The 69,989-nt window shown below is 45.8% G+C and overlaps 2 protein-coding genes and 2 pseudogenes across 6 annotated transcripts; 2 read left to right on the top strand and 2 right to left on the bottom strand.

Moving 5' to 3' along the window:
• The first annotated feature begins 11,321 nt into the window (after positions 1-11,321).
• Positions 11,322-29,093, top strand: LOC122544324 (histidine N-acetyltransferase-like). 4 transcript variants are annotated; one of them, XM_043683497.2, is made up of 5 exons: positions 17,028-17,085; positions 19,014-19,155; positions 20,412-20,622; positions 23,295-23,519; positions 28,224-29,093. In XM_043683497.2, exons 3-5 carry the CDS (start codon positions 20,446-20,448, stop codon positions 28,776-28,778), a joined length of 957 nt encoding a protein of 318 aa, XP_043539432.2. In that variant the 5' UTR covers positions 17,028-17,085; positions 19,014-19,155; positions 20,412-20,445; the 3' UTR covers positions 28,779-29,093. The 4 variants fall into 4 exon arrangements, with proteins under 4 accessions (XP_087839078.1, XP_043539430.2, XP_043539431.2 ...); XM_043683495.2 differs by lacking the exons at positions 17,028-17,085; positions 19,014-19,155 and adding an exon at positions 11,505-11,675; XM_043683496.2 differs by lacking the exon at positions 19,014-19,155 and having other exon boundaries at positions 16,994-17,085.
• A 7,048-nt stretch (positions 29,094-36,141) lies between these two features.
• Positions 36,142-45,668, bottom strand: LOC122544323 (histidine N-acetyltransferase-like). Its single transcript, XM_087982843.1, has 3 exons — positions 45,513-45,668; positions 38,221-38,523; positions 36,142-37,168 (listed from the first exon to the last, which is right to left on the bottom strand). Exons 1-3 carry the CDS (start codon positions 45,666-45,668, stop codon positions 36,614-36,616), a joined length of 1,014 nt encoding a protein of 337 aa, XP_087838969.1. The 3' UTR covers positions 36,142-36,613.
• A 2,573-nt stretch (positions 45,669-48,241) lies between these two features.
• Positions 48,242-50,629, top strand: LOC148136876 (histidine N-acetyltransferase-like; annotated as a pseudogene).
• Positions 50,630-58,360: 7,731 nt separating this feature from the next.
• LOC148136875 (histidine N-acetyltransferase-like) lies at positions 58,361-67,672 on the bottom strand (annotated as a pseudogene). The gene is made up of 2 exons (XR_015754358.1): positions 67,539-67,672; positions 58,361-60,632 (listed from the first exon to the last, which is right to left on the bottom strand). The product of XR_015754358.1 is annotated as a histidine N-acetyltransferase-like (transcript).
• Between the last annotated feature and the right edge of the window lie 2,317 nt (positions 67,673-69,989).

The raw sequence follows: 69,989 nt of genomic DNA, 5'->3' as shown, positions 1-69,989 counted from the left end.
TAGAGTAATACAGCACAGAAATAGATCCTTAAGATCTACTCGACCATGCCAACCAAAATCCCAAACTGAACTAGTCCCATTTGCCTGTGTTTGGCCTATATCCCTCTAAACCTCTACTAGTCATGTACCTTCCAAATGTCATAAGTGTAATAAAGTCATAGAGTCATGCAGCACAGAAACAGATATTTTGGTCCGACTTGTCCATGCCGATGAAGTTTCCCAAACTAAACTAGTCTCATTTGCTGCCTTTGGCTCATATCCCTCTAAATCTTTCCTATTAATGTACTTGACAAATGTGTTTTAAAGTTTGTAACTGTGCCAACATCTAGCATTTCCTCTGGAAGTTCCTTTCACATACAGTATATATTACTCTCTGTGTGAAAGAGTTGTCCTTCAGCTCCATTTTAAATCTTTCTCCTCTCACCTTAACATTATGCCCTTAACATTAAGAGCTTTGCTATTCACCGTATCTATGCCCCCCATGATTTACTTCTATAAGTAAACTTATAAACTTCTATAAGTCCACCCCTCAACCTCCTATGGTCCAGGAAAAATAAAAGTCCCAGCCTATCTTGCCTCTCCTTATAACTCAAACCCTCCAGTCCTAGTAACATCATTGCAAATCTTTTCTTCCCCCTTTCCAGTTCAATAGTATCCTTTCTATAGTAGGGTGACCAGAACTGTGGTCCAGTATTCAGTGGCCTCATCAATGTTCTGTGAAGCCACAACATGACGTCCCAACTCATATACTCAGTGTTCTGTTCAATGAAGACAGACATGCAAAATGCCTTCTTCACCACCCTATCTAACTGTGACACCACTTTAAATGAACTATGTGCCTGAACTCCTAAGTCTCTCTGTTAAGCAACCTTCCCCAGGGCTCTCCCATTAACTGAGCAAGTCCTGCCCTTGTTTGTCTTTCCAAAATACAACACCTTGCATTTATCTAAATTAAATTCAATCTGTCACTCCTCAGCCCATTGGTCCAGCTGATCATGATTGCATTGCACACTTAGATAACCTTTTTTTTTGGATGAGGTCTATCATGATATTAAAGAGCATTTTCAACATTGTTGAAAATATAGACATGTTGCCAAACTTTCTTGTTGAGCCTTCATCAGGACAAACCCAATGATGCCAAATTTCCAACAGCCAAATTATGAAAGCATATAGCTCCACATTGCCTTCACCATAGCAACAATGTGGCCAATCAGAGTCAACTTGCCAACCAATCAGCTCCCTTATGTGGTATAAATTGGAACCGTCTAGAATTTGACATTCGTGCATTTGTCCTGATGATAGTTCCAGATGGCAAGATGTCTTCTCTTTTCAGTGAGGTCCTCAAGTTCAAAATTACCTTCTACTGTATTGTGTTGATTAAGCGCCACCTACATGTAAAAAATATGCTTACAACAAGCATAAATGCTGCATTTCTGTAGCAGCTTTCATATTTTCAGGTCAACCGAATGCACACTGAAATGAATGGGCGTAGGGTTTAGGAGTAGGCCACTCAGCCCCTCAAGCCTGCCCCACCATTCAATAAGATCTCATTGCCTCATATTCCCATCTACCCCAATAACCTTTCACCCACATGAAGCGACATCACTGTTGTCATATATATGCAGCTGCCATTTTGTGTACAGCAAGATCGCACAATTCGCAATGAGGTCATGATAAGATGACCTGCTTTGTGTCTCATTGATGGCATCAGTGAATTTCAAGAAGCACAGAATTGTCAAAGGCCTTGCATATTCCAATATACAAGTGGATTTAAGCTTTGCATGTCTGCATTGAGTGTCTTTATTCCAATTTTTAACATCAATCTAGTTCTAGAATCTCTGCAGTGTGGAAGCAGGCCATTTGGCCCATCGAGTCCACACCAATCCACTTGAGTCTGCACTGGGCCCACTCAAGTCCACGATGGACCCACTCAAGTCCACGATGGGCCTACTCCAGTCTGTATTGGACTGTTTCGAGTCCGTGTTGGGACGACTCAAGTATTTGCTAGGCCCACTCCAGTCTGCTTTGGACCCAGTCCAGTGTATTGGGTCCACTCCAGTCCATGTTGGGCCCACTCCAGTCTGTATTGGGCACACTCCAGTCTATATTGGCCCCACTCCAGTCTGTGCTAGGCCCACCCCAGTCTGTATTGGGCCCATTCACGGCTGTGCTGGGCCCACTCCAGTCTGTATCAGGTCCACTCCAGTCTATGCTGGGCCCACTCCAGTCTATACTAGGCCTATTCCAGTCTGTGCCCGACCCACTTGGGCCCATTCCAGTCCATGTTGGGCCAACTCAAATCCATGTTGGGCCCACTCAGGTCTGTGCTGGGCCCACTCCAGTCCATGTTGGGCACACTCTGTATTGGGCTCATTCGCGTCCGTGCTGGGCCCACTCCAGTCTCTATTGGGCCCACTCCAATCAGTGCTGGGCCTACTCCAGTCTGTTTTGGGCACACTCCAGTCTGTCAGGACGCCCTCCAGTCTGTTTCGGTTCCACTCGAGTCTGTACTGGGCCCTCTCCGGTCTGTGCTGGGCCCACACCAGTCTATAATAGGCCCACTCCAGTCTGAATTGCGCCCACGCATGACCCACTTCAGTCTGTGCTGGGCCCACTCGAGTCTACGCTGGGCCCACTCCAGTCTATGCTGGGCCCACTCGAGTCTGCGGTGGGCCCACTCAAGTCCACGATGGACCCACTCAAGTCCACGATGGGCCTACTCCAGTCTGTATTGGACTGTTTTGAGTCCGTGTTGGGACGACTCAAGTATTTGCTAGGCCCACTCCAGTCTGCTTTGGACCCAGTCCAGTGTACTGGGTCCACTCCAGTCCATGTTGGGCCCACTCCAGTCTGTATTGGGCCACTCCAGTCTATATTGGCCTACTCCAGTCTGTGCTAGGCCCACCCCAGTCTGTATTGGGCCCATTCACGGCTGTGCTGGGCCCACTCCAGTCTGTATAGGTCCACTTGAGTCTATGCTGGGCCCACTCCAGTCTATACTAGGCCTATTCCAGTCTGTGCCCGACCCACTTGAGTCCGTTTTGGGCCCATTCCAGTCCATGTTGGGCCAACTCAAATCCATGTTGGGCCCACTCAGGTCTGTGCTGGGCCCACTCCAGTCCATGTTGGGCACACTCTGTATTGGGCCCATTCGCGTCCGTGCTGGGCCCACTCCAGTCTCTATTGAGCACACTCCAATCAGTGCTGGGCCCACTCCAGTCTGTATTGGGCCCACTCCAGTCTGTCTGGGCGCACTCCAGTCTGTGCTGGGCCCTCTCCAGTCTGTATTGGGTCCACTCAGGTCTGTGCTGGGCCCTCTCTGGTCTATATTGGGTCCACTCCAGTCTGTGCTGGGCCCTCTCTGGTCTGTGCTGGGCCCACTCCAGTCTGTGCTGGGCCCACTCCAGTCTGTTTCGGTTCCACTCAAGTCTGTGCTGGGCCCTCTCCAGTCTGTATTTTGTCCACTCCAGTCTGTGCTGGGCCCTCTCCAGTCTTTGCTGGGCCCACTCCAGTCTATACTAGGCCCACTCCAGTCTGTATTGTGCCCACGCCAGACCCACTTGAGTCCATGTTGGGTCCATTCCAGTCCGTGCTGGGCCAACTTGAATCCATGTTGGGCACACTCTGTATTGGGCCCATTTGCGTCCGTGCCGGGCCCACTCCAGTCTCTACTGGGCCCACTCCAATCAGTGCTGGGCCCACTCCAATCAGTTGCTGGAAAAGCGCAGCAGGTCAGACAGCATCAAAGGAGTGGGAGAATCAAAAAAACGTTTTGGGCATAAGCCCTTCTTCAGGAATGAGGAGGGTGTGCCAATTCGGCTAAGATAAAAGGTAGGAAGGAGGGACTTGGGGGAGGGACGTTGGGAATACGATAGGTGGAAGGAAGTTAAGGTGAGGTTGATAGGCTGGAGAGGGGGTGGGAGCGGAGAGGTCGGAAAGAAGATTGCAGGGTCAAGAAGGCGGTGATGAGTCTGAGGGTTGGGACTGAAAAAAGGTGGGGGGAGTGCAAATGAGGAAGCTGGAGAAATCTGCATTCATCCCCTCTGGTTGGAGAGTTCCTAGGTGGAAGATGAGGAGCTCTTCCTCCAGGCGTCATGTTGCCATGGTCTGGCGATGGAGGAGGGTGAGGACCTGCATGTCCTAGGTGGAGTGGGAGGGGGAGTTAAAGTGTTCAGCCATGGGGCGGTTGGGTTGGTTGGTGCGGGTGTCCCAGAGGTGTTCTCTGAAACGTTCTGCAAGTAGGCGGCCTGTTTCCCCAATGTATAGGAGGCCACATCGGGTGCAGCGGATGCAGTAAATGATGTGTGTGGAGGTGCAGATGAATTTCTGACGGATATGGAAGGATCCCTTGGGGCCTTAGAGGGAAGTGAGGGGGAAGGTGTCGCAAGTTTTGCATTTCTTGCGGCTGCAGGGGAAGGTGCCGGGAGTGGAGGTTGGGTTGGTGGTTAGTGTGGATCTAACGAGGGAGTCGTGGAGGGAGTGGTCTTTCCGGAATGCTGATACGGGTGGGGAGGGAAAAAATCCCTGGTGGTGGGGTCTGTTTGGAGGTGGCGGAAATGACGAAGGATGATACGATGTATCTGGAGGTTGGTGGGATGGTAGGTGAGGACCTGTCCTGGTGGCGGTTGGAGGGGCGGGGTTCAAGGGCGGAGGAGCGGGAAGTGGAGGAGATGCGGTGGAGAGCATCGTCAACCACGTCTGAGGGGAAATTGCGGTCTTTGAAGAAGGAGGCCATCTGGGTTGTACGGTTTTGGAACTGGTCCTCTTGGGAGCAGATGGGGCGGAGGCGAAGGAATTGGGAATATGGGATGGCGTTTTTACAGGAGGCAGGGTGGGAGGAGGTGTAGTCTAGGTAGCTGTGGGAGTCGGTCGGTTTATAGTAAACATCCGTGTTGAGTCGGTCGTCTGAGGTAGAAATTGAGAGGTCTAGGAAGGGGAGGGAGGAGTCTGAGACGGTCCAGGTAAATTTGAGGTCAGGGTGGAAGGTGTTAGTAAAGTGGATGAACTGTTCAACCTCCTCGTGGGAGCACGAGGTAGCGCCGATACAGTCATCGCTGTAGCGGAGGTAAAGGTGGGGGGTGGTGCCAGTGTAGCTGCGGAAGATGGACTGTTCCACATATCCGACGAAGAGGCAGGCATAGCTGGGGCCCATGCGGGTGCCCATGGCTACTCCTTTGGTTTGGAGGAAGTGGGAGGATTGGAAAGAGAAGTTGTTCAGAGTGAGGATCAGTTCAGTCAGTCGAAGGAGGGTGTCAGTGGAAGGGTACTGGTTGGTTTGGCGGGAAAGGAAGAAGCGGAGGGCTTTGAGGCCTTCGTGATGAGGGATGGAGGTGTATAGGGACTGGATGTCCATGGTGAAGATAAGGCTTTGGGGACCGGAGAAGCGAAAATCATGGAGGAGGTGGAGGGCATGGGTGGTGTCCCGAACGTAGGTGGGGAGTTCTTGGACTAAGGGGGACAGTACCATGTCAAGGTATGCAGAGATGAGTTTGGTGGGGCAGGAGCAGGCTGAGACAATGGGTCGGCCGGGAGAGTCAGGTTTGTGGATTTTGGGCAGGATGCTGCCTGACCTGCTGCGCTTTGCCAGCAACACATTTTTAAGCTCTGATCTCCAGCATCTGCAGTCCTCACTTTTTCCACTCCAATCAGTGCTGGGCCCACTCCAATCAGTGCTGGGCCCACTTCAGTCTGTATTGGGCCCACTCCAATCAGTGCTGGGCCCACTCCAGTTTGTATTGGGCCCACTCTGGTTTTTGCCGGGCCCACTCCAGTCTGTGTCGGGCCCACTCCAGTCCGTATTGGGCTCACTCCAGTATGTGCTTGGCCCACTCGAGTCCATGCTGCGGTCACTCAAGTCCATGTTGGGCCTACTCAAGTCCATGTTGGGCCCAATCTGGTCTATATTGGGCCATTTTGAGTCCATGTTGGGATGACTCAAGTCTGTGCGGGGCCCACTCCAGTCTGTTTTGGGCCCACTCCAGTCTTTTTTTTAATAGATATTTTTATTAGAAATTTAACATTTTTACAAGTTTACAAAAATAAACAAAACTCTCAGATATAAACATTGATATACAATTAGCTCAAATATTTAATAGCCAAAATTTGACAAAAAAAAACAAAACAACAAAAAAAAACCGAAAAGAAAAAAAAACAAACAAACAAAACTCAACTATCTACTAATCTAACCTACAACTAACCAGGGTGTATATTTAAGTCTCTTACATGCTCGGGATGTGTTAGCATCAGATATAATAAAACCCGTATTCGTGCGGGATTCCTCCCCCGAGGGGCTGCGGACCAGCCAGGTTTGTAATCTCAATTAAATAAAAGCCCTTGTTAGGATAGCCGAAATATCTGTATTTATGTAATTCAAAAAGGGCTGCCATATTTTATAAAATAATTCGGTCTTTCGGTGCACCATATTTGTAAGGAAGTCAAGGGGAATACATTCCATAATTAGTCTGTGCCAATTTGAAAGTCCAGGGGGGCCCTCCGCCGCCCAGTTCACCAAAATATTTTTCCTTGCACAGAAAGAAAGAATAGAAAATAGTCTCTTCCCGTACGTGTCCAGGGAGGGAAAGTTCGAAAAGCCCAAGAGGAGAGATACAGGGTCCACTTTTATTTCCGTTCCTAAAATTTCTGTCAGGGTACTTGCTACTTTAGTCCAATATCTACGGATCTTATGACAGGTCCATAAGCAATGTACAAGAGTGCCCACCTCTATTTTGCATTTAGGACACATTGGAGATGCTCCTGCCTTAAATTTTGCCAATCGAACCAGTGCTATATGGGCCCTATGAAGTATCTTCAGCTGGATAGCCTGGGTTCTGTTACAAATAGTAATTCTTCTAGCATTTTCCCGGATATCATTCCACGTTTCTGTGGAGATTTCTAGTCCCAGATCCTGATCCCATGTTTTAAGCAGATTATCCATATCTCCCGATACTTCATCATGTAGTAAATGATAAATATTACTGACGGAAGATACCCCCACTGGTCGTAGGACACTACATTCTCTATCGGATTTATAAAGACTATCTAATAACGTAGTCTTCTTCTGTATATAATCTCGAATTTGGAAGTATCGAAAGAGGTCTCCATTGGGTAATCCGAATTTCTGACGCAGCTGTTCGGAAGACATCAGGACCCCATCTTTAAATAAATCCCCAAGACATGAGATACCCCTGGATCTCCAGAGTTTAAAAGTGGCATCTGTTAACCCCGGTTGGAATCCCCATGCTCCCACTATCGGTGCATAGGGGGATGTTTTATGTGAATTACCCTCATTTTGCCGCATTATATTCCAAGCCTTGATTGTATTTAGTATTATAGGGTTTTTACAGTGATCTGTAATGATTTTCCTCTTGTCTGAGAATAAAAGGTTAATAAGTGGGTATTTTACTTGAGAAGCCTCGATGTCCAACCAGATTGATTGTGGATCAGACAAGACCCAATCAGCTATGTAACTTAATAGGGAACTTAACTGATATTTCCTAAAGTCTGGGAAGTCCAATCCACCCCTTGCCTGTGGAAGCTGTAGCTTCTTCAGCTTAATGAGGGGCCGCCTATGATTCCAGATAAAGGAACTCAGCCAGCCATATAATTTACATAAAGCCGTCCTCGGCAGCATCACCGGAAGCATTCTCATAGGATATAGGAGACGGGGCAGGATATTCATTTTGATTAATGCTATTCTACCCAACCAGGAAATTGGTAGGTCTCCCCATCGCTGGAGGTCCTGCCTTATCCTTTCCAATAAATACACAAAATTAGCCTTATACAACTGACCAAATACTGGAGTAATAAAAATGCCTAAATATAAGAAACCCTCCAGGGACCAGCGAAAGGGAAAAAGGGAACCGTCCGCTAAGCGGGGTATCACAGCAAGGCCACCCATTGGCATAGCCTCCGATTTTGAAAAATTAATTTTATAGCCTGAGAATGCACTAAATGTATTAATAACTTGGATTAAGCGAGGTATGGACATCAAAGGGTTACTGAGGAATAGAAGAACATCATCTGCATAAAGGGTAATTTTATGTTTACCTGTACCAATCCTTGGGGCCACTATATTAGGATCAGCTCGTACTGCTTCTGCTAGTGGTTCAATTATTAGCGTGAATAACAATGGCGAGAGGGGACATCCCTGACGGCAGCCCCTACCCACACTGAAGCTATCCGAGCCTAATCCATTGGTAACCACAACTGCTTTGGGATCACTATACAATGTTGAGACCCATTTGGTAAACACCTGTCCAACGCCAAACCTCTCCAATGTGTAAAACAAATATGACCATTCGACCCTATCAAATGCCTTTTCCGCGTCTAATGAAACCACTACTCCTGGTATCTTTCTCTGATGACAAGCTTGAATCATATTCAGAGCCCTTCTAACATTATTGGATGATCTACGGCCCTTAATAAACCCCGTCTGATCCTCCTTTATAATATGTGGCAGTATCCTTTCTAGTCTCAGTGCTAACGTTTTAGAGAGGATTTTAAAATCTACATTTAGTAAAGATATTGGTCTGTATGATGTACAATCTTCTGGGTCCTTTCCTTTTTTAAGGATAAGAGAGATATTTGCCTCTTTCAGCGAAGGCGGGAGACAGCCCTGACTATATGCATAGTTATACATGTCCATAAGTGGACCAGCCAGTATTTCTGTAAATTCTTTATAGAATTCAGCTTGAAAAGCCATCTGGGCCCGGCGCCTTACCATTTTGAAGGTGCCTAATTGCATCAACTATTTCTTGGGGTGTAAGAGGAGCATTTAGGACCGATACTTGTTCCGGAGTTAGGTCTGGAAAAGTCAAATTTTTAAAAAATGACTGCATCCTCTTCGTCCTATCTTCACAATCCTGTGATTCATATAACTCAGAATAGAATTCTCTAAAGGTCGCATTAATCTTTTTATGATCATGAGTCAAAATACCCGTACTTTCCTTGATAGACATAATAGTCTGAGGGGCCTTTTTGTTCTTTGCAAGAAATGCTAAGTATCTACCCGGTTTGTCGCCATATTCATATAACCTTTGCTTTGCAAATAATATTTCCCTCTTAGCCGTTTGAGTAAGTGTAGTGTTTAGAGCTGTCCTAAGAGCTGTAATCCTTTGCAATTTAATAATAGAAGGTCTATCAGTGTATGCTGTTTCAGCCGCTTTTAAGCGGGCTTCAAGCAGACGCTGTTGTTCTCCCTTTAATTTCTTCTGGGTCGCTGAGTAAGAGATGATCAAGCCTCGCGTGTAAGCTTTGATGGTCTCCCACATCATTGACGGGTTGCTAGCTGTACCTGAATTAATTTCTAAAAAAGTTTTAAATTCTTGAGAGAAGTACTTTACAAATTTACTATCTTTCATTAGGAAGGGGTCCATACGCCAATGCCGAGGGGATGTCCCACTGTTCCTCACCTTAGTTTCCATATATACAGCAGTGTGGTCAGAAATTGCTATATTACCTATTTTACAGGATGATATGGAATTTTAAAAAATCGAGGGGGCAAAAAACATATCAATTCTGGTATGACATTTATGTGGATTAGAGTAGAAAGAAAAATCTCTACCCTGTGGATGAAGACATCTCCATACATCTACTAATCCTAATTCTTTGTTCAGATCCATCAATTGTCTAGATCTGGGAGATACTCCTGCAGTACTCTTGGGAATCCTGTCTATTTCCAGATCCATAATACAATTAAAGTCTCCCCCTATAATTATATGACGGGCATCAAAAGCCATCAATTTTGAAAAGGCTTCCGTTATAAATTTAAAGGGGTGTGCCGGGGGGGCAGTACAAATTTAAAATCCCATATTCCTCTCCATTTATGAGGGCTTTAATCAAGATATATCGTCCAGATTCGTCTTTTATCTGCTTTAGGATTTTGAAAGGGAAATTCTTCCGAACAAGAATAACAACTCCCCTGCTTTTTGAGCTAAAAGAAGAAAAAAAGGCCTGATCAAATCCGCCCTGTCGTAATTTCAAGTGTTCTTTATCTGACAGGTGTGTCTCCTGTAGGAGAGCTATATTAACTCTTTCCTTCTTAAGATTTGATAATATTTTCTTCCTTTTGAGTGGCGAATTACTCCCCTTGACATTCCAGGTGCACCACTTAACCGACTGATCAACCATAATCCTCTGGGCCAATCCGAGACCCCTCGGGAGGGGAACCCTATCCAGAACATCCCGAGCGTGGAACATGTAAAATTTACAAAAATAAAGCCTCTTTAATACACCCACAACAATACAGTAAAAAACTATTTCTAAATAAAAAAAATATAAAACGTATCTAAGTGGAGACTTTCCCCCTTGTTCCCAGGGGGCGTCACTTCCTCTCCAAAAGTCCCTCATATCCTCTCCCAACCAATGCCCCACCCTTGACCCAGGCACTCCTCAATAAAATGAGGAGAATTCAAATATAATACAAAGCTAGAGTTAACAGTGAGCACCCCACCCCCACCCATACCAACACCTGGGTATATTTGGTAATGTTAATCCCCTATATAAACATATAACTATAAAATTACCACTTCAACAAATAATAATTAAATATGATAATACAAAATAACGAAGGGAAAACAACCCCGCTCCTAAAGACAGAGGTAAAATTGAATAACGTAACCACCTCCCCCCACCAACATTAACCAAATCCCCCAGCTTATATATACATATATACACATACATACACATATACATATATATATATATATATATATATATACGTACACACACATACACACACATATACATACATCCCTTATATATACATAAAATAATAACAGAAAACAACTCCGGGGGGGGGAGAAAATCAAATCCCTCTCCCCACCCCCCCATGATAATATTAAGCAGTAAGGTAAGAGAAAGAAAAAAAAAGGAACCAAAGCGGGGGGGAAGTGCAGACCAACATCCATTATGTCCTACAGTTTATCTAAGAGAGTCCAAGAATTCCTTAGCCTTTTCTGGTGATCCAAAGTTATATACGGATCCTTCATGGTTAAAGCATAACATCGCTGGGTAGCGTAAGGAGTACTGAACATTTAAGTCCCTTAAACGCTTCTTCACCTCGTCGAATGCCTTCCTCTTTCGAACCAGAGCCGGGGAAAAGTCCTGAAATAGCATGATCTTTGATCCTTTGTAGATCATAGCTTGGGGGTCTTTTCCGAGATTTCTAGAGGCTTCTAGGAGTATCTGCCTCTCCCTGTAGCTCTGCAGCCGGAACAGGACCGGGCGTGGGCGCTGGTTCGAGCCGGGCCCGCGTATTACGACCCGGTAGGCCCATTCCACCCTTACCTGGCCTGATCCAGCTTGCAGATTTAAAAGTTGTGGCAGCCACTGCTCCAGGAATGCTGTAAGCTGGCCTTCCTCTTCCCGTTCGGGAAGGCCCAGCAAACGAATATTTTTTCGGCGACCTCGATTATCGAGGTCGTCAATATGATTTTCCAAGGTTCGGACTCGCTGCTCGAGAGTCCGGACCTGATCCACGGCCGATTGAGCGGTTGTCTCGGAGGTCACGGCCTTTGGCTCCGCCCCTCCGACTCGGCGTTGAATTTCTTCAATCTCACGGTCATGCTTCTGCAGCGCATCCGAGAGCGACTCCCAATGATTTCTGGATTCGACAATAAAAGCATCGATCTTCGAGTCAAGCTTGGAAAGCATTTCTGCAAGACTTGCTACTGTTGGTAAGTCCCCCGGGGCGGCTGTGGACGCCTCTGCTGCACCTGGAGAGGGTGGGGGTGGGGTTCCTGCTTGCTGAGATCTGCGGGCTCCCTTCCCTTTAGTCATTTTAACTTAGGATTAAATTGTTTAAATGTAATATTACACAACTAATTAAATTACAAAACTATTATAAATGATTTGGTGAGCTTGGTAGGGGGTAGGTGACGCACTGTGCCCAAATCTTGGGAGGGGCACTATAGACTCAGTCTTACTGGGTCGCCGCCATCTTGGATCCCCCCCTACTCCAGTCTTATTAGGACCATTCAAGTCCATGTTGGACCCGCTCGAGTCCGCACTAGGCCCACTCCAGTCTGTGCTGGGCCCACTCGAATCCGTGCTGGGCCCACTCCAGTCTGTGCTGGGCCTACTCCAGTCTGTATTGGACTGTTTCGAGTCCGTGTTGGGATGACTCAAGTATTTGCTCAGCCCACTCCAGTCTGCTTTGGGCCCAGTCCAGTCTGTATTAGGCCCACTCCAGTCTGTATTAGGCCCGTTCGAGTCTGTATTAGGCCCACTCCAGTCTGTATTGGGCCCACTAGAGTCTGTACTGGGCCCACTCCAGTCTGTATTGGGTCCACTCACGACTGTGCTGGGCCCACTCCAGTCTGTATTGGACCCACTCCTGTCTGTATTGGGTCCACTCACGACTGTGCTGGGCCCACTCCAGTCTGTATTGGGCCCACTCCAGTCTCTATTGGGCCTACTCCAGTCTCTATTGGGCACACTCCAGTCTGTATTGGGCCCACTCCAGTCTGTATTGGGCCTACTCCAGTCTGTACTGGGCCCACTCCAGTCTATGCTGGGCCCACTCCAGTCTGAATTGGGCCTACTCCAGTCTGTGCTGGGCCCATTCCAGTCTGTATTGGGCCTACTCCAGTCTGTACTGGGCCCACTCCAGTCTGTGCTGGGCCCACTCCAGTCTGAATTGGGCCTACTCCAGTCTGTGCTGGGCCCATTCCAGTCTGTATTGGGCCCACTCCTGTCTGTATTGGCCCACTCCAGTCTGTGCTGGGCCCACTCCAGTCTGTGCTGAGCCCACTCCAATCTGTGCTGGGCTCACTCCAGTCTGTATTGGGCCTACTCCAGTCTGTATTGGCTCCACTCCAGTCTGTGCTGGGCCCACTCCAGTCTGTGTTGGGCCCACTCCAGTCTGTGCTGGGCCCTATCGAGTCTGCGTTGGGCCCACTGCAGACCGCTTTGGGCCCACTCACGACTGTTCTGGGCCCACTCCAGTCTGTGCTGGGTGCACTTGAGTCTGTATTGGGCCCACTCCAGTTTGTATTTGGTCCACTCCGGTCTGTGCTGGGCCCACTCCAGTCTGTGTTGGGCCCACTCCAGTCTGTGCTGGGCCCACTGCAGGGTGTTCTGGGACCACCTGAGTGTGTGCTGGGCCCACTCGAGTCCGTGTTCGGCCCACTCCATTCTGTACTGGGCCCATTCGAGTCTGCGTTGGACACACTCGATTCCATGCTGGGCCCACTCCAGTCCATATTGGGCCAACTCCAGTCCGTGCTGGGCCCACTCACTGCCACCAATGTCGACCAAGCTCAGGACAACTAAATAAAAAGAAAAGAAAAGCAGACAAGGTCGAACTCAGGAGCACTACATCGACATCATCTTGATGATCTCAAAGCTCTTTGTCCCATCTAGCTGGGACAGTTGACATATCTCCTTCAGACTCACCATCCTCTGGGTTTCCCTGACTCTCACTCCTTAATATTGATTGTCCCCTCATTCCCTTCTCCAACCCGCTTCTTAAAACCTACTTATCCCAGATCCTATTAATCGACTTTGATCGTAGGATTTTACAGTACAGAAGGAGGCCATCCGACAGTGTGTTTGATATACTTACAGTCATAGTCGTAGAGTTGTACAGGATGAAAACAGACCTATTGGTTCAACCAGTCCATGCCGAACATAATCCCAAACTAAATTAGTCCCACCGGCCTACTCCTGACGCACATCCCTCCAAATCTTTCCTTTCATGTACCCTTGCCTAAGTTCTGCAGAGTGTTGCCAGGGGTACAGGTGTATAGTTCCTTGAAGGTGGAGTTGCGGTAAACAGGATAGTGAAGAAGCCGTTTGGTACGCTTGCCTCTATTGGTCAGTACATTGAGTATCGGAGTTGGGAGGTCATTTTGTGGTTGCACAGGACATCGGTTAGGCCACTTTTGGAATACTGCATTCAATTCTGGTCTCCCTGCCATTAAAAAGATGTTGTGAAACTTGGGAGGGTGCAGAAAAGACTCACATGGATGTTACCAGGGTTGGAGGGCTTGAGCTATAGGGAGAGGCAGAACAGGCTGGGACTGTTTTCCCTGGAGCATTGGATATTGAGGGGTGACCTCATAGAACTTTATAAAATCATGGGAGACTTGATAGGGTGAATAGTCAAGGCCTTTTCCCCAGGGTAGGGGAATTCAGAACCAGAGGGCGTAGGTTTAGGGTGAGATGGGAAAGGTTTGAAAGGAACCCAAGGGGCAACATTTTCGTGCAGAGAGTGGTGTGCGTATGGAATGAGGAAGTGGTGGAGGCTGGTACAATTGCAACACATAAAAAGCACCTGAATGGGTGCATGAATATGGAGGGTTTAGAGGAATATGGGCCAAACGCTGGCAAGTGGACTGGATTAATTTAGGATATCTGGTTGGCATGACAAGTATGGACCGAAGGGTCTACTTTGATGCTGAATGATTCTGTGACCCATCGTCTCTGTCATGCTCCTGAAAGAGCTATCCAGCTGGTCCCACTCTCTAGCCCTACCTCCGTTGCACTCTAACTCCATCTAACTTTCAAATATATCTCCAATTCTCTTTTGAAACCTCCAATTGAATTTACCTCCACCACTCTCTCTGAGGCAGCGCATTCCAAATCCTAACAACTCTCTGAGTAAAGAGGTTTCCCCTCATCTCATTTCATACTCTCTTGCTGACAGTTGAAATTATGACCCCTAGTTACTGACATACTAGTTAGTGGAAACAGGATATCCTTCTTGACTCTGTCAAAATTGTTCATAATTTTGAACACTTCAATGAGGTCACCTCTTAATCTTCTCTGCTCCAGAGCAATTCAGCCCAATCTCTATAATCTTTCCTTTCTAACTCAAATCCCTCATTTTTTGAAGCTCAGGTTGATAATATGCCTAGGTAACATCATTAATGAAGCGCTTCACTGGAGACTCTCACTAATTATGTTACCTAGTCATGGTGACGAAACATCTGAAAACAATTCTTCCAGCTCAGCGAGCTAAGTTACATATTTATCAAATCCCTCATTCCCAGTATCATCTTAATACACATCCTTTGCACTCTCTTCGTGACTTTAATAAGGTGCCCAGAATTGAACACAGTCCACCAATGAAGAGGTGGAGCATCACTTCCCATGTTTTTATACTTTTAATCTCTCCTCACGCAGCCCGGGATTGAATTTTGCCACTCAATGCGGGCTAGGAGCATCTTGGGACATATTCCGAGGTGAAAGGCAGCTACATCAATGTAGATTATTGTTGCTGAGTCGTGGGAGGGGAGCCAGAGACATTTATTTTGGCTGCTCCAGCAGGTGGTAGCACTTCACAACATCTGGAGATTCAATCCTTTGTTCCTGGGGGCATATCACCACCTGGTGGCCATGACATGTATGGCAGGCTTTCTGTTCAATAAAAACATACATGGCCTAACAAGTCCCTCATATTGTGAGGAAGTCTTGCAGCTCGGAAACGGGACGATGACCAGATATCCTAAACCGAGCTAGTCGGAACCCATGCACCTCCGGACCCATGGTTCCAGCTTGGAGGCGGATGTCATGGGCGTCCTGGTACGGTGACCCCGTCCAATGTCAAGCATTGTAGGGCCCTGGGTAGTGTTGCAGAACCAACAGACCTAAGGTTCAGGTACTCAGGTCTTTAAAGCTTACGTCTCATGTAGACAGGGTGGTTAAGAAAGTATTTAGCACGCTTGCCTTCATTGCTCAGACCTTTGAGTATAGACGCTGGGGCGTCATGTTGAGGTTGTACAGGAATTTGGTGACGCCTTTTCTGGAGTACTGTGTCCAGTTCTGGCCGCCCTGTTATAAGAAGTATATTATTAAGGTGGAGAGAGTTCAGAAGAAAAATACCAGGATGTTGCCGGGTATGGAAGGTTTGAGATATAACAATAGACTGGATAGACTTTTTTTCACTGGAGCGTAGGGGTTGAGAGGAGACCTTATTGAGTTTTATACAATCCTGAGAGGCATAGATAAGGTGAATGGCAGGTGAATTTTCCCTAGAGTGGGCGAGTTCAAAGCAAGGGGGCATATTTTTAAGGTGAAAGAAAAAAGATTTAATAAGGACCTGAGGGGCAATGTTTTCAGACAAAGGGTGGTCTGTGTGTGGAGTGAATTTCCAGAGGAGTGTGTGGATGTGGGTATAGCTACAATATTTTAAAAAAATTTGAAAAGTACATGAATAGGAAAGTTAAAAATCACACAACACCAGGTTATAGTCCAACAGGTTTAGCTGGAAGCACACTAGCTATTTTTTTAACACTGTACACCCCAGTCCAACACCGGTATCTCCAAATCATGAAGAGGAAAGGTTTGGAGGGATATGGGCCAGGAGCAGGTAGGTGGGTCTAGTTTAGTTTGGGATTATGGACTGGTTGGATGAACAGTCTGTTTCTGTGCTGTAATGACTCTTGGACTGGATAGGTATCAAGGGAAATGTACCAAAGGCAGAAAAATGGGACTAGATTAATTGTAAAAACTGGGCAACATGGACAAGTTCGGACGAAGGGTCTGTTTCCATGCTGTAAATCTCTATGACTCTAAGCAAAAGAGACTGTTTCAGGGAGTGAAGTCAATACAATGAAGTAATTCACTGGTGAACATGGTCATTGCTGCAGGAGGGGAAGAGAGGGGAAGACAGCAGCCTATCTGTGCACAATGAGATCCTATAACCGTGAGATAGAAATTAAACACCTCAAGGTGCAGTTGTTGTTTTGGGCACGGTGGGGGTGGGCAATGGAGAGGAGGGGGGGAGTATTTACCTCAGGACACCAGGAGGCACTCCCCCCATCCCGAACAGGACACCATTTCAAGGCTTCAAGCAGGAATTGTGGGAGTAAGGAGGGGGAAGGGAAATCACACTGAGGGTAGGGTTGTGGGGAGGTTGCAAGGTGAAGGTGAGAAAGGGGAGGTAATTTAATTAGTTTATCTTCTCACATCCCTCCTGCCAAGAGTCTAGAGTGACAATTACAGCATATCTGCCAATGCACTTTAGAACGTGGAATGGGGTCATGGGTGGACGGGAAGCACGTTAAAAGATTAGACAGAACAGGGGAGCTTTCAAAAAGCAAGCCTCTCTCAAGCTCCGGCACTGCACATTTTCATCCACAGGTAAATTTAGCGCTGGGGCCTTTACTCAAAATTTCTTTCCAGTGTTGTTAAACTCGTTACTGTGGAAGATTAAAGGGGGGAGGGGCAGTCGAAGGAAGCAGCCTTCAGGACAGATAGAGAGAGAAAGAGAGGGAGGGGCGGAGAGAGATAGAGCGAGAGATAAAGAGACAGACAGACAGAAGGAAAGAGAGGCAAAGAGAGAGGGAGAAAGAGAGACAGGGGTCAAAGACAGGGAGAGGGCAAGGTGGGTAGAGAGAAAGAGAAAGACAGGAGAAGGAGAGAGACAGAGAGAGGGGGAGAAAGAAATGGGGGGAGAGAGAGAGGGAGACAGAGAAATAGAAAAAGACAGAGAGAGAGAGAAGGGGGTAGACAGGGAGAGGGGTTGAGATAGAAGCAGAAAGAGAGAGAGAGAAAGATAGGGGAGAAAGAGAAAGGTAGAGAAAAACAGGGAGTGAGACAGAGGGAAAGGTGGGATGACAGGATGAGAGAAGAAGAGAGAGGGACAGGGAGAGAGAGAGAGGGACGGGGGACAGAGTGAGAGAGAGACAGAGTAAGAGGGAGAGAAAGAGAGGGAGAGTTAGCGGGACAGTGTGAGAGAGAATCACAGGGGACAGAGAAAGGGACAGAGTGAGAGACAGGGTGATAGGGAGAGAGAGGGCGACTGGGTGAAAGAAGGAGAGAAAGGGAGGGAGAGAGAGAGGGGGAGGGAGAAAGAGAGACAGAAAAGAGACAGAGAGAGAGAGAGGGGCAGAGGAAGAGGGAGACAGACAGAGATGGAGACAAAGGGACAGAGAGAGACAGAGGGAGAGAGAGAGAGTGGTGGAGAGAGAGAGAGACAGACAGACAGACAGACAGGCAGATAGATAGAGAGAGACAGACAGACAGTAAAAGAGCAACGGACAGAGAGAGACAGAGAGAGAGAGGGAGATAGAGAGAGAGAGATGGAGACAGAGGCACAGAGAGAGATAGAGGGAGACAGAGGGGTAGGTGGAGACAGGAAGACAGAGAGAAAGAAGGAGAGAGACACACAGATGGAAAGAAAACAACGGACAGAGACAGACAGAAAGAGAGGAAAGACAAAGAGACAGCCAGAGAGAAAGGCAAAAAGAGAGAAAGGGAGTGTGAGACAGAGAGAGAGAGAGAGAAAGAAAGGGAAAAAGAGAGATAGAGGAAGAGAGAGTTAGAGGGTGGGGGGGAAGAGAGAGTAACAGGGAGGGAGAGTATGTGACAGCAATAGCGACAGAGGGAGAGAGATAGAGAGAAAGTGGGGAGGGAGTGAGAGCAAGAGACAGAGGTATAGAGAGAGGAAGAGAAGACGAGGGAGAATGAGCGACAGAATGAAAGAACAAGAGATGGAGAGAGGGACAGACGGAGAGATGGAGAAAGAGAGAGAGAAAAACAGAGGAGAGGTGGGGACAGGGTGAGAGAAGCGGAGAGAGAGGGGGGTTCAGGATGGAAAAAGGAGGGAGAGGCAGAGAGACAGAGGGAGAGAGGCGGGGGGAAAGGGAGGTTCACGGTGGAAGAGGGAGAGAAAGTAGGAGAGAGAGACAGAGAGAGAGAGAGACGGGTGGAGGAAGAGAGAGACAGAGGGAGAGGGGGGAGGGCGAGAGAGAAACAGAAGGAGAGAGGTCGGAAGAGGCGTAGTGTTGTGGTGAAAGCAGTACAGTGCGGTTTGGGTGGGTGTGGGAGGAAGAGGGGTCAGTGTTGGGTAGATGAGTCAGTGAACAAATGCCCAATATCTTACAGATTGCTGGAAAAATACATCATTCACAGCCAATTGGGGGGAGGTGAAACCTCCTTCTGAATTTCCTGTACTTGCCATTGCCAAGTGATTCTCCTTCGAAAACCCTCCTTTTCTATTGTGAAAGTCCTTTTTCAACTTTCGCCCTTTAAAGTTTACTCTGCCTCCCACACCTGTTATTTTAAAGGCATCAGTTCCTGGATCCAAGACTCTTGGAGAGGCTATTGCTAAGTGATAAATTATATCAGGAGGCCAGATGCCTATTTTCTGCCAAGATTTTGCGGCCTGAGGCCTACTTCATTTAGGAGCCTTTCAGCTGCCAGTGACAAGTAAGTCTTCACTTTGAAGGGTGTAACCACCATGAAAACCATTCAAGTGTGGGCTCGGGTTAAGGGGCAACCTTCCTCTCTAGGCAGTGTCTCAATGCTTTGACTGCCCTAGTTGGTGGAGCTGCCTGAGGGCTAGGGAGCATGCATGACAGGCCTCAGGTCTCGAGGCCTGAGGAAGCCACGGGTGTGAGAAGAATCTTGGGAAGACTAGGAGCCGAGGGCACAGCCTCCGAGTGAAGGGATAAACTGAGATGGGAATGAATTTCTTCAGCCAGAGGGTGGTGAATCTGTGGAACTCATTGCCGCAGAGGGCTGTGGAGGACACATCAATGAGTGCCTTTAAGACAGAGATAGATAGGTTCATGATTGTTACGGGGAGGGTCCAGGGTCATGGGTAGACAGCAAGAGAATGAATGTTGAGAAATATACCGGCCACGATCTAATGGCCTAATTCTGCTCCTAAATTTGCGTTGGGGGGAGGAAGCAATGATGGTGTGGTGGTAATGTCATTGTTCCAATTCCTAATGCTCAGGAGGGGAACACTGTTTGAACACCTACCACAGCAGAATTTGACCTTGATTAATAAGATCAAAAGCTAGTGTCAATGACCTTGACACAACTGCCATTGATTGGCACAAAGAGCCAGTTGGTTCCTCTTCGGGAAGGAAAATCGGCCAATCTGGGCCTACACGTGACTCCAGACCCACAGCCAAAGTAGTTAATCCCCAAAAGGTTCAGTTCGAGGAGCAATTAGGGATGAGCAATAAGTGCTGGCTCTCTGTTGCCACCCCTTGTCCCAAGACGGAGTTAACGAATGTTAGCATCCTGACCTTGATGCTGGGTCTCAAAATGGCTGCTTGTAGGCCGGGATAGCTCTAAGAGGATTGTCCCTTCTCTCTGAGGCTGTGCCCTTGGGTTCTGGTATTCCCAGATTCCTCCCACACTCCAGGCTCTCTCAGGCCTCAAAATGGCTGCTCGTAGACCTGGACAGGTACCTACACCTCAAATTCCACATCATCCTCCAAATGCAGGAAGATTCCTCATGAAGTGACACCCGCCAACCAGCTCCCACTCCAGGCTGTTTGGGTTTGAGCCTCTTACCGTGCAGTAGAGCGAGAGGGCCCCCTGGGGTTTGTAGGTTGAACTCAACCTTGATGCTGGGTTGGCATCAGCTCGAGGTTCATGAGTAAAAAACATTATCTGATCACCCCACCCTCCCCAAACTTGATCGACATGACAGTCTGTCGCTTCCACAGGTTACGCCAAGCACAGTCTTACGAAGTGTCCAAGATGGCGGTTGAGGGCCACGCGCTGGAGTTCTGCCTCGCCAAGGAGGCCGATTTTGAGGAAGTGATGTCCATCTCGGGAGACATCTACGGGGGCCTTGATTACCTGCCTGTCCGTTACCATGCCTGGATCCGGGATCCGGCTCGAAGGGTGATCCTGGCGAAAAAGAAAGGGCAAATAGTGAGTGTGACCTCTTGCTCCCTGTCAATGTAATTGGCCAGGCTCCCATCCGCGCCCATCACCAGCTCTTTCTGAACTCAGTCCAGCCTTGGGGCCTACTAGCTAATTTCTCAGGCACTATCTGGCCAATTAAGTCCCCAGCCAACAGTGGTCACTCACTTTTGAAAGACCTCTAACTTTTCACCCTCACCCCTCTTCCCCCGTTGCTTTCCAGCTGCCTCCAACATGGTCTGCTTACCCCCTCCCTACACTCCATTGCCCCTCCCCTAAGTTCCAAACCCCTCCCAAACTCCAAACCCCTCCTTCACCCTCCATTGCCCCTCCCCTAACCTCCAAATCCCTCCAGCACCCTTCATTAGCCTCTCCCCCAACCTAAATTTCCTCCTCCCTCAAACTCCATTTCACTCAACCACGACATCACCATCACCCCCCCAACCCCCTCCCCGCCCCAGTCTCCATCCCCATCTCCCATGTGTCCTACTTTGGGTCAAACATGACGTTAAGCTGGCTTGGGTTGGCATACATGATTTTAAGGCTCATACTTTCAAATAAGTTGTCTCACTCCCTCAACAGTCCCCAGCCCTACACTGCTTTCCATGGCCCCACCATTGGCGTCATGGTGAGGGAGCAAGATCTGGAATTTCCACCCTTATCCTCAGTGACTGGTGTGGTCGCTGGGCTGGTGCCCAAGGGCACTGGTTCCCAATTGACATTAATTCAATCCAGTTAACGATGCTCATGGAGAGGGTGTAAATGTGGCAGTGGCTCTAGAAGGAGACCATTCTGTCCAGTTTGATGATAGCCTGCATCTTCTGGATGGCAAGACAGTCTCCTAATTAATTTCCTCTCACAAACTCTCTCTGCCATTTCTTCATGAGAGTTGATGTAACCTATTTTTAAAAATTTTTCACAGGATGTAGATGGCTCCAACTAGGCCCAGCATTTATTGTCCATCTCTAATTGCCCAGAGGGCAGTTAGGAATCAATCTCATTTTAGGGGTGGCATGGTAGCTCAGCGCCAGGGACCCTGGTTCGATTCCAGACTCGGGTGACTGTCTGTCTGGAGTTTGCACATTCTCCCCCGTGTCTGTGTAGGTTTCCTCTGGATGCTCCGGTTTCCTCCAACAGTCCAAAGATGTGCAGGTTAGGTGGATTAGCCATGAAAAATGCAGGGTTAGGGTAGGTGGGGGGTTGGGTGGGATGGTCTTCGGAGGGCTTGGTGTGCAATCAATTGGCCAAGTGGCCTGCTTCCACACTTTAGGGTATATATGTTTTTTAAATTCAATCACGGAATGAGGGCAACACTGATTGCACATCCCAGAGAGTTGTTAAAAGTTAACCACATTGCTGTCGGTCTGGACTCACACGTACACCAGACCAGGTAAAGACAGAAAGGCATCAGTGAACCAATTGGGTTTTTCCAACAATCCATAATGGATTCACAATCATCATTAGAGTCTTAATTCCAGATTTTCATAAACTCATATTCCAGCATCTTGAATTCGAACCCAGGTCCCTGGTACACCAAGTCTCTGGATTGATAATACCAGGAGAAAGTGAGGACTGCAGGTACTGGAGATCAGAGTCGAGAGTGTGGTGCAGGAAAAGCGCAGCTGATCAGGTAGCATCCGAGGAGCAGAAGAATCGACATTTCCTGATGAAGAGCTTATGCTCGAAACGTTGATTCTCCTGCTCCTCGGATGCTGCCCAACCGTCTGTTCTTTTCCAGCACCACACTCGACTTGCAATAATACCACTAGGCCATCACCTCCTACCTTGTATATTGTTCGTAAGGCACGTTAAATTGTACCCAGCTATGAAAGAAGAGCTACTCAGCTCCTGAGACTTAATTGTGGTCTATTGTCTACCAGCAACTACTGAACAGCTCATTAGATGGACATAGGAAAAAGGATTGATGGCCAATCAATCCATCCATCATACCTTAGCAGTGATTACCAACATCGCTTGTTACCCTGTTCACTAATAACCCTCCTTGCCTGGAATCCACGTGACTCCAGACCCTGTGGTTTTACTCCTATCTGCCCTCCGAAAATCCTGCGTGACATTTCAAGGAGATGGGCGACAAGTGCTGGGTCTAGTCTGACAGTACCCATGCCTCTCCAAAGAAGGATCCTCTCCGCCTCTCACCCTCTTCTTTTCAGCCGTTCTGTGAAATCTTTACATAAGTCTCATTCTGAATGTCTCCTTTAGTGGCCCGGGGTCAAACCTTGGGCTGGTTTTGCCTCATTCACGGGATGAGGGCATCCCAGGCTCGGCCCAGCATTTATTGCCCATCCCTAATTGCCCAGAGGGAAGTCAAGAGTCCAATCACACTGGTGTGGGTCTGGTGTTATGTGTAGGCCAGACCAGGTAAGGACGGCAGATTTCCTTCCCTAAAGGGCATTAGTGAACTAGATGGGTTTTTCCAACAATCAAATCACGTCCATCATTAGAATCTTAATTTCAGATTTTTATCAGTTTCAAACTCTACTGTCTACTGTGATGGGATTTGGACCTGGGTTTCCAAGAACATTACCTGGAGGTCTCTGGATTAGCAGACCAGCCAATAATACACCTGGCCATCGCTTCCACCTTGCCTGAGCAACTTCGGACAGGAGGGGTGGCTTCCGCTTTACTGGTGCCATATAAATGCACACCATTGTTGTTGGCAGGTAGCCCTCGTTTCTGCGAACGTTGTGGATGACGGACACACAGCGGTGATGGAAGGGTTGAGGGTGGCGCCGCGAGAGAGAGGCAAAGGAATTGCTGGGTTCATCCAGAGCTACTGCCTTGATCTGGCCATGGCCCAGTTCCCAGATGTCAAAGTGCGGCGCTACACCAGAGCCGGCCAATTGGCACCTGAGACTCTCGCCAAGTTCCGACTGATATGTAAACAGGTAACATCGCACGTGTGGCTGTGAATAAGCGGCACATGGGTTCTGTCCAGACCATTCCACGTTGCTATAGCAACCAGTCTTGTTCTTTGAGGGCAGTGGCAGGGGGACAGTTGGAATCATGTCAAGTGGGCTGAGAGGTCCTGCCAACAATTGTCCTGCAGGATTAATAACATGAGTAGGCCATTCAGCCCTTCATGGGATAGGAATATAGAGCAGGGGTGGGCCATTCAGCCCCTCGAGCCTGCACTCGCCATTCAATGAGACAACGCTCTATGAAAGAATGAAAAGAAATCTCCTTAGAGAGGAGAAAATTGAGAGGAGATTTGATAGAAGGGTGAAAACTCCTAAGTTGGGGGCGGGGGGGGGGGGGGGGGGGGAGTGTTCCAGGTGGTGCTGATATGTATAAACCTCTCCCATCGGCAAAGGATGTAGAACCAGATGGCACTGAACTATAGTGATTGATGAAAGAAGCGATGGTTACATGAAGATATACACGGCGTACAATTAAGGTTTGGAATGCACTGCCTGAGACTATGGCAGAGGTATAGAAACATCAGAATTAGGAGCCTGAATACGCAATTCAGCCCTTTGAATGCGCTCTGCGATTTAACATGATCATGGCTGATTTTATCCTGGTCTCAACTGCACTTTCCTGCCTGCTCCCCATAGCCCTTTATCCCACTTTTCATCAGAAACATATTTATTTATTACTTGAATTTGTTGATTGATTTTGCCTTCACTGTACTCTGGGCCTGAGAACTCCATAGATTTCTAACCTTCTGAGAGAAATAGAGTCTCTTCATCTCAGTTTTGAACTTACCTCCTCGTACTCTATATTTATGACCTCTTGTTCAAGACAGTCCCATAACGGGGAGCATCCAGTTCACTATCCACCTTATCAATCCCTTTTAGTATTATACCTCCGTCACATTCCTCCCTCAATCTTCTGAACTCCAGCAAGTACAAGCCCAAGCTATTTCACCGCTCCTCGTCCGACAGCCCTTTCATCCCTGGAATCAATCTGGTGAATGCCCTCTCAACTGCCTCCAGTGCCATCACATCTTTCCTCAAGAAAGGACACCAGGAGAATTAGGCTGGGAATGAAAAATGTTGCAGGGTAATGGAGAAAAGACTTTGAGTGATGGGTTCATGGAGCATGGAAACAGACCCTTCAGTCCAACCAATCATAATTCCAAACTAGTCCCACCTGCCTGCGCTTGGCTGGTATCCCTCCAAGCATTTCCTATTTATATAATTATCCCAATGGCTTGTAAACGATGTGCCTGCATCCACCACTTTCTCTGGAAGTTCATTCCACACATGAACCATTCTCTGTCTAAAAACGTTTTCCCTCATGTCTTTTCTAAATCTTTCTCCTCCACCTTAAAATATGTCCTCCACCCTGGGGAGAAGACACTTGTCTTGAACCTTATCTATGCCCCTCATGATTTTATAAACCTCTATGTCACCCCTCAACCTTCTGTGCTCCAGGGAACAAGTCCCAGGCTATGGAGCCTCTCCTTATAAATCAAACCCTCCAATCAACATTAGCTGCTACTCAAGAAGCAAGTACATAGGTAGGAAGCTGGAACAAGCAAGAGCTAGTTCTGTTTCGACCGTAATGCAATGCTGTCAGAGTTTCCACAACTCAACAAGTAAACTGCACTATCCTTGTTTTGATTTTGATTTTTTTTAATTTAAAAAATAGTAGGGTTGAGTTTTGATGAGTATTTCAAAGGCTACTGCAGACTCATGCAACCAGTACCCTTAATTCATTGAGATCAGTTGGTTCAGTTGGCTGGGAGGCTGGTTTGCCATCCAGAATGATGCCAATTGTGTGAGTTCAATTTCTGCATTGATTGAGATTACCATGAAGGTCTCACTTTCTCAACCTTTTCCCTTGCCTGATGTTATGATGAGACCAAACCCCCTCAAGATATATCAAGGAGATAGCATAGACTGCCTTTGTTTCAATTTTATTTAAAGGCAAGTGTTCCAGAGATGTGATTTGACTGGCCAACTAACAGGCTTTAAAACCAAACTTTATTCTTACAACAAAGTTAAAATACAAACAAAAGAAGAGCGATTTGGCATAACTTTATTGCAATACATAATAAACAAACATATTATTTAACTATTAATTTAGTTAAATGTGAGGTGCTGAATTTTGGTAAGGCAAATCAGAGCAGGACATATACGCCTAATGGAAAGCTCATGAGGACCTGTGCTGAACAAAGAGACCTTGCAGGTTCGTAGCTCTTTGAAAACGGGGTGCATGGGTTGGGATATCTGGTCGGTGTGGACGGGTTGGACCGAAGGGTCTGTTTCCATGCTGTACATCTCTATGACTCTATAAGATCACCCATCAGGCTCCAACGCTCCAGGGAAAACAGCCCCAGCCTGTTCAGCCTCTCCCTGTAGCTCAGATCCTCCAAGCATGGCAACATCCTTGTAAATCTTTTATGAACCCTTTCAAGTTTCACAACATCTTTCCGATAGGAAGGAGACCAGAACTGCACGCAAATTCCAACAGTAGCCTAACCAATGTCCTGTACAGCCACAACATGACCTCCCAATTCCTGTGCTCAATACTCTGACCAATAAAGGAAAGCATACCAAACGCCTTCTTCACTATCCTATCTACCAGCGACTCCACTTTCAAGGAGCTATGAACCTGCACTCCAAGGTCTCTTTGTTCAGCAACACTCCCTAGGACCTTACCATTAATGTATAAGTCCTGCTAAGATTTGCTTTCCCAAAATGCAGCACCTCATATTTACCTAGATTAAATTCCTTCTGCCACTTCTTAGCCCATTGGCCCATCTGATCAAGATCCTGTTGTAATCTTAGGTGACCTACACTGTCCACTACACCTCCAATTTTGGTGTCATCTGCAAACTTACTAACTGTACCTCTTATGCTCACATTCAAATAATTTATGTAAATGACAAAACGTAGAGGGCCCAGCACCGATCCTTGTGGCACTCCACTGGTCACAGGCCTCCAGTCAGAAAAACAACCCTCCACCACCACCCTCTGTCTTCTACCTTTGAGCCAGTTCTGTATCCAAATGGCTAGTTCTCCCTGTATTCCATGAGATCTTACCTTGCTAATCAGTCTCCCATGGGGAACCTTGTCGAACGCCTTACTGAAGTCCATACAGATCACATCTACTGCTCTGCCCTCATCAATCCTCTTTGTTACTTCTTCAAAAAACTCAACCAAGTTTGTGAGACATGATTTCCCATGCACAAAGCCATGTTGACCATCCCGAATCAGTCCTTGCCTTTCCAAATACATGTACATCCTGTCCCTCAGGATTCCCTCCAACAACTTGCCCCCCACCAAGGTCAGGCTCACCGGTCTATAGTTCCCTGGCTTGTCTTTACCGTCCTTACCAAACCTCCAGTCTTCCGGCACCTCACCTGTGACTATCAATGATACAAATATCTCAGCAAGAGGCCCAGCAATCACTTCTCTAGCTTCCCACAGAGTTCTCGGGTACATCTGATCAGGTCCTGGGGATTTATCCACTTTTAACCATTTCAAGACATCCAGCACTTCCTCCTCTGTAATCTGGACATTTTGCAAGATGTCACCATCTATTTCCTTACAGTCTATATCTTCCATGTCCTTTTCCACAGTAAATACTGATGCAAAATATTCATTTAGTATCTCCCCCATTTTCTGTGGCTCCACATAAAGGCCACTTTGCTGATCTTTGAGAGGCCCTATTCTCTCCCTAGTTACCCTTTTGTCTTTAATATATTTGTAAAACCCCTTATAGAGGTTTATAAAATCATGAGGAGCATGGATAGGTAAATAGACAAGGTCTTTTCCCTCGGGTGGGAGAGTCCAGAACTAGAGGACACAGATTTAGGGTGAGAGGGGAAAAATTTAAAAGGGACATAAGAGGCAATGCTTTCACACAGAGGATTGTGCATGTATGGAATGCGCTGCCAGAGGAAGTGGTGGAGGCTGGTACAATGACAGCATTTAAAAGGCATCTGGATGGTACATGAATAGAAAGGGTTTAGTGGAATATAGGCCAAATGCTGGCAAATGGGATCAGATTAGTTTAGAATATCTGGTCTGCATGGATGAGTTGGACCGAAGGGTCTGTTTCCGTGCTGTACATCTCTATGACTCTACTAATCATGAACTCTTCTAATATAGCAGCATCCCATAAACACACCCTTGGCAAAGGCAGATTCAGCAAAACCAACTTTCCTCATGAGATATCTCCTCCAAATCCAAGATAAGGAACACCAGCAGAATCAATCTTGCAGCAAAGAGAGAACTCTTTTTGCAGCAGCAGCAGAGAGAGAGCTGCATCGATCAGCGTCGATTGCCAAACCTCAACTGAAAGCCAAATGAAAACCCTTTGGTCTGTGTGTGCCTGAGTCTACCCACTCATAATTTCTTTTGTCAAATTTAAAATAAAAAACACTCAGGGAGTTCAAGCTGTTTCCTCACGGCTTCTGAAGCAGACATTCTTCCACCACTGTGGCCATTCCTCCCTGCAAGAGACACAGCACAGAACAGACCTCTCTTAAAGAGTTGGTCATCTTCCCATAGACTGCTCTGCACCTGTTCCTCAATGTCTCTCTCTCTCTCTCTCTCAAAGAAACCAGCACTAAACACACTTCTTAAACCCATAGTATTGACACACTGAGAATCTTCATCAATGCTTCCATTTTCCAGGAAATTCTCTGTACACAATTCAAGGCAGAATATATCCTTCCGAAGCTGGAAGCTGCCATTGCCCAGCTGAAGGAGAGTGGGGCGGAATGGAAAGATCCCATCCTGCTCGGAGCTACGGATGTCAAGCGGGTGTTCCTCAGCCCCAACGTGGTGGATGGGGTGCTGCCTGGGAAGACCATTATTCAAGACTGGGCTCCGTACAAGCCATTGGAGAGTAATCTAGAGAAGTTAGTGAGGCAAGGTATCATCTGGATGGCTGATGACAAAGAAGACCCCAGGGTCGTCAGCCTAAGCACTGCCCCCTACAGGGTACCCTTGGGGACCGGCTACCACCTGCTGAACATTGATATATTTGGGAAGCATTTCCCCAGGGTCAGGAACCAGTTCCTCGCTCAAGTCCAGCAAAGGATCAGCACCTTGGAGGGCCCAGTATACTGCATCTTGTACTTTGAGCCACCCATGTGGCAAGACATGCTTTCTTTCTGCCAGACTGCCTTAGGGCTACATGTGGATAGAGAGTTGAGGATGCAAAATTTACTGGAGGCAGATATGTAGACCTGTGAGGGAAAGAGTCCTCCAACCTGCTATTGCCAGTCCCTTTCTGCCTATGGGCTCAGTAGGTTGTCCACTCTCTATCTCTCACACGCTACCTCAGAATCAAAAGCTTGTAGATTCAAGTCCCATTCCAGTGCTTTGAGATCTGACAAACCCAATGCCAGAATAGTGTGGAATTCTCCGGTGTTTGATTGTGTTAGTCTGACCACTGATCTATGTCTACTGTACTTGATTGCTTAAGCTTGGATACGGACTCAGAGCCAAGCAAACAGACACTGATTTCAAAATGCTCGTCAATAAACATAACATGCTCTGAAAACCATTTCGTCTCAGTATTTCTCTGAAATTCACAGTAAGAACTGCAAAGAGTAGAATGGGATGTTAACCTGAAAACGCCTGCTCAGGCCTGATTGTTTTTTTGTTAGGTCAGTGTAGCAAATGATGATTGTTGTTTGAAAAGGAACATGGGAGAGGCTGGATAAACAATCTAAGTTGCGTGTCAGACCCATCTATTCCCTGGCCACAACCAACAGCACTGGGAAAGGACAAATAAACTGAACAGCCAACCTGTTGGTATTTGTGGGATTTTGCTGTGCTTTATGATTTCTAACTGCTGATACAAGCTGGATAATTGGGAGCTCACCACACTGCATCACATATTAGAATACAGTCTAGATACCCACATATCAGATTACAGAATAAAAACTGGCTTGATAGTTGCGCTTAATTTTTGCAATTGGTTACCATGGTGATTAGTCACCAACATACAAGTTGCTGGTGTTCTTTAACAACAGAGCATAACTTTTTCAGCGAAAGAAAAATAAATCAAGGTTATATATCTGTGACAGTTAGAAATGTCTTAATGCAAACAGTAAAAAACAGTCTGAATAAGTTTCCCAACAATTGAGTGTAGAGGTTGGAATGTCATTTTGTAGAGTCATAGAGATGTACAACACGGAAACAGACCCTTCAGACCAATTCATCAAAGCTTACATTTTGAGAGGGAATCGGAGTATGATCTGGAAAAGAAGAACGTGTTGGATCACAGGGAGGAGATGGGAGGTGTGGGACTGGCTAAGTTGCTCATATGAGGCGTTGTTGAGCATCTAGGTCTGTACTTGATGGAGTTTAGAAGGATGGGGGGAGGCATCTGATTGAAATTTACAGCATACAGTTATGAAGTTGAAGGTGTGTACTGTACCTTTAAAATAGAGAGAGAAATCTGTTCTGAACTGAGAGATTACAAACACCTTTGCGTATGACTACATGGCAGTTCCAGAGTGTACAGGAAAATTGAAAATATCATAGAATCCGTACAGTGTGGGAACAGGCCATATGGCCCAACAAGTCCACATTACTCAACATTTCCCCCTGACTAATGCACCTAGCCTACACACCCGGAACACTATGGGCAATTTATCATGGGCAAATCACCTAACCCACACATCTTTGGATTGTGGGAGTTAACCAGAGCACTTGGAGGAAACCCAAGCAGACACAGGGAGAATGTGCAAAGTCCACATTGACAGTTGCCCGGATGCTGGAATCAAACCCGAGTCTTTGGTGTTGTGAGTCAGCAGCACTAACTAGTGATCCACCACGTCACCCTATGTAATATTTGGCTGTGAAGTGGTTACCTGAGTTTTGGTTGCTGGTTTGACAACCATTCAAACTTAACCAATCAGTTTAAATTATGCTCCCTTATACTAAAACCCAATCGAGTTTGAATTTATAGTTTTGCCAACATCAAACCAATGAGACGATCTGATGTTGGGGAGTATAAGAATGTAGACAATTTGAAAATTGGTCAGAGAGCAACTGCTGTAGAGGGAGAGCTAATTGCCCATCTAATATCTTGCTCTCCAAGAAATTAGAAAACACTCTCTATCAAAGGTGAAACATACCCACATAAAAAGAAAGAAGATGACCCAGGGAGACCCTCACCTGGAAGAGTGAAAACACAGAAGAAGATAGTGACTGTGTGGTTTTGAAATTAAGTTGATGTAATGTTAATAAATATCTTATTGGAACAGCATATTATAAGGTTGGAGGCAGATAGTAAGCAGTTAAGAGAAAGGAGGGGCTTAGAGTTGTGAATACAGAGGAACCTTAATTATTTGTACGAGATGGGCAGGTACTATTTCATTCAGCTAATTGATTATTTGGTTAATCGATTCAATGCCTCTCCTCTGGGGCTCTGCTGCTCCCCGTTCACGAGACTACGCAGCAGCAAACCACACGCGAGCTCCCGCCCCCAACCTGCACCCCAAACCTGTCCAACATCGCCCCCGCCCACACCCCAAACCCATCCAAACTCGCTCCCCCACCCACCCCCCCAAACCCATCCAAAACCGCTCTCCACCCGCCCCCCAAATCCATCCAACGTCACCCTCAGCCCGCCCCCAAACCCATCCAACACTGCCGCCACCCACCCCCCAACATCGCCCCCGGCCCGCCCCCAAACCCATCCAACATCACTCTCCACCTGACCCGAAACCCATCCAACATCGCCCCCTGCCTGCCCCACCCACATCTGCGCCCCTGCCCCCGGCTGTCCTGTGTCCCTCACCATCACCCCCCTCCCCCTCCTGGGCATCCGGAGTGGACACCAACAGTAAGATAGCTGCTGCCTTTGGGGGCGCACACACACACACACACGCACACAACCTTTGACAGATTCCACCTCTGCCCTGTACAGGACAATATTCGAGAGAATTTCTGGGGAATGGGGGGTTTCAGGTACAGCCCTGTGTAGAACTCCAGGGAAAGTGTGGGGAGAGGGTGAGGGGTCAGTCATTATTTGGAGATGGTACCTGGTCTTGATGTCCAGGACTGTTCTCAGCAGCATTTCAGTCAGCTGAGATAGTTTTTAATCAATGTAAACAAAAGACGCAATCAGAGTTGAAAAGCTCTTTGATGTAATGTTTCTATCGGGACCTTGAGATCTCCTTCAGATAATGCGATATTCGGATAATTGAGGTCCCTAGGCAGTTGTTGTTTAATGTTCACTTTTTAGACTTAAATAAAAACCAAATTGATGTTATTTTCTTTATATAGTGGAACTTGGGAGTTCCCTGTCACTCATATTTTAACATTACGAGGCAAGGTGAGCTTTTCTGGGTGTCTGGTTTAATTAACAGAGGGGTTCACCTCTGTGTTGTAAGAATACTGAGAAGCTTGGATACAGTGAGCATGGAGAAGATGTTTTGAATAGTAGGAGAGACTAGGAGCCAATGGCACATCCTCCGAGTGAAGGGATGACCCTTTTGAATTGAGATGAGGAGGTATTTCTCCAGCTAGAGGGTGGTGAATCTTTGGAGTTCATTGCTACAGAAGGCTATGGAAGCCAAGTGATTGAGTGTATTTAGGACAGAAATAAATACATTCGCAATTGGTAAAGGGGATCAAGGGTTACAGGGAGAAGGCAGGAGAATTGGGCTGAGAAACATAACAGCCATGATTGAATGGAACAGCAGCCTCAATGGGTGAGCTAGTGTAATTCTGCTGCTATATCTCATGGTCTGGCAGCAAGCCAGTACATGCCTGACTGGCTGAAATGCCTCGTTCTGCCTTGCCGCTGTCTGATGATTCGCAGCACTCCATTTCAACAACTCCCCCTGGGAGAGTGTTTCACATTCTCCCCGCTGTCTGGGTAAAGAGGCTGAATTCCCCACTGGGGTCATTAACGACGCACTAATTTGTCATCGTCAAGAAACCAATTTGCCATATTCACAGTACCGTGCGTAAAATAATTCCATCCATCATTTCCTCAGAGAACTTTGTCCCACTTTGCAAGAAATTGCGCAACTTTTTTGTCGCTATATGGACACCGCAACCAAATCGCTTCGGTCAAGAGTAATGTGGCATCTCCCTTCCAAGGCCCCAAAGGAAACTTCCATATCCGCCACAGATTCACCTGCACCTCCACACACATCATCTATTGCATCCTCTGCACCCGATGTGGCCTCCTCTATATTGGGGAGACAGGCCGGCTACTTGCGGAGCGTTTCAGAGAACACCTCTGGGACACCCGGACCAACCAACCCAACCACCCTGTGGCTCAACATTTCAATTCCCCCTCCCACTCCACCAAGGATATGCAGGTCTTTGGACTCCTCCATCGCCAGATCACAACAAAACGACGGTTGGAGGAAGAGCGCCTCATCTTCCGCCTAGGAACCCTCCAACCACAAGGGATGAACTCGGATTTCACCAGTTTCATTTCCCCTCCCCCCACCTTGTCTCAGTCTAATCCATCAAATTCAGCACCGCCTTCCTAACCTGCAATCTTCTTCCCGACCTCTCCGCCCCCACCCCAGTCTGACCTATCACCCTCACCTTGACCTCTTTCCACCTATCACATTTCCGACGCCCCTCCCCCAAGTCCCTCCTCCCTACCTTTTATCTTAGCCTGCTGGACAAACTTTCCTCATTCCTGAAGAAGGGCTTATGCCCGAAACGTCGATTCTCCTGTTCCCTGGATGCTGCCTGACCTGCTGCGCTTTTCCAGCAACACATTTTCAGCTCTGATCTCCAGCATCTGCAGACCTCACTTTCTCCCCATCGTCAGAATGCCCAACTCCAGACTGTCCTAGTGAGTACCCCATACAGAGCTGTACCAGGTAGTCCTTCCACAGTGGGGGAGGTGGGGGGATGGGGCAAAGGGAACTTTTCAAAGACATTAATTCCTCAGACTTTTGAGTATAGGAGTAGGGACATCATGTTGAAGTTGTGCAGGATGTTGGTGAGGCCTGTTCTGGAGTACTGTGGCAGTTCTGATCTCCCTGTTACAGGAAGAATATGATTGAGTTGGACAGGGTTCAGAAAAGGTTTACCAGCATGTTGCTGGGAATGGAGGGTTTGAGATACGAAAATAGACTGGAAAGGCTATTTTTAGCTGGAGAGTAGGAGGTTGAGGGGTGACCCCAGAGATGGGAGATTTCAAAACTAAGGGCATATTTTTTAGGTGAAAGGAAAAAGACTGAAAAGGACACAAAGGACAATTGTTTTTACACAGAGAGTGATTCATACGTGGAATGAACTTCCAGAAGAAGTATTAGATACAGGTACAGTTACAATGTTTAAAACTCTTTGGATAAGTTCATGACGAGGACAGGTTTGGAGGGATATGGACCAAGCACAGGCAGGTGGGACCAGTCTCTGGTGGGCATGGACTGGTTGGACCAAAGGGTCTGTTTCCATGACTTGATGACAATCTCTCAAAGTCTCCTCTTGAAATTAACGTCAACAAATCAGAAGCAAATGAGGTATAACCATAAAAATGGCCACTGCCATCAAAAGCGGTGTCAAGGCCTTATAGGAAGACAAGGGCAGGTGCTGAGAGGGAATGGACAGACAGAGAGAGAGAGATGGAAAGAGGGGGGAATCAACAACATTCACCCGCAATCTCTCCGGCAACAGCTGCTGCCCTCCCCGTGGGACGGTGTGTGAGGCTTGAGATAGGCCTCACAGGCTGAACCCACAGCTGAACCAACGCCTTGTTCAAACCCAACTGTATCTCTATTGGTAGGGGGATGAGGAGTGCTGCAAGGGTCTGGCTTGAGGAGAGAGAAAGGGGTCCTGTTGGAATGGGAGGGGGCCCTGTGCCAGGTTAGGTGGAGGGAAAATAGCAGCAGGTGTAGGCCATTGGGCCCCTTGTGCTTGCTACCCCATTCAATGGGATCGTGGCTGATCATCCAACTTAGTCCCCTTTTCCCGCTTTCTCCCCTATACCCATTGATCCATTTAGACCCAGAGTTAGATCTAACTCCTCGTTGAAAACATTCAATGTTTTGGCGTCAACCATTTTCTGTGTCAGAGAATGGCACAGACTCCCTACGCCCTGGATGAAGACATTTCTTCTCAACGTATCCTTAGATTGTAACCCCTGGTTCCAGGCCTTGGGAACATTTCTATATTTATCCATGTCTGGTCCTGTTACATCTGGCTAGGCTACTTAGGACTTAGATGAGGAGTAATTTCTTCACTCATATAGTGTCAACGTATGGAATTCCACAGAGGTCCGTGGAAGCCCTGTGACTGAACATTTTCAAGAAAGGTATCGATTTTTCTTTAGATACTAAAAACATAAAGAATGAAGAGGAGTGAAATAGCTCTGGAGCTGGTTATCAGCAAAAGTATAATCAAAGACTCAGAGTTGTATAGCACAGAAACAGACCCTTCGGTCCAACTCATCCGTGCTGACCAGATATACTAAATTAATCTCGTCCTGTTTGCCAACATTTGGCCCATATCCCTCTAAACCCTTCCTATTCGTGTAGCCATCCAGATGCCTTTTAGATGTTATAATTGTACCAGCATCCACCACTTCCGCTGGCAGCTCATTCCATACACGCACCACCCCCATGTGAAAAAGTTGTCCCTTAGGTCCCTTTCAAATCTTTTCCCTCTCATCTTAAACGTATGCCCTCTAGCTTTGGACACCTCTACCCTGGGGAGAAGACTTTGGCTATTCACACTATCCATGCCCCTCATGATTTTATAAACCTCTATAAAGGTCACCGCTCAGACTCTGATGCTCCAGCGAAAATAGCTGTAGTATATCCAGCCTCTCCCTATAGCTCAAACCCTCTAACCCTAGCAACATCCTGATAAATTTTTTCTGTACTCTCTCAGGTTCAACATCTTTCCTATAGCAGGGAGAACCAGAATTGAATGCAGTATTCCAAAAGTGGCCTAACCAATGTCTTGCACAGCTATAACAAGACGTACTAACTCTTACATTCAATTATAGAGTCATAGGAATGTATGGCAATGAAACTGATCTTTCGGTGCAATCTGTCCTTATTGACCAGATATCCTAAATTAATCTAGTCCCATTTGCCAGCACTTGGTCCATATCCCCCTAAACTGTTCCTATTCATATATACATCCAGATGACTTTAAGTATTGTAATTGTGCCAGCCTCCACCAGTAGTTGGAAAACATTCAGACTGTTTTTTGCGTTAAGACATTTTTAACTGTCACAGATATATAACCTTGTTTGCTTTTTCCTTTCGGCTAATAACGTTAAATTCTATTAAAGAACACCAGCAACCTGGTGTTTTGATGACTGATCACCACGGTAACCAACTGTAAAATATAAGCACTGTCTATCACTCAGACTTCAATCTGAATTGTTCAGTGGCTATCTAGTCTGTATTGTAATATGTGATGTAGTTTTGTAGAGTAGTAAGCGTTCAATTATCCAGCGTGTATGGGCAGTTGGGGTCATAAAGCACAGCAAGATCCCACAAATAATGATGGTTTGGCTGTTCAGCCTATTTGTCCTTTCCTGGTGCTGTGGCAGGGGAATGGATGGGACTGATGGGCACCTTAGAGTCCTTATCCAGCCTCTCCCATGTTCCGTTTCAAATAACAATAATGGTTTGCTCACATTGCCCGAAGAAAAGACAATCAGGCTTGAGCAGGCATTCTTACCTTAACATCCCACTCCACTGTCTGTAGTTCTCACTCTGAATTTCACAGAAATGCAAGGGTGACACAAGTTTCAGAACATGCAACAGGTTTATTTACAAAAGCCTTTTGAAATCAGTGTCTGTTTGCTTCATCCTGAGTCTGCATCCAAGCTCAAATAGTCAAGTACACTGGGCGAGGTCAATAATCAGACCAGTGCAATCAAACACCAAACAATTCAACACGAGTCTGCCATTAGGCTTGTTGGCTTTCAAAACCCAGGAGTGGGACTTGAATCTACAACACTCTGGATTCTGATGTAATAGCATGGCAGAAGGAGAGACAGCGGACAAACTACTGAGCCCAGAAGCAGCAAAGGACTGGCAATAGCAGGGTAGGGGGCTCTTTCCCTTACAGGTCTATACATCTGTCTCCAGCAAGCTTTGCCCCTCAATATCTCTATCCATGTGGAGTCCTAAGGCAGTTTGGCAGAAGAATAACATGTCCTGCCACATGGATGGCTCAAAGCTCAAAAGACAGTATACTGGGCCCTCCAAGGTGCTGACTTTTTGCTGGACCTGAGCAAGAAACTGGTTCCTGACCCTGGGGAAATGCTTCCCAAATATATCAATGTTCAGCCGGTGGTAGCCAGTACCCAAGGATACCCTGTAGGGCGCAGTGCCTAGGCTGACAACCCTGGCCTGTTCTTTGTTGTCGGCCATCCAGATGAGGTCTTGCCTCATTAACTTCTCTAGGTTGCTCTCCAATGGCTTGTACGGAGCCCAGTCTTGAATAATGGTCTTCCCAGGCAGCACCTCATCCACCACCTTGGGGCTAAGGAACACCCGCTTGACATCAGTGGCTCCGAGCAGGATGGGATCTTCCCATTCTGACCCGCTCTTCTTCAGCTGGACAATCGTAGCTTCCAGCTTCGGAAGGATATCTTCCGTCTCGAACTGCACAGTGAAGATTTCCTGGAAAAATGAAAGCATTGATGAAGATTCTCAGTGTGATGATACTGTGGCTTTAAGACGTATGTTTTGTCCTGGTTTCTTTGAGAGAGAGAGAGAGAGAGAGAGAGAGATTGGGGGACAGATGCCTAGCAGTCGATGAGAAGACAAACAACTTGTGAAGCCTTGGGTTTTCTTTTTTAGAGAAACTAGAACAACAGAAGCAGCCTGAGTGGGTGTGGTCAACCTCCCACCCACAGAACCAGGGATTTCAGGTATGAGCTTTCAACAGTTGTTGTTGTGGGCTTGAAGAAGTGGAAGCTATTTTCAGCTGGGGCTTTTGCGGTTGAAGCTGTTAGATACAGCTCTCTGTCTGCTGCAACAAAAAGCCTGAGTTGTCTCTCTCAACTTCTAGGTTGTTTCTGACAGTGTTCCTTTCTCCTGGACAGGAAGGGTGATCACATGTGAGCAACATCCATTTTGCTGAATCTACCTTTGCCAAGGGTGTGTTTATGGGATGCTGCTACGTTGGAATAGTTGATGATTAGTAGTTAAATAATATTTTATGTTTATCAAGTATTTCAATTAAGTTATCCCAGTTCCCCTTTCTTGTGTTTATATTTTAACTTTGTTGTAAAAATAATGTTTGTTTTTAAAACCAAGTAGTTTCACCAAATCTGAAGATGTGCTTTTAAATTAAACAGAAATAGACAGTCTAGGCTATCTCCTTGACATATTTTGACGGGGGTTGGTCTGGCCCATAAGACCAGGCAAGGGGAGAGGTTGAGAAGGTGGGACCTTCATGATAATCTCAGTTGGTGCAGGAAATTGAATCCGTGTTAGTATCACACTGCATTGCAAACCAGCCTTCCAGCCAACTGAACTAACCAACCTCCATGAATAAGGTGTACCGGTGACGTGAATCTGTAGCAGTTTCTGAAGTACTCATCAAAACTCAACACACATACACCCTACTCAAATTTAAGACCAGTCAAGACTGGTTGCCATATGACAGCGGGGCAACGGTCTGGATGTACCCATGTGCTGCTCATTCATGGCTACGCATGTGGCATTACCTGTTTACATATCAATCGGAACCTGGCAATAGTCTTGAGTGTCAGGTGTCCGGCTTTGGTGTAGCGACACACTTTGACCTCTGGGAACTGGGCCCTGAGCAGATCGGCGCAGTAGTACTGGACGACCTGTCCGATTCCTTTGCCTCTCTCCAGCGATGCAACCCTCAACCCTTCCACCACCGCAGTGTGCCCGTCATCCACAACATTCACTGAAACAAAGGCTACCTGCCAACAACAATGATGCACATTTGTTTGGCACCTGACAGTCAGTAAAATGGAAATCACCCCTCCTGTCTGAAGATGCTCAGGTAAAGGGGAGGTGATGGCTTATTGGCTGGTCTGCTAATCCAGAGATGCTGGTAATGTTCTTGGGGACAATGTAATGATAGGTGCTAGTTCAAAATTGGTAAAAGTTTGTAATTAAGATTCCAATGATGGACATGGTTTGAATGTTGGAAAACCCCACTTGGTTCACTAATATTCTTTAGGGAAGGAAAACTCCCACCCTTACCTGGTCTGGCTTACATGGAACTCCAGAAAATGATTTTGGACTCTTGACTGCCCTCAGGCAATAAGGGATGGGCAATAAATACTGGGCTGAACCAGTGACACCCTCATCCTGTGAATGAGAGGCAAAACGAGCAGAAGGTTTGACCCCACGCTGCTGAAGGGGACATTCATAGTGAGACTTCAGTCAAAGATTTTACAGAGCGGCTGAAAGGAAGAAGGCAAGAGGCGGGGGGGGGGGGGGAGAGGGAGGGCATGGGTATTTCCAGGCTATGCCCAGTATTTGTCACATGTCTCCTTGAATGTCACCTGGCATTTTAAGAGGGCAGTTAGAAGTAAAACTGGGGGGAGTCTGGCATCATGTAGAGTCCATGCAAGGAGGGGGCATTAGTGAACAGGGTAGGTTTTTCACAACAATCAATGATAGTTATCACTGCTAAGGTATGAATGATAGGTTTCCTCCTTCCTATGTCTGTCTAATGAGCTGTTCAGTAGTCACTTATGGATAATAGACCACAGCAACACACTCTCGACAATGGACCACAGTTAGGTCTCAGGAGCTGAGTAGCTCGTCTTTTATAGCAAGATACAATTTAATTTGCCTTAGGAACTATATATAACAGGGAAGGCTCATGCCCGAATCATTGATTCTCCTGCTCCTTGGATGCTGCGCTTTTCCAGCAACACATTTTCAGCTCTGATCTCCAGCATCTGCAGTCCTCACTTTCCCCTAGTGGTATTATCACCAGACTATCAATCCAGAGACTCAGGATGATGGAGACATGGGTTCAAGTTCAAGATGTTGGGAACAGCATCCAACAGATGTTGGATTATGAAAATCTGGAATTAAGAGCCAAATGATGATCATGAATCCATTTTGGATTGGTAGAAAACCCCAGCTAGTTCACTGGTGCCTTTTAGGGAAGGAAATTTGCTGTCCAACCCTGGTCTGGCCGACATATGACTCACAATAATGTAGCTGACTCTTAACTGCTCTCTGAGCAATTAGGAATGGGCAACAAATGCTGGCCCAGCCAGTGGTGCCCTCATCCCCTTGAATGAATTTAAAAAAGCATAGAATTCCTAAAACCTATGTCCTCTAGATTTGGCCTGCTAACCCTGGGAAAAATACTTTGCTATGCAACCTATCCATGCCCCTTCTAATTTTATAAACCTCTAAAAGCCAGGGAACTGTAGACTGGTGAGCCTGATGGCAGTGATGGGCAAGCTGTTGGAGGGAATCCTGAGGGAAAGGATTTACATGTATTTAGAAAGTCAAGGGCTGATTCAGGAAAGTCAACATGACTGTGTCTGGGAAATTGTCTCACTAACTTGATTGAGTTTTCTGAAGAACTAAGAAAGAGGATTGATGAGGGCAGAGTAGTGGATATGACCTGTATGGACAAAATATGGCATTTGCAAGATTCCTCACAGTCGACTGGTTAACAATGTTAAATCACATGTAATACAGGGAGAACTAGCCATTAGGATAAGAAGCTGGCCCAAAGGTAGAAGACAGATGGTGGTGATGGAGGATTGCTTTACAAACTGGAGGACTGTGACCAGTGATGTACCACAAGAACCTGTGCTGAGTCCACTGTGTTTCCTCATTTATATAGGAGGTATGGTTAGTAAGTTTGCAGATGACACCAAAATTCATGGTGTAGTGGACTTGAAGGTTACCTCAGACAACTATGGGATTTTGATCAGATAGGCCAATTGGCTGAGGAATGGAAGGTGGAGTTTCAGAGAAGGACTTATACACTTAACAGTAAGGTCCCGGGGAATGTTACTGAACAAAGAGACCTTGGAATGCAGGTTCATAGTTCCTTGAAAGTGGACCTTCAGGTAGACTGGATAGTGAAGAAGGCTTGCCTTAATTGATCTGTACATTGAATATAAGAGTTGAGTGGTCGTGTTGTGGCTGTGCAGGAATTGGTTTGGCTACTTTTGGAATAATATATGCCATTCTGGTTCCCCTACTATAGGAAGGTTGCTGTGAAACATGGAAAGATTCAGAAAAAATTTACAAAGAAATTGCCAGAGTTGGAGATTCTGAGCTACAGGGAGAGGCTCAATAAGCTGGGGCTGTTTTCCCTGAAGTGTAGGAATCTGAGGGGTGACCTTATAGAGGTTTATAAAAACATGAGGGGCATGGATAGGATAAATAGACAAGGTGTCTTCCCTGGCAAGAGGGAAGTCCAAAACTAGAGGACATGGGTTGAAAGTGAGAAGGGAGAGATTTAAAAGGGACCTAAGGGGCACCTTTTTCATGCTGAGGGTGGTGCATGTATGGAATAAGCTGCCAGAGGGAGTGGTGGAAGCTGGTATGAATACAACATTTTAAAGGCATCAAGACGGATATATGCATAGGTAGGGTTTTAGAGGGATATGGGCCAAATGCTGGCAAATGGGATGAGATCTATAAAGGATATCTGGTCTGCATGATCTGAGAGGCTCACGTGAAATACCACCACCCACCCCCCCACCCCCTCCACCAAAGCCCCCAACACCTTTTCTTGGAAAATGCATGAAAATATCAGCTGTGTAAATGCAATTGTTCAGCCCGAACACAATTTCTTACTTATCAGCGGAGGATTAGTTGTGTGTGTGGGCTGTGCAATTGCTAGAGGGTCACTATTTCCAGAGACAATCCACATTTGATTTTCTCATTAATATGAGCGGTAATTAATTGACAGGCCTTTGTTGCTTGGTAACGCTCGTTCAAGCCCCTAATGAGAAGCTAAAGTGAGTTATTGATATCCTGGCATTCCCAAACTCTAATGAATACGCTCCTCTTGAGATCCCAGAGGATCTTTGGTGACAAGCTGAAGAAACACTGTTGACCTAGCTGGGGCTAAGGGACCACAGGGATACCTTTTAGCAATTAGGCTGCTGGTAACACTCACTGGATAAAACCTTGGCCCCTATTCCTCAGCAGAGGACTGAAAGGAGAAGATTATTGTTTAAATTGCATGTTCTTTTCAACATCTTTTATGACTTCAGGGCATCCCCAAATGCTTTGGGATCAGCAAAGCACTTTCGAAAGGGGCTATTATATCATCAATACAGTAACAGTATTGCTGGAATTGTACAGGGCTTTGGTGAGACCTCACCTTGTGTACTGTGTGTAGTTGTGGTCTCCTTATCTGAGGAAGATATGATCTGTCTATAGAGGGACTGAAATGAAGAGTATACCAGATGATTTCTGGGATGGCAGGACAGGTGTATGAAGAGAGATTGGCTTGATTCGGATTATATTTGTCGGAGTTTCGAAGAATGAAGAGGGAATCTCATATAAACCTATAAAATTCTAACAGGACTAGTCAGGGGTAAATTGATGACCTGATGACCAGACAGTCCGGAACCAGGGAGTCACAGTCGAAAGAAGACTAGGTAGGACTGAGATGAGGAGGAATGTCTTCCCCCAGAGAGTGGGGAGCCTATGGAATTCTCTGCCACAAAAAGTGATTGAGGCCAAAACATTGAATATTTTCAAGAAGGAGATCGATATAGTGTATATACTCGAGTAAAAGTCAACTTCCTCTTTTTGGCCAAGAAGTCTGGAATTTTCCATATATTTTTTGTAAAAGCCAACCCTAGTTCTTCACGGATAACAGATCAACATTTCTGAGTCAAGGTATTATCCTGTACATAAATGTTATGATCAGGAAATTAAAGTTTTAGTACTATTGTGTGTTTTGATGTACAGTTCACACCAATTTGACACAAGTTCAAACCACATCAAGTCAGAGTCAGGTGACAAACCTCCCTTTATCTGCATTTCAGCTGAGCTCAGGTCTCCGTAGCATTCATAGAATTACGTCATATACCTAGATGATGTTAAAGGTTAGGCTGGAGAAGGATATCAAACCAAGTTCAGAAAATGCTAAAACGCAAGTTTGCCAACAGAGATAAACCTCGCAAGTCACCACAACTGGGGAAAAAAAGTTGCAGGGTGGGTCCTTGAAAATCATCAAAATGGAAAACGTGTTAGTCGTGAAGCCATCTGAATCCATGCACGAAATGAATGAAAGCAGGATGCAATTTCAGATTTTAAGGCAAGTTCTGGATGGTTCACAAGGTTTGCACAGAAGTGATGGAAGGATAACAGCTGGATGCGTTTTCTGGGAAAACGGACCAGCACGAGGGTGAAACGAGTCAAGGGTTAGGAAGGTAGATCGAGATGGGATGAATTAGTTGGTCCGAATGGCCTGTTTCTATGCTGTTCTGAAGAGTGCAGCTCTACTCTCTGAACTGAAGTGAACATAATGGGATAGTATCCAGACAGGAACAGCGTGCTGTGAATTCTCTCGATGAAGGCGGGCCTCAGTGGTACTGCTCAACAGAGACCACAACATATCAGAAGGCATGACTTAGCACTTTGATAGAGAACTAAGCTTGCAGAATAGCTGCCTGCTGAGCTAGAAGAAAAGATATTAGTTTTGCCAGTTTGTAATCAGAAATCGGCAGAAGGAAGGCTTTTGCTCAGGATACGGTATTTTGGACAGTAGTGTGAATTTCATTCCCTCAGAAGTAGTATCCACGTAGTGGTCAACCCCATAAATTTAACCTTATATAAAAATCAAAATTTTTAGATTTTATTTTGAGAATATACAGTAGTTCTTAGGGCTAAAGGGATCAAAGGGCATGGAGGAGAAATCCGGAACAGGGAACTGAGTTGAATGATCAGCCATGAGAGGAAATGGAACTGGAAAGAGTTGATGGTGATACGTTAATAACAAAATTAAATGCTCGTTAGTGCAAATTTAAATAACGTTAAAAGGCAACAAGAAGCTTTTTGTCTTGTACTCATCATAACTGCAACACAAGAAACAGACTTGAAGAAGGTTCCACATTTAATGTGAATCTGTGATTGGCTCTCATTTATTAAACAATCCAGATTCTGCTAAAGTTAACAACTGAAACAAACGTCAAATCAGCGAGGTTTGTAGAGAGATGCATTGCCTGTGCAGGAAGCTACATTTTAGCACGAGGCTCAGTTTTATGTAGGAAAGGAGTAATTTGTGGACACATTGCACCTTTTCTGAAAGACCTCTGCTGCATGCCCATGGCAGCACCATGACAAATCAGAATCTGCTTGCTGACTATGAGATTGAAGATTGACAGTTAACTGCTCTTGTTGTATCTCCCATGTCATTGATGACCCAACCTATCAGCACCACCCCACTATCTAAAATGCCTCAACATCAATTGCGTGAGTAAAGGGCTTTAAATGGGGACAAGGTATGATCCAGATGGAGAGGAGCAATTAGTAGATACCTACTAACCCAGCTAACAGCCGCAACATCAAGCAGGCTTCAGGAGATTTGCTTACTTTGGTATATTATTCTCGGACTGAAAGATCTCCTAATGCACCTTTTTGTTTTCTAAGCAACCTGTTCAGAGATGCTATCATGCAACCTCTGGAGTCTGTGGATCTTGAACTCAGGTCTCCTGGCTCAGAGGTCAGGGCACCCACACCACAGCAGTCTCATTACCTTGGCTTTTCTGATTTGTTTTAAACGATCTCTTCAAAGATACTGGGGGATTGGGATAGAAGAGTTGGTCCCTGTTGGATGGAATGGGAAGTGAAGATTGGACCAGCAATGGTGGGGGGAGGGGGGGGGGGGGGAAGGGGTAGAAAGGAGGCGTGAAATTTGCACATCACCTCTCCTTCCCTCCTGCCTCCCCACCAAGTGAGAAGAAAAAACTAAAATATGCCCCCATCCATTTGAAAAGATTAGAAAACCACAGTTTGGAATTGACTGCGTGCAGAGATATGTCTTACAGTAAGGAAGAGAAGATCCAAAGGACAATGTAACCTTGTCCCCCAGTGGGGAAATCAGGAGAAACTTAGTCATCCTATACAGTGATGGGAATGGGAATAGTGTGCTGTGAATTCCCTTGATGAAGAACTGGCCTCAGTGGAACTGCTCAGCAGAGACCACAACATCAGCCCCTGTCTGGTTTACCCTCGTAAGTTGGCCAACATCACACACATTATTTTCAGGCTAAAAGCACTATATTTATTTACAAGTTAATTACATGGAAATGGCAGTGTGAATAAGACCCACAAGATGATTCCAATATTTACACACAGAAAACAAAAATCACAAGGTAGAATTCAAGCTGTAATTTATTCAGCCAACTTTCCGAATGAAAGGGACAGTCTGTTGGACAAAGAGGGGTTGGTGCTAGTGACCTCTGTCAGAAACAACTGTAACCAAGTGAAACAATGACTTTGTGGATAGTTCTGCCCAGATATTGCAGACCTTGTACGCCCCGTGGATAAAGAGTCTGTTCAAAGACACAACAGTGCTTTAAGCTGCATAGACATTTGTCAAGGGTGTTGCACGCTACACTTGCAGATCCTGCACGAGTTATTAATGCTTTGTGAGTTAATCACGTTGACTTGTTTTGGCAGGAGTCTGTCACCGGAAAGCATATCCCAGGGACAACCTGATATATATTGGCGGCTGCATTGGTGTATGGGCCTTGAAAAGAGTGCATTGAGCATCACAAGTCTAGTCTCAGTCAGGACAGTAATGATGGAGCATAATTCCTGATGAAGGGCTTTAGCCCAAAACATCAATTTTCATGCTTCTTGGATGCTGCCTACTCTGCTGTGCTTTTCCAGCACAACTCTAATCTTGACTCTAATATCCAGCATCTGCAGTACCCACTGTCACCTATAATTTCTTCCCTGCCTATCACGTCGGCCCCACTCCAAGAGATTTATATGACACACTTTATTTAACATAATTCAGCTAGCCTTCACTCACTTTAGCTGACTGGAAAAATGATATTGGCTTACCCAGGACACTGCTTGCTTTGCTGTTGTTCACAGGTTTGGAGACCCCTGAAATAAAACCAGGATTCACCAATTCATTGACTGGCGTTCGGATTAGGAAGAAGCAGACGTCATTCAGTGTTTCCATCCCTTGAATGATAAATCACATGACATAGAACATTGTGCAATGTATTTACGAAACAGAAATTCCCCTCTATTTTCAGCCTAATCTGTGTGACAAAAAGTTTGGTACCTCCAGCTGGTTTTGGGACAGGAATACTTATACTTTTATGTCAATAAGCAATTGCCCAGTTGAGATGACCAGAAGAAATAGGAGCAGAAGTGGGCCAATCAGCGCATTGATTCCACTCTGATATTCAATGAGGATCATGGCTGATCGACTAATCCTCAACTCCACCTTCCTGCTTTTACCCTTAACACCCCTTGCTGATTAAGAAAATCTGTCCATCTCAGCCTTGTATATCCTTTATTGACCCAGCCTCACCTCATCTTCCCTTTATTGCTCAGACCTTTTGAGTACAGGAGTTGGGACGTCATGTTGAGGTTGCACAGATGTTGGTGAGGCCTCTTCTGGATTACTGTGCGCTAGGTTCTGGTCACCCTGGTATAGGAGGAATATTATTAAGCTGGACAAAGTTCAGTAGAGATTTATCAGGAGATTGCCAGGAATGGAGGGTTTGAGTTATATGGATAGGGTGTGACTTCTTACTCTACCTATGACCACTTGTTCGAGACGGTCCCACAAGTGGCAGCATCTATTCAATGTGCATCTTCCCAATCCCTTTTATTATTTAATTTACCTCTGTCATATTACCCCCCTCATTCTTCTGAACTCCAGCAAGTACAAGCCCAAGCTATTCCACCACTCCTCATCTGACAGCCCTTTCATCCCTGGAATCAATCTGGTGAATGCCCTCTCAACTGCCTCCAGTGCCATCACATCCTTCCTCAATTAAGACCAGGAGAATTAGACTGGGAGAGAAAAATGTTGCAGGGTAATGAAGAAAATACTTTGAGTGATGAGTTCATACAGCATGGAAACAGACCCTTCAGTCCAACCAGTCCATGCCAATCATAATTCCAAACTAAACTAGTCCCACCTGCCTGCGCTTGGCTCGTATCCCTCCAAGCATTTCCTATTTATATAATTATCCCAATGGCTTGTAAATGATGTAACCGCATCCACCACTTTCTCTGGAAGTTCATTCAACACATGAACCATTCTCTGTCAAAAAACATTTTCCCCCATGTCTTTTTTAAATCTTTCTCCTCCACCTGAAAATATGTCCCCCATCCTGGGGAGAAGACACTTGTCTTGAACCTTATCTATGCCCCTCATGATTTTATAAACCTCTATGTCACCCCTCAACCTCTTGTGCTCCAAGGAAACAAGTCCCAGGCTATGGAGCCTCTCCTTATCACTCAAACCCTCCAATCCCAGCAGCAACCTTGTAAATCTTTTCTGCACCCTTTCCAGCAACAAACTTCCTGCAGCAGGCTGACCAGAATTGTAAATGTGGCCTCATGGATGTCTTGTACAGCTGTAACATGACATTCCAACTCCTATACTCACTGCTCTGACTGATAAAGGCTCGGATGCCAAAGACCTTCTTCACTACCCTGACTACCTGTGACTCCACCTTCAAGGAACTATGTACCTCTACCCCTAGGTCTCTCTGTTCAATAACACTCCGCAGGACCCTACATTAACTGTAGAAAGTCCTGCCCTGCATTGTCTTACCAAAATGCAATACTTATCCAAATTAAACTCTACTTGCCACTCCTCTGCGCACAGCTAATCAAAATCTCATTGTACTCTTAGATAACCTTCTTCACTGTCCACTACATCACATTTTGATGTCATAAGCAAACTTACAAACCATGTTTCCTATATTCTCATCCAAATGATTTCCCATTCTACTCTTTTGCCCTTAATGTACTTGTAGAAGCTTTCTGCTGATATATTCCACTGGGATTAGGTTTTCATCCCTATTTCTTGACATTAATTCAATGGAGCATTAAGGTTTTGAACCAGCAGTCGGTTATACCACTCGTCCCAGTGTGAAACCTGGCTTGATAGACCATAAGTTTTACTTTTTGCTGTTTGGTTACCAGAGTATATCTGCCACTCAAGATCACCATAATCAGGCTACAATTGTTCCATTAAGCAAACAGCCAAACTTATTGCACAAAGGTAAAATAAAAACAAAACGATACACATATTTAAGACCATTTAAAAATATCTTAACATAAACAGCAAACAGACCGTTCAACTCTTCCCAGCAATATCCTTTATAGATACTCAATCCCAGTGAAGTATCTGTCCTGCCTGAATGTAAAACAAAGAACTGATGCTGGAGCTCTAAAACAAAAAGAAATTGCTGGAGAAACGCAACAGGGTCTGACAGCATCTTTGGGAAGAAAGTAGAGTTAATGGTTCCAGTCTAGAGACTCTTCTACAAAATATAATCTTTCCTGTCTTTGGCTGCCTCATGGCTGAACCTGTGAGGCAATTCACTCAACATTCCCGATTTTTATACAGGAGAAGAAAAGCATGCAAGCAGGTAGATATAAAAAAAATTCAAGATGATTTATATCACCATCTCCGCAATATTCAATCTTAGCTGCTACTCAAGAAGCAAGTAGACTGGCTGGAGGCTGGAACAAGCAAGAGCTAGTTCTATTGATGACCGCGATGCAATGCTATCAGAGTTTCTACAACCCAAGAAGGAAATTACACGAACCTTGTAATGTTTAGATTTCAGATTTTTTTTTAATTTAAAGAATAGTGCGGTTGAGTTTTGATGATTATTTCAAAGGCTACTGCAGATTCATGTAACCAGTACCCTTCATTCGTTGAGATCGGTTGGTTCGGTTGGCTGGAAGGCTGGTTTGCTATGCAGAATGATGCCAACTGTGTGGGTTCTATTCCTGAATTGGCTGAGGTTACCACGAAGGTCTCACTTTCTCAACCTTTCCCCTGTCTGATGTTATGGACCAGACCAAAACCCCTCAAGATATATCAAGGAGATAGAATCGACTGTCGTTTTGTTTTATTTAAAGGCAGAGATGTGATTTGATTGGCCAACTAACAGGCTTTAAATACAAACTTTATTCTTACATCAAAGTTAAAATACAAACAAGAGAATCGACATAACTTTATTCAAATACATTATAAACGAACATATTATTTAACTGTTAATTTAGATAAATTAGTGAAGTGCTTAATTTTGGAAAGGCAAATCAGAGCAGGATTTATATGCCTAATGTTAAGGTCATGAGGAGTTTTGCTGAACAGAGATCTTGGAGTGCAGGTTCATAGTTCCTTGAAAATGGAGTTACAGGTAGATAGGATAGTAAAGAAGGTGTTTGGTATGCTTTCCTTTATTGGACAGAGCACTGAGTATAGCGGTTGGGAGGTCATGTTGCGGCTGTACAGGACATTGGTTAGGCCACTTATGGAATAGTGTATGCAAATCTGGTCTCCCTCCTATTGGAAAGATATTGTGAAACTTAAGAGGGTTCAGTAAAGATTTAAAAGGATGTTGCCAGGTGTGGAGGATTTGAGCTACAGGGAGAGGCTGATTAGGCTGAGGCTGTTTTCCCTGGGGCATTGGAGTCTGAGGGGTGACCTTTTACAGGTTTATGAAATCATGAGGGGCACAGATAGGTAAATAGATAAGGTATTTTCCCTGGGGTGGGAGAGTCCAGAACTAGGGGGCATAGGTTTCGGGTGAGAGGGAAAAGTTTAAAAGGATCCTAAGAGGCTTTTACACAGAGGGTGGTGTGTGTATGGAATGAGCTACCAGAAGAAGTGGTGGAGGCTGCTACAGTTATAGCATTTAAAAGGCATCTGGATGGGTACATGAATAGGAAGGATTTGGAGGTAAATGGGCCAAGTGCTGGCAAATGGGACTAGATTAAGTTAGAATATCTGATCAGCATGGACAAGTTGGACCGAAGGGTCTGATTCCGTGCTGTACTTGTCTATGACTCTGTGCCTCTACAATCATGAACTCTTCTAATCTAGTAGCATCCCATAAACACACCCTTGGCAAAGGCAGATTCTGCAAAACCAACTTTCCTCATGAGCTATCTCCTCCAAATCCAGGATAAGAAACACCGCCAAAATGAATCTTGCAGCAAAGAGGGAACTCCAGTTTTTTTTTGCAGCAAAGAGAGAGCTGTACCTATCAGCTTCGATTGCAACAACCCAACTGAAAGCCAAATGAAAAACCTTTGATCTGTGTGTCCATCCACTCATAATTTCTTTAGTCAAAATTTAAAATAAAAAAACACTCAGGGAGTTCAAAGCTGTTCCCTCACAGCTTCTGAAGCAGATATTCTGCCACCAATGTGGCCATACCTCCCTGTAAGAGACACAGCATAGAAGAGACCTCTCTTAAGTAGTTGCTTATCTTCCCAATAACTGCTCTGCACATGTTCCTCAATGTTTCTCTCCCTCTCAAAGAAACCAGGGCTAAACACACCTCTTAAATCCACAGTATTGACACACTGAGAATCTTCATCAGTGCTTCCATTTTCCAGGAAATTCTCTGTGCACAATTCAAGGCAGAATGTATCCATCCAAAGTTGGAAGCTGCCATCACTCAGCTGAAGAAGAGCAGGGCAGAATGGAAAGATCCCATCTTGCTCGAGGCCACGGAGATGCCAAGTGGGTGTTGCTGAGCCCCAAGGTGGTGGATGGGGTGCTGCCTGGGAAGACCATTATTCAAGACTGGGCTCCTTACAAGCCATTGGAGAGTAACCTCAAGAGGTTAGTGAGGCAAGGTATTATCTGGATGGCTGATGACAAAGAAGAACCCAGGGTCATCAGCCGAGGCACTTCCCCCTCCAGAGTACCCTTGGGGACCAGCTACCACCAGCTGAACATTGATATATTTGGGAAGCATTTCGCCAGGGTCAGGAACCAGTTCCTCGCTCAAGTCCAGCAAAGGACCAGCACCTTGGAGGGCCCAGTATACTGCATCTTGTACTTTGAGCCATCCCTGTGGCAAGACATGCTTTCTTTCTGCCAGACTGCGTTCGATTTGAAGGTGCAAAACTTGCTGGAGGCAGATATGTAGGTCTGTGAGGGAAAGAGTCCGCTACCCTGTTATTGCGAGCCCCTTTCTGCCTATGGGCTCAGTAGATTGTCCACTCCCTATCTCTCATACCACCACCTCAGAATCAAAAGCATTGTAGATTCAAGTCCCATTCCAGGGCTTTGAGATCTGACAAGTCCAATGACAGAGTAGTGTTGAATTGTCTGGTGTTTGATTGTGTGAGTCTGACCACTGATCTATGCCCAGTATACTTGATTGCTTGAGCTTGGATATGGACTCAGAGCCAAGCAAACAGACACCAATTTCAAAATGCTCTTGTAAATAAACATCACATGCTCTGAAACTCATATCGCCCCTGCATTTCTCTGAACTGCAAACATAATCTGAGAATGCCTGCTCAGGCCTGATTGTTTTTTTGTTAGGTCAGTGTTGCAAATGATGATTGTTGTTTGAAAAGGAACATGGGAGAGGCTGGATAAACAATCTAAGGTGTGTGTCAGACCCATCTATTCCCTGGCCACAACCAACAGCACTGGGAAAGGACAAATAGACTGAACAGACAACCTGTTGGTGTTTGTGGGATTTTGCTGTGCTTTATGATTCCCAGCTGCCGATACAAGCTGGATAGTTGGGAGCTCACCACACGTCTGTATATTAGAATACAGACTAGATACCCACAAATCAGATTACAGAATGAAAACTGGCTTGATAGGTTGTGCTTAATTTTTGCAATTGGTTACCATGGTGATTAGTCACCAAAACACAAAGTTGCTGGTGTTCTTTAACAACAGAGTATGACTTTGTCAGCCAAAAGAAAAAGAAAACAAGGTTATATATCTGTGACAGTTAGAAATGTCTTAATGCAAACAGTAAAAAACAGTCTGAATAAGTATCCCAACAATTGAGTGTAGAGGTTGGAATGTCATTTTGTAGAGTCAAAGAGATGTACAGCACAGAAACAGACCCTTCAGACCAATTCATCAAAGCTGACATTTTGAGAGGGAATTGGACCATGATCTGGAAAAGAAGAACGTGTTGGATCACAGGGAGGAGATGGGAGGTGTGGGACCGGCTGAGTTGCTCATATGAGGCGTTGTTGAGCATCTAGGTCTGTACTTGATGGAGTTTAGAAGGAAGGGGGGAGGCATCTAATTGAAATTTACAGCATACAGTTATGAAGTTGAAGGTGTGTACTGTACCTTTAAGATAGAGAGAGAATGCTGTTCTGAACTGAGAGATTACAAAAACCTTTGTATATGACTACATGGCAGTTCCAGAGTGTACAGGAAAATTGAAAATATGATTGAATCCATACAGTGTGGGAACAGGCCTTTTGGCCCAACAAGTCCATTCTTTTCAATATTTCCCCTGACTAACTCATCTAGCCTACACAGCCCTGAACACTATGTGAAATTTAGCATGGCCAAGTCACCCATCACGCACATCTTTGGATTGTGGGAGGAAACCCACATAGACACAGGGAGAATGTGCAAACTCCACACTGACAGTTGCCCCAATGCTGGAATCCAACCTGGGTCGTTGGTGCTGTGAGGCAGCAGTGCTAACCACTGACCCACCATGCTAACTTACGTAACATGGCTGAGAAATGGATACCTGAGTTTTGGTTGCTGGGTTTGACAACCATTCAAACTTAACCAATCAATTTAAATTATGCTCCAGTATACTAAAACCCAATTGAATTTGAATTTATAGTTTTGCCAACATTGCACCAATGAGACAATCGGCTGTTGGAGGGTATAAAGATTGAGACACTTTGAAAATTGGTCAGAGGGACCTGATCAGCCGTTCCCTACAACTCTGGGAAGCTAGAGAAGTGAGTGCTGGGCCTCTTGCTGAGATATTTATATCAATAGTCATAGGTGAAATGCTGGAAGACTGGAGGTTGGCTAACGTGGTGCCACTGTTTAAGAAGGGTGGTAAGGATAAGCCAGGGAACTATAGGCCAGTGAGCCTGACGTCGGTGGTGGGCACATTGTTGGAGGGAACCCTGAGGGTGTATTTGGAAAGGCAAGGACTTATTACAGATAGTCAACATGGCTTTGTGTGGGGGAAATCATGTCTCGCAAAATTGATTGAGTTTTTTGAAGAAGTAACAAAGAGGTTTGATGAGGGCAGAGTGGTAAATGTGATCTATATGGACTTCAGTAAGGCATTCTACAAGGTTCCCTATGGGAGACTGGTTAGCAAGGTTAGATCGCACTGAATACAGGGAGAAATAGCCATTTGGATACAGAACTGGCTCAAAGGTAGAAGACAGAGGGTGATGGTGGAGGATTGTTTTTCAGACTGGAGGCCTGTGACCAGTGGAGTGCCAAAGGGTCGGAGATGGGTAGGTAGGATAGTGAAAAAGGCATTTGGTATACTTTCTTTTATTGGTCAGACTACTGAGTACAGGAGTTGGGAGGTCATGTTGCGGCCGTACAGGACATTGGTTTGACCACTATTGGAATATAGCGTGCAATTCTAGTCTCCTTCCTATCGGAAAGGTGAAACTTGAAAGGGTTCAGAAAAGATTTACAAGGATGTTGCCAGGGTTTGAGGATTAGAGCTATAAGGAGAGGCTGAATAGGCTGGGGCTGTTTTCCCTGGAGCGTCGGAGGCTGAGGGGTGACATTATAGAGGTGACATGACAAAACTATGAGGGGCATGTACAGGATAAATAGACAAAGTCTTTTCCCTGGGGTCGGGAGTCCAGAACTAGAGGGCATTGGTTTAGAGTGAGAGAGAAAAGATATAAAAGAGACCGAAGGAGCAGCTTTTTCACGCAGAGGATGGTACGTTTATGGAATGAGCTGCCAGCGGAAGTGGTACATTTGCAACATTTAAAATGCATTTGGATGGGTATTTGAATATAAAGGGTTTGGAGGGATATGGGCCAGGTGCTGGCAGATGGGACTAGATTGGGTTGGGATATCTGGTCGGCATGATCAGGTTGGACTAAAAGGTCTGTTTCCGTGTTTTACATCTGTCTGACTCTATGACTCTAATTGAGATGAGGAAGAATTTCTCCAGAGGGTGGTGAATCTGTGGAGTTCAGTGCCTCCCCATGCTGTGTAGGCCAAGTGATTGAGATCACTTGGGATCAAGGTCTATGGGCAGAAGGCAAGAGAACGGGGCTAAGAAACATATCAGTCGTGATCAAATGGTGCGGCAGCCTCGATGGGCCAAAGAATGTAATTCTGCTCCTATAACTCATGGTCTGGCAGCAAGCCAGCGCACGACTGACAGGGTGAATGGCCTCATTCTGCCTTGCCGCTGTCTGATGATTCGCAGCACTCCTTTTCAACAACTCCCTCTGGGAGAGCGTTTCATATTCTCCCCGCTGTCTGGGTAAAGAGGCTGAATTCCCCACTGGGGTCATTAACAACGAACCAATTCGTCATCATCAAGAAACCCATTTGCCATATTCACAATACCATACGTAAAATAACTCCATCCATCATTTCCTCAGAGAACTTTGTCCCACTTTGGAAGAAATTGCGCGACTCTTTTTGTCTATATATGGACACCGTGGCCAAATCGCTTTGGCAGATAGGAACATGACATCGTCAGAATGCCCTTCTCTAGACTGTCCAAGTTAGTAGCCCATACAGAGCTATGCCAGGTAGTCCATTCACAGTGGGTGGGGGGAGAATGTGGGAGAATGGGGCAAATGGAACATTTCGAAGGGTTCAGAAAAGATTTGCCAGTGTGTTGCTGGGAATGGAGGGTTTGAGACACAAAAATAGACTGGAAAGGCTATTTTAGCTGGAGAGTATGAGGTTGAGGGATGACCTGAAAAGTTATATAAAATCATGAGGTGAATGACAAAGATCTTTCCCCAAGGATTGGGAGGTGGGGAGTTCAAAACTAGAGGCATATTTTTAAGGTGAGAGAAAAAAGATTGTCCCTCGAGTCCTCTTTCAATTGTTTTTAATCAGAGTGATTCATACATGGAATGAACTTCCAGAGGAAGTACTGGAAGCAGGTACTGTTACAATATGTAAAACACTTTCGATAAGTTCATGACTAGGACAGATTTGGAGGGATATGGACCAAGCACAGGCAGGTGGGACCAGTTTAGTTTGGTATTCTGGTGGGCATGGACTGGTTGGACCACTGGGTCTGTTGCCATGCTATATGACTTGATGACAATCTCTCGAAACCTCCTTTTGAAATTAACGTCAACAAATCAGAAGCAGATGAGGTACAACCGTGATAAAAATGGCCACTGACATCAAAATTGGTGTCAAAGCCTTACAGGAAGACAAGGGCAGGAAATGGACAGAGAAAGAGAAATGGAAAGAGGGACAAGTGAACAACATGTCACCCGCCATTTCTCAGGCAACAGCTGCTGCCCTCCTCGTGGGACGGTCGTGAGGCTTGAGGTAGGCCTCACAGGCTAAGAACCCACAGCTGAACCAACGCCTCATTCAAACGCAACCGTGCCCCTATTGGGAGGGGGAACGTGGAGTGCTGCAAGGGTCTGGCTTGAGGAGAGAGAAATGGCCCACTGTGTCCCATTGGAATGGGAGGGGGCCCTGTGCTCGGGTTAGGTGGTGGGAAAATAGCAGCAGGTGTAGGCCATTCGGCCGCTCGTGCCTGCTACCCTATTCAACGGGGTCATGGCTGATCATCCAACTTAGTCCCCTTTTCCCACTTTCTCCCCTATACCCATTGATCTCTTTAGTCCCAGGAGTTAGATCTAACTCCTCGTTGAAAACATTCAATGTTTTGGAGTCAACAGTTTTCTGTGGCAGAGAATTGCACAGACTCCCCACTCGCTGGATGAAGACATTTCTTCTCAACGTATTCTTAGATTGTAACCCCTGGTTCATAGGCCTTGGGAACATCCTTTCTATATTTATCCTGTTACATCTGGCTAGGCTTTTCGGACTTAGATGAGGAATAGTTTCTTCACTCATATAGTGTCAACGTATGGAATTCTCTACCACAGAGGTCCGTGGAGGCCATGTCACTGAACGTTTTCAAGAAAGGTATAGATTTTTCTTTAGATATTAAAATTATACAGAATGAAGAGGAGTGAAATAACTCTGGAGCTGGTTACCAGTAAAAGTATAATCATAGACTCAAGAGTTATACAGCACAGAAACAGATCCTTCAGTCCAAATCATCCTCGCCAATCAGATATATTAAATAAATCTTGTCCCATTTGCCAACATTTGGTCCATATCCCTCTAAACCTTTCCTATTCATGTAGTCATCCAGATACCTTTTATATGTTATAGTTGTACCAGCATCCACCACTTTTGCTGGCAGCTCGTTCCATACACGCACCACCCCCACGTGAAAAAATTTGTCCCTTAGGTCCCTTTCAAATCTTTTCCCTCTCACCTTAAACCTATGCCCTCTAGCTTTGAACACCTCTCCCCTAGGAAAAAAGACTATTCACTCTATCCATGCCCTTCATGATTTTATAAACCTCTATAAGGTCACCCCTCACATTCTGATGCTCCAGTGAAAATAGACTTGCCTATCCAGCCTCTCCCTTTAGCTCAAATCCTCTAACCCCAGGAACATACTTTTAATTTGTTTTCTGTACCCTCTCAAGTTTAACAACACCTTTTCAATAGCAGGGAGACCAGAATTGATCACAGTATTCCAAAAGTGGCCTAACCAATGTCCTGTACAGCTCTCACATGACATCCTCTTATATCTCTATGACTCTATAATTGAATGTACCACATGTAAACTGACCTTTCAGTCCAACTTGTCTATGCCAACCAGAGATCCTAAATTTAACTAGTCCCATTTGCCAGCACTTGGCCCATATATCCCTAAACCATTCCTATTCATATATACATCCAGATGACTCTTAAATATTGTAATTGCGTCAGCTTCCAACCGATATTGGAAAACATTTGACTGTTTTTTGCTGTTTGCGTTAAGACATTTTTAACGGTCACAAATATATAACCTTGTTTTTTTTCCTTTCAGCTAATAACTTTATACTCTGTTAAAGAACATCAGCAGCCTTGTATTTTGATGACCGATCACCACGGTACCTAACTATCAAAAACAAGCACGGTCTATCATTCACACTTCGATCTGGGATCTGTTTTGTTCAGTGGCTATCTAGTCGTACTGTAATATGTGATATAGTTTTATAGTGTGGTAAGCGTTCAATTATCCAGTGTGTATAGGCAGCTGGGATCATAAAGCGCAGCAAGATCCCACAAATAATAATGGTTTGGCTGTTCAGCCTATTCGTCCGTTCCTGGTGCTGTGGCAGGGACTTGATGGGACTGATGGACACGTTAGAGTCTTTATCCAGTCTCTCCCTGTTAAAGTACCTATTCGAGATGGCTCAGGTAATCCCTAATGGACTGGACCTGTAAGCCTCTCTTGGTTTTTCCTGGAGATTGTACTCTGGAATATAAAACTCTTACACACAGTTTATTTTAAATTATTACCTTTATTTACCAATAGCATCAATGTTACAATATAATATAGATATCTACAAGCCAGACTTGAGCTAAGGTTTTAAAGCCATTAGCAGAGTAGCGGTGCCAGCTCTTAGTCCTAAGAGCTCTCTCAGACTACTCCCTCTATTGCTGCAAACAAGCTGTCTTTATACAGAAATTGGTACTGAGCTGACAAAAACCTGTCTTTAATCAGATAAACAGCAATAAAATGGAAAAAGTTTGTAGAGGAAGAGAAACTCATTGACAGGTCTGAATACGCGTGACTAATTAAGCTCCATGCTCAAAGAGGGAAACACTGATTGGGCCAGGCCAAATGGCCAATTGCCTTAGCTAGATAAGCTTCCTTTTTAACAGTACATCATAATGAGAGACTTGTTTAAACTATGTGGAAAAGGTCACGAGGTAACTTCACTCAGCTAACATGCCCAGTACCATTGTCCACAAAATGGCTTTTTAAAAAAAAAATCATCTTAAGATTCCTAAAATGGAAATTAAATTCATAACATTCCTGTATCGCGAGCTCCAGGCAGCAATACACAAATATTCAATCCAAGACAAGCAAATGTACACCCAAATCACGCCACAAAAGTGAACCTTTCCACTAGCTTCCGTCCTGTCTCTCCCTCTCTCTCACCAATGAGCATCTTCCAATTTTCTTACCATCTCAGTTTCAGCCTGTGTTTTCCTAGCTTGTAAGGGTAATGAGACATTCGCATTCCAGAACAGTCAAGATTACGGAGTTGAGCTTCATAAATTTAAATCTGCTCAATGGCGTATACATGAAAGTGTATCAGGGTAGTTCTATTAGGTACATATTGCACTCAGCTTATTAAATTTCTTTTCCTATTGAGTATGACTTTTGCTAAGAGTCTTCAATATAAACCAGAAATTCAGTTATCCAACCTCCAACTATAAAATATGCGCACCTTCCAGCCCTGAGTCAAAAGGAAGTACTGAAAATGTGTTGCTGGAAAAGCGCAGCAGGTCAGGCAGCATCCAAGGAACAGGAGAATCGACGTTTCGGGCATAAGCCCTTCTTCAGGAAGGCTTATGCCCGAAACGTTGATTCTCCTGTTCCTTGGATGCTGCCTGACCTGCTGCGCTTTTCCAGCAACACATTTTCAGCTCTGATCTCCAGCATCTGCAGCCCTCACTTTCTCTCAAAATGAAGTACTGCCACACATTCCAGAAGTGAACAAATGTTATCACCTTATTTACACCGAGCCATTGACACTAGGAATAGATATCCTTAATGCTTCTGAACAAATGCACCCCCCCCCCCCCCCACCCCAGCCGTGGGTCAAGTGCTTTCCGCATATCCTGTAGTGGATGGAAGGCTACAAGCTTTCTAATTCCCCCCTTTTATCATTTCACGATAACAATACAGCATATACGAGTATAATTAGTCCATTCAGTCCATTTGTATGTTCAACAAGTTGAGCGCCTCCTTCTGGCAAGTCATCATCCGGAGGAGCAGAGTCAGAACGATACCTGATTTCAGCATAAAAGCTTGGACATGAAAGTACAGGAGTAAACAAAAGTCGATTAACGAGATTCTTCTTTGGCTTAGGCGAAACGCAATGCACAGTCCATTTCATGAATAAGCAAACGACAATGTATATTCCTAGAATGAGACCAAGGAGTATTAATGCATCCCACACAAACCATCTGCACAGTGGCCATAGCCAGCAGATAGGACTCCATCCACATGTGTCGGTGGGGCAGGTATCTTCCCTGTATCTTGACCTGTTTTGTTGATGACATCTGTGCCATATACAATGCCTTTAGAGAAGTCGTCTACGTAGGTGCAACATTGTGGGCCAATGACAGAACAAGCACCTCCTTCTTTAGCAAGGAGGAAATCTAGCACTAATCGATTCTAAAACGTCAGCATCCAGGTCTCCTATAGTTCTTTTTCATTAGTTTCAACGCATGGGCAGTTGAGTTGGCAAGTTTTCTAACGTTGTATGCAAGGTCACTTATCTTATCTAGGGCTATCTCAACACCCCAGCCAGGAATAAGGCATCCCATCAACCTAGACCACCAGGTTTGTTGATGGAAGAAGTCGTGCAAGTCTCATTTTGTTTTCCCTCTAATTTGTGTCCCGTAGCTATTCACATATTGGTGGGCTTTCCATTCATCATCTATCTTAAGTATTTTATGGTGGAGGGTAAAAAATGGTAAGGTGTGCACTAAGGCAAAATATCCATACCAGTCATTGGATAAATATGGGTAGGCCTTGTTTTCGCATAGCCAATGAAGGCTAAATGGAGTTCTGAGGGCGGACTTCTGTGAGAAATGATGAGTCCACTCAAAGCAAGGGCCGAATCTTGTAAACAGTAGGTGTTAGCAAAAATTCGGTTATCCAGGTGTATTAGCAGCTGGAGAGTAGTACGAGCAGTGTCTTTTATGACATTTCTACATAGTACGTGCTTCACTTGCCCCATGTCGTGGGTACAGGAAGTTCTTTTAATGCACCATTCTAACAGTGGGACAATGTTAATGTTGAATCCTTTCAGTTTGTTAGTGCACTTCATACAGCGACGTGCTTTCTCATCTGGGCTACAAGCTTTCTCATCCCATGTTCCTTTTCAAACACCAATAATGGTTTGCTCACATTGCCATAAGAAAAGACAATCAGGCCTGAGTAGGCATTCTTACCTTAACATCCCACTCTACTGTCTGCAGTTCTTACTGTGAATTTCACAGAAATGCAGGGGTGACAAGTTTCAGAACATGTAACAGGTTTATTTACAAGAGTCTTTTGAAATTGGTGTCTGTTTGCTTCACTGAGTCCACATCCAAGCTCAAGTAGTCAAGACCTGTGTAAGCAAACACTGAACAATTCAACACTCGTCTGCCATTGGGCTTGTTGGTTTTCAAAGCCCTGGAGTGGGACTTGAATCTACAATACCCTTGATTCTGAGGTGATAGCATGACAGGAGGAGACAACGGATAAACTACTGAGCCCAGAAGCAACAAAGGACTGGCAATAGCAGCATTGGGGGCTCTTTCTCTTACAGGTCTACATATCTGTCTCCAGCAAGCTTTGCTCCTCAATGTCTCTATCCATGTGGAGTCCTAATGCAGTCTGGCAGAAGGATAACATGTCATGCCACACGGATGATTCAAAGCTCTAAACACAGTATACTGGGCCCTTCAAGGTGCTGATCCTTTGCTAGATCTGAGAGAGGAACTGTTTCCTGACCCTGGGGAAATGCTTCCCAAATATATCAATGTTCAGCAGGTGTTAGCCAGTCCCAAAGGGTACCCTGTAGGGGGCAGTGCCTAGGCTGACGACCCTGGGCTCTTCTTTGTCGTCGACCATCCAGATGAGCTCTTGCCTCATTAAGTTCTCTGGGTTGCTCTCCAATGGCTTGTACGGAGCCCAGTCTTGAATAATGGTCTTCCCAGGCAGCACCTCATCCACTGCTTGGGGCTAAGGAACACCCGCCTGACATCCGTGGCTCCGAGAAAGATTCGATCTTCCCATCCTGCCACACTCTCCTTCAGCTGGTTGATGGCAGCTTCCAGCCACTGAATGTTAGTTTCTGTCTTAAACTGCACAATGAAGATTTTCTGGAAGAATGAAAGCATTGATGAAGATTCCCAGTGTGACGATACTGTGGCTTTAAAAGATTTGTTTTGTCCTGGTTTCTGTTAGAGAGCGAGAGAGAGAGATTGGGGGACAGGTGAAAGAGCAGTCTCTGGGAAGACAAACAACTTGTGAAGCCTTGGGTTTTCTTTTCTAGCAAAACTGGAACAACAGAAGCAGTCTGAATGGGTGTGGTCAACCTCCCACCCACAGAACCAGGGATTTTAGGTATGAGCTTTCAGCAGTTGCTGTTGTGGGCCTGAAGAAGTGGAAGCTGTTTTCAGTCGGGACTTTTGCAGTTGAAGCTGTTAGATACAGCTCTGGCTGCTGCAGCAGAAAGCCTGAGTTGTCTCTCTCAGCTGCTATATTGTTTCTGACAGTGTTCCATTCTCCTGGACAGGAAGGGTGTTCGCATGTGAGCAACATCAGTTTTTCTGAATCTACCTTTGCCAAGGGTGTGTTTATAGGATGCTGCTACGTTGGAATAGTTGATGATTAGTAGTTAAGTAACATATTTCTTTATCAAGTATTTCAATGAGGTTTTACCAGTTCTCCTTTCTTGTATTCATATTTTAACTTTGTTGTAAGAATAAAGTTTGTTTTTCAAACCTAGTAATTTCACCAGCTGAAACACATCTGAAAGATTTGCCTTTAAATAAAATAGCCTAGACTGTCCAATTCTATCTCCTTGCCATATTAAGGGGAGTTGGTCTGGCCCATACCATCAGGCAAGGGGAGAGGTTGAGAAGGTCGGACCTTCAAGATAACCTCAGCTGATGCAGGAATTGAATCCATACTATGAGCATCATGCTGCGTTGCAAACCAGCCTTCCAGCCAACTGAAATAACTGACCTCCATGAATGAGGGGTACCGGTGACGTGAATCTGCAACAGTGTCTGAAATACTCATCAAAACTCAACACACATACATCTACTCAAACTTAAATATCTGAAATCCAAAATTCATAAAGACAGTGCAATTTACTCATTGGGTTGTGGTAAGTCTGATAGAATTTCATCACGGTCATCAACAGAACTAGCTGGATAGAGTGCAGAAAGGATTTCCCAGGATGTTGCCAGGATTGCAGGGTATTGAGTTACAAGGTGAAGCTGGATAGTCTGGGACTCTTTTCCCTGGAGCAAAGGAAGCCGAGGGCTGACCTTCTAGAGGTTTATAACATTATGAAAGAGGCTGGAATTGAACCTGGGTCCCTGCTGCTATGATGCAGCAGTGCTAACCACTGAGTCACCCCATATAAAATGCTAAAGGCAATTGATATGGTGGACATTGAACAGATGCTAAATACTATGGGACAGCCTCAAACAAGAGATCATAGATATACAGTGAGAGGAGCTAGGTTCAAAAGTGAAATGAGAAACTAGAATTTCAGAGGGTTGTGAATCTGTGGAACTCACAGGCCCAGAGTGCAGAGGAAGCAGAATCAAATCAACAATTCAAGAAATAAATAAATATGTTTCTGATGAAAATTGGAATAAAGGGCTATGAGGACGGGCAGGAAAGTGAGTTGAGACCAGGATAAAATCAGCCATGATCATGTTAAATCGCAGAGCATCCTCAAAGGGCTGAATTGCCTACTCCTGCTACTAATTCCTACGTTCCTATACCTCTATCACAGTCTTAGGCAAGTCATTTCAGACCCTAACCACACACCGTGTGTTTCCCCATGTAACCATTGCTTCTTTCATCAATCACCATATTTCAGTGCCCAATGATTCTACATACTTTTCCTATGGGAGAGGTTTGTATCTATCAGCACTGCCTGGAATTCCCCCTACCCCCCCTTAGGATTTTTCACACTTCAATCAAATCTTCTCTCAATTTTCTCGTCTCCAAGGAGATTTCTTTTCATACTTTCATGAAACATGATCTCATTGCGCAGGCCCAAGAGGCTGAATGGCCTATTCCTGCTCATGTATTCCTATCCCACGAGGAGCTGAATGGCTTACTCAGGTTTCAATCCTGTGGGATAATTCTTGGCACAACCTCTTAGCCAACGTGACACACTCACAATCACCCCCCTACTCCCGCCATTGCCATCGAAGGTCAAGACTGGTCACTATAGCAACATGGCAGCAGGGCAACAGCCTGGACGAACCCATGTATCGCTTATTCACGGCCACGCACGTGACGTTACCTGTGTACATATCAGTCGGAACTTGATGAGAGTCTCAAATGTCAGGGGTCTGGCTCTGGTGTGGTGACACACTTTCACCTCTGGGAACTGAGCCCTGAGCAGATTGATGCAGTAGTGCTGGAAGACCTTAGCGATTCCTTTGCCTCTCTCTTGCGGTGCCACCCTCAACCCTTCCACCACCGCAGTGTGCCCATCATCCACAATGTTCACTGAAGCAAAGGCTACCTGCCAACAACAATTGTCACAAAGCTGGTCCCTTTTTTCTAAAAGGTGTCCCTTTTTTCAAGGATACTGTGTCCTTGGTTTTATTCAGAGGGGTCAGAAATGCTCCTCGTGCCGATTAGACTGGTTTGTTACAGAGATTAAAGGGTAATGAGAGGCCTTTTTGTTTATTTATAAACAGATGTGACTTCAGGCCAAAGTGGTCATGTTTTAGGAGTGACCTGTATAATGAAAGGGGAGTGGTCAGGTCTCTAGCTGAGCAGTTCAGTCCAGAACTAGTAGGGAGTGCAACAGTGAGCTGTGTGGAAACTCTCTCTCTTTCTGCCCTTCTAACTTCAACCTGTAAGCAACTCAGATGTACAGCATGGAAACAGACCCTTCGGTCCAACCCGTCCATGCCGACCAGATATCCCAACTCAATCTAGTCTCACCTGTCAGCACCTGGCCCATGTCCCTCCAAACCCTTCCTATTCATATACCCATCCAAATGCCTCTTAAATGTTGCAATTGTACCAGCTTCCACCATTTCCTCTAGCAGTTCATTCCATACGCGCACCACTCTCTATATAAAAAAGAGCTAAGGGGCAACTTTTTCACATCTTTGCCCTTCACCCTAAACCTATGTCCTCTAGTTCTGGACTCCCCAACCCCAGGGAAAAGACTTTGCCTATTTATCCTATCCATGCCCCTCAATTTTGTAAACCTCTGGAAGGTCACCCCTCAGCCTCTGACGCTCCAGGGAAAACAGCCGCAGCCTGTTCAGCCTCTCCTTATAGCTCAAATCCTTCAACCCTGGCAACATCCTTGTAAATCTTTTCTGAACCCTTTCAAGTTTCACATCCTTCGTCACTGTCCACAATTCCACCGACCTTAGTGTCGTCTGCAAATTTACTAACCCACCCTTCTACACCCTCATCCAGGTCGTTTATAAAAATGACGAACAGCAGTGGACCCAACACCGACTCTTGCGGTACACCACTGGTAACTGGACTCCAGGATGAACATTTCCCATCAACCACCACCCTCTGTCTTCTTTCAGCAAGCCAATTACTGATCCAAACTGCTACATCTCCCACAATCCCATTCCTCTGCATTTTGTACAATAGCCTACTGTGGGGAACCTTATCGAATGCCTTGCTGAAATCCATATACACCACATCAACCGGTTTACTCTCATCTACCTGTTTGGTCACTTTCTCAAATAACTCAATAAGGTTTGTGAGGCACGACCTACCCTTCACAAAACCGTGCTGACTATCCCTAATCAAATTATTCTTTTCTAGATGATTATAAATCCTCTCTCTTATAACCTCTTCCAACACTTTACCAACAACCTAAGTAAGGCTCACTGGTCTATAATTACCAGGGTTATCTTTACTCCCCTTTTTTGAACAGGGGAACCACATTTGCTATCCTCCAGTCTTCTGGCACTATTCTTGTAGACAATGACGATTTAAAGATCAATGCCAAAGGATCGGCAATCTCCTCCCTGGCTTCCCAGAGGATCCGAGGATAAATCCCATTCGGCCCAGGGGACTTATCTACTTTCACACTCTGCAGGATTTCTAATATCTCTTCCTGTGAACCTCAATCCTACCTAGTCCAGTAGTCTGTATCTCAGTATTCTCCTCGACAACATTGTCGTTTTCTAGAGTGATACTGTCGAAAAATATTCATTTAGTGCTTCCCCTATCTCCTCTGACTCCACACACAACTTCCCACTACTATCCTTGATTGGCCCTAATCTTACTCTCGTCATTCTTTTATTCCTTAAATACTTATAGAAAGCCTTAGGGTTTACCCTGATCCTATCCACCAACAACTTCTCATGTCTCCTCCTGGCTCTTCTGAGCTCTCTCTTTAGGTCTTTCCTGGCTACCTTGTAATCCTCAAGCGCCCTAACTGAGCCTTGACATCTCATCCTAACATAAGTCTTCTTCTTCCTCTTGACCAGAGATTCCACTTCCTTCGTAAGCCACGGCTCCTGTGCTCTACAGCTTCCTCCCTGCCTGACAGGTACATACTTATCTAGGACACACAGGAGCTTTTCCTTGAATAAGCTCCTTCTGTTCCATTTTAAAACTGTGTTTTAAGGGGGTTTGTTTATTGGGACTGTTGTGTATATTCAGAACAGCATAATTAAGTCAAGTTTGGATAGATTGAGTTCTGTAGGGGTTCTTTATTCTGTTCTCTGTGTTTCATTGTGTAATTTTGAGAATAAATTTCTGTCTGTTTTAAAACCTAGTAGTCAACCGAGCTAGCTTACTCCAGCTAATTCTCACTGTACAGTTATGAAACAAATTGTAAAGTTATGATCTGGGGTTTCTGCTTAAGAATATTTTGAGTGGTCTCGCCTAGTCCATAACACAATGATGTGCATTTGTTTGGCGTCCAACATCAGTAAACTGGAAATCGCCCCTCCTGTCTAAGATACTCAGGTAAAGGGTAGGTGATGGCTTATTGGCAGGTCTGCTAATCCAGAGATACTGGTAATGTTCTTGGGGACAATGTAATGATAGATGATAGTTTGAAATTGGTAAAAGTTTGGAATTAAGATTCCAATGATGGACATGGTTTGAATGTTGGAAAACCCATCTGGTTCACTAATATTCTTTAGGGAAGGAAAACTCCCATCCTTACCTGGTCTGGCCTACACGTAACTCCACACAAAATGTGTTTGGACTCTTGACTGCCCTTTGGCAATTAGGAATGGACAATAAATGCTAGGCCAAGACAGTGATGCCTTCATCCCGTGAAGGAGAGGCAAATCCAGCAGAAGGTTCGACCCCAGGCCGCGAGAGGGGGCATTCAGTGCGAGACTTCAGTCAAAGATTTTACGGAGCGGCTGAAAGGAAGAGGGCGAGAGGCAGAGAGGACCCTTCAAATTCAAGATGTTGGAATTTCAGTTTATGAAAATCTGGAATTAAGAGTCTAATGATCATGGATCCATTTTGGATTGCCCGGGAACCCCAGCTGGTTCAGTGATGTCCTTTAGGGAAGGAAATCTGCTGTCATTACCTGGTCTGGCTAACATATGACTCACAGCAATGTAGCTGACTCTTAACTGCTCTCTGAGCAATTAAGGATGGGTAATAAATGCTGGCCCAGCCAGTGATGCCCTCATGCAATGAATGTATTTTAAAAAAAATAAAGAATTCCTATAATGTGGACGCAGGCAATTTGTCCCATCGAATCCCCAAAAACCCAGCTGAAAAGCAAGCCACCCAGATCCACCCCATCACCCTGCATTTACCATGGCTATTCTACTTAGCCTGCATGCCTTTAGACTATGGGAGGAAACCAGGGCACCCAGAGCAAACCCACACAGACACAGGGAGAATATGCAAACTCCACACAGACAGTTGCCTGAGGATGGAATTGAACCAGGGTCCCTGGCACTGTGAGGCAGCAGTGCTAACCACTGAGCCACCATGCTGCCACTAAAATGAGGTTGATTCCTAACTGCCCTCTGGGCAATTAGAGATGGACAATAAATGCTAGGCCTCGCTGGAGACATCCCATTAGTGAGTCAAAAAAAGGTTAGATCAACTCTCATGACGAGATGGCAGAGAAAATTTGTGAAAGGAAATTAATTAGAAGACCATCTTGCCACTCTGAAGATGCAGGCCATCATCAAACTGGGCAGAATGGCCACCTTCTAGAGCCACTGCCATGTCTACACTCTCCCAATGATCATCATTAACTGGATTGAATTAACATCAATTGGGAACCAATGCCCCTGGGAACTGAACCTTGAATTACCAGTCAAACCACAATACTACTCACTGAGTGAAAGGGTGGGGCCATGGAAAGCAGTACAGAGTGGAGGACCATTGAGGCAGTGAGACATCTCCTTCGAAAGAGAGACCCTTGATCTCATGCACACCATGAGGAGGCCAGACAGGAGGATATTGCCACCTTAACATCTGGTTTGACTCAAAGTAGACCACACTAAAGATCGGGATAGACACAGGAGATGGGGATGGAGACCAGCAGGGTGGGGTGAATGGAGGAGAAAGTTGAGGTTAGGGAAGCAGCTAACTGAGGGTGAAAAATGTGAATTCAAGGTTAGGGAAGGGGCCAATGGAGGATGAAGGTTGGGTTTGGAGGTTAGTGGAGGAGCTAATAGAGGGCAAAGATGGGGTTTGGAGGTTGGATGGAGCTAATGGAGGACAAAGGTGGGGCTTGGAGCTGGAGCTAATGGAGGGTGGAGGTGGGGTTTGGAGCTGGAGCTAATGGAGGGTGGAGGTGGGGCTTGGAGCTGGAGCTAATGGAGGGTGGAGGTGGGAGGTGGGGCTTGGAGCTGGAGCGTCAAAGCAGGCTATGTGGGAAGGCAACTCGAAAGGGGGTGAGGGAGAGGAGTTAGACTTGGGTCAGGAGTGAGTGTCGGGGCCAGATTAGTGCCTGAGAAATTAAATAATGAGCCCCCGAGGCCGGAAAGAGCCCGCGGGGGAGGCGGCGGTATTAGTTCGGCATGGCGGGGGTTGGAAACTGGTGGAGAGGTCACACTCACTACTTTCCCTTTTGTTTTTTCCGCAGGGATGGCTCTTCGATCCGGGGCCCCTGACCCAGGCGCGGTAACGGGCGGGCAGGTGGCCGAGGCCGCCGCGGGCATCTCTCGAGATGTCCATCACATCCGGGGAATCGGCCTCCAGGGCGCGGCAACAGCCCGGCTCGTGGCTCTCCTCCTCCACCGCTGCTGCAGCGCGAGACTCTTTTCCCCAGCACGTGGCTCTGCTCCAGCGCGAGACCTCCATCACGTGACCTTCTCCAGTGCGTCACCCCCTTCGGTACGTGACCCTTCTCCTTTCCCTCAGCACGTGCCTGAAGCTGCTCCAGTGCGGCCCCCCGCTGCGGCACGTGGCCCGTCTCCGGCACGTGACCCCGCGCGGCAGAGCTCTGGCGCCTGGCCCTCGCCCCCTTCACGGGCGCTCGGTGAGACTGGGCCTGGCCTCCCTTGAGTGGTACTTGCGCGCGCGCGCACAGGGTTTCCGTTCAGACGTCGGCCTTGGGTTAGGCCACACTGGGGGGTGGGAGGGAAAAAAGAGTATCGCGTTCAGCTCAGGTTGCTGCATTACAGGAAGGATGTGGAGGCTTTTCAGAGGCTGCAGAAGGGGTTTACCAGGTGGCTGCGCAAATGACAGGGTGTACAAAGTTAAAAATCACCCAACACCAGGTTATAGTCCAACAGGTTTATCTGGAAGACTAGCTTTCTGAGTGCTGCTGCTGCTGCTTCAGGCGGCCGTGGAGAATAAGATTGTAAGACACAGAATTTATAGCAAAAGTTTACAGTGTAATGTAATTGAAAACTTAACTCAAAAATAGATGACAGGGTGTGCACTTTAAGGAGAAGCTCAAAAGAAACTCCGTGGCGGAGGCTGAGAGGAGAAGTCTGTAAAATTGAGATTGGTTTGATGGTCCAGATAGCTGAAATGTGTAATACGAGGGGCATGCATTTAAGATGTCCAAAGGAGGGTCAGGTTTGCAGAGTGTGGGAGGAGCTGAAAATGTGTTGCTGGAAAAGCGCAGCAGGTCAGGCAGCATCCAAGGATCAGGAGAATCGACGTTTCGGGCATGCACCCTTCTTCAGGAATGAGGAGAGTGTGCCAAGCAGGCTAAGATAAAAGGTAGGGAGGAGGGACTTGGGGGAGGGGCATTGGGAATGCGATAGGTGGAAGGAGGTTAAGGTGAGGGTGATAGGCTGGAATGGGGGTGGGGGCGGAGAGGTCAGGAAGAACATTGCAGGTTAGGAAGGTGGTGCTGAGTTCGAGGGTTGGGACTGAGACGAGGTGGGGGGAGGGGAAATGAGGAAACTGGAGAAATCTGAGTTCATCCCTTGTAGTTGGAGGGTTCCTAGGCGGAAGATGAGGCGCTGTTCCTCCAGCCGTTGTGTTGCTATGGTCTGGCGATGGAGGAGTCCAAGGACCTGCATGTCCTTGTTGGAGTGGGAGGGGAAGTTGAAGTGTTGAGCCACGGGGTGGTTGGGTTGGTTGGTGCAGTCCTCACTTTCTCCTAGAGTGTGGGAGGAGTCTGGATCATGCAGCCAGGCGTGGTGATGGAGGCAGACATGATCGGGGTGTTTAAGGAACTTTTAGATCAGCACATGAACATGCAAGGAATGGGGGGATATGGACCAAGGGCAGGCAGAAGAAATTAGTTTAATTTGGCGTCATGTTCAGCACAACATAGTGGGTCAAAGAGCAGTTCCTGTGCTGTACTGTTCTATGAGGAAGGGTCACAGGACCCGAAACGTTAGCTCAGATTTCTCTTGCCAGATGCTGCCAGACCTGCTGAGCTTTTCCAGCAACTTCTGTTTATGTCTATATTCTGAGAGTTCAATAAGTTGAGGACTTGAGCTCTCCCACGTCCCAAACCCCACACAGTAGGCCTTGTTTTCACACAGTTTGCTACTACGCAATTGATTTTTAGCCACAGTCGCCATTAATAGCTAATCACCTTTTTAGCCAGTCCTTTGTCTGTCCAACCATTCTTAGAGTCCCGCAGTATGGAAACAGACCCTTTGGTCTATCCAGTCCCTGCTGACAATAGTGCCAAACTAAACTAGTCATGTTTGTCTGATTTTGGCCCATATCCCTCTAAGCATTTTCTATTCATGTACCATCGAAATGTCATGAGTCAGAGATGTACAGCAGAAAAACAGACCCTTCGGTCCAACTTATCCATGCTGACCAGACATTGATCTAGTCCAGTTTGCCAGCATTTGGCCCTTACCCCTCCAAATCCTTCCTATTCATGTACCCATCCAGATGCCTCAAATGTTGTAATTGTACCAGCCTCCACCACTTTGTTTCGCAGCTCATTCCATCCACGCACCACCCTCTGCATGAGAAATGCAGATCCATTTTAAATCTTTCCCCTCTCACCTCAAACCTCTGCCCTGTAGATTTGACCTCCCCAACCCTGGGAAAAAGACTTTGCTATGCACTCTATCCATGCCCTTTAT

This window comes from Chiloscyllium plagiosum, unplaced genomic scaffold (assembly GCF_037043375.1).
Source record: "Chiloscyllium plagiosum isolate Xiang-an unplaced genomic scaffold, Cpla_swu_hap1 HiC_scaffold_44, whole genome shotgun sequence".
NCBI classification, from domain to species: Eukaryota; Metazoa; Chordata; class Chondrichthyes; order Orectolobiformes; family Hemiscylliidae; genus Chiloscyllium; species Chiloscyllium plagiosum.
This window is presented reverse-complemented; position numbering and strand designations above follow the sequence as displayed.

What these genes read in the sequence shown, in the direction of transcription:
- LOC122544324 (XM_043683495.2), top strand. Translation starts at nt 11,563, where the DNA reads ATGCTTCTGCAGCGCATCCGAGAGCGACTCCCAATGATTTCTGGATTC. An exon ending in TGCAAGACTTGCTACTGTTG is followed by an intron (nt 11,676 to 20,411) that starts GTAAGTCCCCCG and finishes TCGCTTCCACAG; the next exon opens with GTTACGCCAAGCACAGTCTT. An exon ending in TCCGACTGATATGTAAACAG is followed by an intron (nt 23,520 to 28,223) that starts GTAACATCGCAC and finishes TCCATTTTCCAG; the next exon opens with GAAATTCTCTGTACACAATT.
- LOC122544323 (XM_087982843.1), bottom strand. Translation starts at nt 45,668, where the DNA reads ATGGAAACACTGAATGACGTCTGCTTCTTCCTAATCCGAACGCCAGTC. An exon ending in CATTTTTCCAGTCAGCTAAA is followed by an intron (nt 38,524 to 45,512) that starts GTGAGTGAAGGC and finishes CCTTTACCTGAG; the next exon opens with CATCTTCAGACAGGAGGGGT. An exon ending in TCCGATTGATATGTAAACAG is followed by an intron (nt 37,169 to 38,220) that starts GTAATGCCACAT and finishes TCATTTTTCCAG; the next exon opens with GAAATCTTCACTGTGCAGTT.